At 33.7% G+C, this 70815-nt stretch overlaps 6 protein-coding genes, 1 long non-coding RNA gene and 4 pseudogenes across 10 annotated transcripts; all 11 read left to right on the forward strand.

The window, feature by feature from the left end:
- The first annotated feature begins 4514 nt into the window (after positions 1–4514).
- LOC148583882 (MATH domain and coiled-coil domain-containing protein At3g58260-like) lies at positions 4515–12302 on the forward strand. The gene is made up of 6 exons (XM_088510806.1): positions 4515–4533; positions 4819–4954; positions 11184–11353; positions 11500–11788; positions 11888–12054; positions 12139–12302. The coding sequence occupies exons 1-6, from the start codon at positions 4518–4520 to the stop codon at positions 12300–12302; spliced, it is 942 nt and encodes a 313-aa protein (XP_088366932.1). The 5' UTR covers positions 4515–4517.
- A 3555-nt stretch (positions 12303–15857) lies between these two features.
- Positions 15858–17537, forward strand: LOC132190997 (uncharacterized). Its single transcript, XM_088510698.1, has 6 exons — positions 15858–15906; positions 16102–16231; positions 16342–16514; positions 16645–16930; positions 17025–17191; positions 17374–17537. The coding sequence occupies exons 1-6, from the start codon at positions 15858–15860 to the stop codon at positions 17535–17537; spliced, it is 969 nt and encodes a 322-aa protein (XP_088366824.1).
- A 2150-nt stretch (positions 17538–19687) lies between these two features.
- Positions 19688–25057, forward strand: LOC132190998 (uncharacterized). The gene is made up of 7 exons (XM_088510650.1): positions 19688–19822; positions 21663–21771; positions 23157–23286; positions 23379–23548; positions 24210–24495; positions 24588–24754; positions 24894–25057. The coding sequence occupies exons 2-7, from the start codon at positions 21729–21731 to the stop codon at positions 25055–25057; spliced, it is 960 nt and encodes a 319-aa protein (XP_088366776.1). The 5' UTR covers positions 19688–19822; positions 21663–21728.
- A 3759-nt stretch (positions 25058–28816) lies between these two features.
- On the forward strand, positions 28817–33265 carry LOC132190389 (uncharacterized). The gene is made up of 2 exons (XR_009441129.2): positions 28817–30444; positions 32798–33265. It is a non-coding gene; the product is annotated as an uncharacterized LOC132190389 (long non-coding RNA).
- A 5-nt stretch (positions 33266–33270) lies between these two features.
- On the forward strand, positions 33271–34309 carry LOC148583883 (MATH domain and coiled-coil domain-containing protein At3g58370-like; annotated as a pseudogene). The gene is made up of 4 exons (XR_015909165.1): positions 33271–33298; positions 33351–33639; positions 33736–33886; positions 34028–34309. The product of XR_015909165.1 is annotated as an MATH domain and coiled-coil domain-containing protein At3g58370-like (transcript).
- Positions 34310–35381: 1072 nt separating this feature from the next.
- On the forward strand, positions 35382–37212 carry LOC132190663 (MATH domain and coiled-coil domain-containing protein At3g58210-like; annotated as a pseudogene). The gene is made up of 6 exons (XR_015909144.1): positions 35382–35514; positions 35734–35863; positions 35963–36135; positions 36312–36597; positions 36686–36852; positions 37009–37212. The product of XR_015909144.1 is annotated as an MATH domain and coiled-coil domain-containing protein At3g58210-like (transcript).
- Positions 37213–40726: 3514 nt separating this feature from the next.
- LOC148583884 (uncharacterized) lies at positions 40727–42614 on the forward strand (annotated as a pseudogene). The gene is made up of 6 exons (XR_015909139.1): positions 40727–40831; positions 41043–41172; positions 41271–41443; positions 41586–41870; positions 41954–42120; positions 42255–42614. The product of XR_015909139.1 is annotated as an uncharacterized LOC148583884 (transcript).
- A 1001-nt stretch (positions 42615–43615) lies between these two features.
- On the forward strand, positions 43616–48957 carry LOC132173929 (uncharacterized). The gene is made up of 2 exons (XM_059585610.2): positions 43616–44432; positions 47076–48957. The coding sequence occupies exons 1-2, from the start codon at positions 43721–43723 to the stop codon at positions 48806–48808; spliced, it is 2445 nt and encodes an 814-aa protein (XP_059441593.2). The 5' UTR covers positions 43616–43720; the 3' UTR covers positions 48809–48957.
- A 5986-nt stretch (positions 48958–54943) lies between these two features.
- LOC148583885 (uncharacterized) lies at positions 54944–57362 on the forward strand. The gene is made up of 7 exons (XM_088510635.1): positions 54944–55163; positions 55378–55452; positions 55649–55784; positions 55906–56075; positions 56449–56737; positions 56818–56985; positions 57130–57362. The coding sequence occupies exons 2-7, from the start codon at positions 55404–55406 to the stop codon at positions 57296–57298; spliced, it is 981 nt and encodes a 326-aa protein (XP_088366761.1). The 5' UTR covers positions 54944–55163; positions 55378–55403; the 3' UTR covers positions 57299–57362.
- A 4047-nt stretch (positions 57363–61409) lies between these two features.
- Positions 61410–63341, forward strand: LOC132190991 (MATH domain and coiled-coil domain-containing protein At3g58260-like; annotated as a pseudogene).
- Positions 63342–66760: 3419 nt separating this feature from the next.
- Positions 66761–68334, forward strand: LOC148583886 (uncharacterized). The gene is given in 6 exon segments (XM_088510669.1): positions 66761–66809; positions 67015–67144; positions 67270–67442; positions 67575–67860; positions 67955–68015; positions 68056–68334. Coding segments are annotated over 6 exon segments (978 nt in total).
- The last annotated feature ends 2481 nt before the right edge of the window (positions 68335–70815 follow it).

Here is a 70815-nt window from a genome sequence, read left to right on the forward strand (position 1 = left end):
AAAAAATCTTCAAAAAATCAAAAAATAAACCTTATGCTTGTTCGATCTTCTTCTCTTCAAATCAAAAATCAAAAATCTCTCAAATCAAATCAAAATAAACCAAATCAGAGCTTCTTAAAATCAAAAATCTCTCTTCGATCTTCTTCTTCCTTTTTTTTTTTTTTTTTGCTTCTCTTCTTCTTTTGTTTTTCTTCTTCTTGATCTACTTTTCTTCTAGCTCTGCTGCCGTGCAGAGAGATTGAGAGTGAAGAGGGAGATTCAAAGAGATTGAGACAGAAAAGGAGCTTTTGTAGTGATGCGTGTAGAGAGAAGAGGGAGATTGAGAGAGGGAAAGAAGACCTGGCATTAAATAAGAACAGTAGATATGGGGGAAAGAATAAATAATAAAAGAAGGAAAGACGAGCGAAAATTAAAGTTGAATATTGTCCCCCTATTTTTTTTTTCTTCTAATGTACTAGTTTTAGCATATTAGAAATTAAATTAGCATGTCTGAAATATATAATATATATATTTATATTATATATAAATAAACCTGATAAAAAAAAAAAAAAAAACTGACGTGCTAGTTTCAGCACGTCAGAAATGGACCATATATATATATATATATATATATATATATAAACTTGATATAAAAAATAAAAATAAAAAATAAAAAAAATTAAGAAATACTGACGTGCTGGTTTTAGCACGTCAGAAATATATAATATAAATATTTAAATATTAATTTATTTTAATAAAATTTTTAAAAATTAAATTGAATTTAAATTTCTTGACGTGTCAATATTTGACACGTCAGGAAATCCTGACGTGTTGAATGTGACACGTCAATAAATATTGATGTGGCAAAATTTGGTTACTGTTTACCACGTTAGTAACTATCCTGTTTTTTGTAGTGATTCAACATGTTTGAGTTTCTAAAAAATTAATGTTTAGGTTCCTAAGTTAATAGAATGACAATAAATGATTTTATATATATATATATATATATATATATGTGAGAGATGACATTTGTCACCTATTGAAGTAGGTTGAAGAAAATTTTTTTCCAAATTGATTTGGAGGAAATGTCAGTCCTTTATTTAATTTCTTGGTTATCACAATTAATAACATGGAGCTGTTGCAACACCTAGTGGATCAATTCTGTTCGTTATTTGTTTTTTCCTAAAAAAAAAAAATTGTTTAACATATTTTGTTACTTAACAAGAGTAAAGAGTGGATAAAGATTTTGCTTGCTTATCGTCCGGTTCAAATACCCAAAATTCTCGAGCACTTATTACTATCCACTATATATCCAGCGTCATGCAATGCAAACCGCAGGAAGTTAATTAGTTGATTATTGAAAAGTATATGAACTAGTTTTTTGTTAAAGAATGCCTTCCATAAGCTTTGGAGGGTTTTCTTAGAGTGATATATACAGATTAGTTATAATTTCGGTTTTGATTTAGGATATTCACGAACCAAAGAAACTGATAAATATGTGTTGAGTTAGTACCGAAAAAACAAAAAAAAAAAAGAATTGATCGAGTTGGTTTTCTGGTACTAATTCAACACATATTTAATATAAAATAATCATTTTTTTTTTTCTTTCAATCAAATTGGGAAATGGTGTACAAGTGTTCAAAAAACTGAAAATGGGTGGGCTCCCTTACAACAGACCCAAACTCAAAAAATAATAGTGCAAGTAAACGTAACAAAGTAAGAAATGGGTCAAATAAATAACCCTTTTTTTTTTTTTTCTCATATCGTACACAATTTTTTGAAATGTTCACCTGATTCCCGCATGAAAAGATTTTTTTTTTTTTTTTTTTTTTTTTTTTTTTTTCATATAGTACGCAATTTTTACCGAGAAATTTCCTGTTGGTGAGCTACCCCAAATTAATTTGTCAGTATGTACATTTGAGCTGAGAGGCAAACTACATATATATTTTATTCTTCCTCAATAAAAATCTTTGTCACTAGGGGTACATTCCACCATCCAGTGCCTTCATTGATAGGATCCTTGGCTCGTGCCTCCCTCCCCAACCTTCGAACTGGGGATTGCATATTTTAGGGGTGCAAAGGCGGTTACGGTTAGCGGTTAGTGGCAATAACCGCTAACCGTAACCGCCCTAGCGGTTAGTAAATTTCACTAACCGCAACCGCTAACCGCCTAGCGGTTAACGGTTAGCGGTTAGTGGCCGGTTAGCGGTTAGTAAAATAGATAACCGCCCGCTAACCGCTTTTTTAAAATTGGGCTTTTTTTTTTTTGGCTTTTTTTTACCCTCATTTTTTTTTTCTTGTATTTTTAATATCTTCTTGGGCCCAATTGCTATAAATATTTGAATTGTCATTGGATCATATGATTAAGTGTTGATCTTATAAACTTACAAACAAACAAAAATATTTCAATTGTAGTTATAAGTAACACATTGTTTAGTCCAATGTCAATTACTTAATTTGATATTATATGAATCACATTGTCATTGTCATTGTACATGAATAATTGATTAAGTATTGGAATTGTAATTGGATCATATAGTTAAATATTTATCTTATACATTTATATTATTCAATATGCATATAATATAACTATAAGCAATTATATATATATATATATATATATATATATATATATATATATATATAATTCAAAATTGTTCAAAATTGTTAATTTTCTTTTTTTTTTTCTTTCAAAAAATGGTTAAATTTCTTTTTCTAAAAAATGTTCAAAAAATACATTAATACTTCAATTGTGATTATAAGTAACACATTGTTGAATCTAATGTCAATTACTTAATTTGATATTATATAATCATATAGTCTCATTAAATTATATCATATGATTCATATGATTAATTATTTAAATTCTTATCATATTTACTTATAATATTTTTTCTTTGAATTGAATTTAATATCTAATGGTAAATGGTAATGTTCAAACTCCTAAATCCTAAATTCCTAAAGTATCTAATAATGCTTTAATTAAATTGTAGACTTGTAGTTATAAGTAACATATTGTTTAATTCAATTGAATCAATTGTGATTATCATTGTACATGAATCATATGATTAACTTGTAGACTTATGACTTATGAGTTATGTCATATTATATATGTATTATTTATTATTATATAATCATATGATTTAATGATCAAGTCATCATGTGATATAATCATATCAATTATAGTGATAATATATAAATTACTAAAATTATAATGATAATACATTAATACTTAAATTATGTTTATAAGTAACACATTGGTCATTGTTTAATCCAATGTCAATTACTTAATTTGATATTATACGAATCATATCATCATTGTACATTAATAATATGATTCACTTGAAGTCTTGAATAAAGTATTTGAATTGTCATTGAATCATATGATTAACTATTGATATTATACATTTATATTATTCATATACATATGTAGACTTATATAGACTTATAGGTTTATAACATACATTGGAAATAAGTCTCTAGATATTTAATTGCTGTATTAGTATGAATTAGTATACTTATGAGTTATGTCATATTATATATGTATAATTTGTTATTATATAATCAAATGATTTAATAATCAATCTCATGTGATATAATCATATAAATTATAGTGATAATATATTAATACTCAAATTGTGATTTAATTATTTTTTTAAAAAAATTGTGATTTAATGATCAAGTGATTATATGATATAATCATATAAATTATAGTGATAATATATTAATACTCAAATTGTGATTTAATTATTTTTTAAAAAAATTGTGATTTAATGATCAAGTGATTATGTTATATGTATAATTATAAAAATATATTATATAAAAAGGCGGTTAGCGGTTAGCGGTTACGGTTAGTAGACCCAATAACCGCTAACCGCTAACCGCTAGGCGGTTATGGCGGTTAGGCGGTTAGCGGTTAATGCGGTTAAACGGTTAGGCGGTTAGGCGGTTATAGCGGTTAGCGGTTAGCGGGCGGTTAAAAACCGCCCGCCTTTGCACCCCTAGCATATTTTTATGTTGGATATATCTCCCCCCTGCCAAATACTTCTCCAGGCATGGAAAAACCTGTTTCCCAAACCTAATTCTAAGAATCGCAGCATCGAAGAGTTAATTTCCCAACACAATTTTAGGCAACAAGAAATAACTCATACTATAAGTTAGGATAACTTGGATTATGGCCTTGATGAGAATTTCGATCTTTCCCACTTCGATAGGAATTTCTCCTTCCATTCATTGATACGTTTCCATATTCGCTATTTTATCCCTTTGAATGTACGAGCTTTTGATTCCCCACCATGGAAGGTAAGCCAAAAAATATTTTCAAAACTAGTAGATGCTTGCTCGCCAGCGGGAGCAAGAATATTCTCTAGCTTCCCTTTTTTCCATCCTATGGAGAGAAATAAATATGACCATCAGCCTCCGAGTTTAACGATATATTAATATTGGAACTCCTTGCAGGCTTCCATATATAGTCAGTCATTTGAGCTTCTTCAAAATATCAGAAAGCGTTCATCTTTACACCGGGATCGGAGAAAGACATGGAGGATGAAGCTGGTATACTCTCTCTCTCTCTCTCTCTCTCTCTTTCTCTCTCTCTCTAATTGTTTGTTACTTGTCGACTAAATTAATTACCCAAAGCCCTCCTTCCTTCCCCTGTTATAATCTGATCGAGAAAAGAAAATATATAAATTACACAAATGTTTCAAATAAAAGATTTTGATCTTTAACAAATACTCTATACCCTCTGACCTCTGATTGAATATACAACTATTAACAGACAGTTTCACAATAATATTTAGCTCTATATCTTTTGAATGTAATGGTTTTTTTTTTCCTCAGGAATAGTACGATCAACCACAGATTTCCCGCCAACTCATGATCTTTATACAGTTCAAATCAAGAATTTCTCTTTACTATTAGGGATGGAGGCGGAAAAATGTCACTCTGGCCAGTTTGTAGTTGGTGGCCATAAATGGTGCATCTTCGGGACTCCTTATAGAAACTAATAATTGTTAGTTCTTGTGTTGGCTTAATTCAGTTCCAAAATGCAGATGTTACTGTTCACGGCTCAAACACTGATATAGAATGCTCAGAATCCAATCTCCACCGTTCATAATGTAGATTCATGTGTTATGAACGTCCCTGCAAAATTTCAGCTCAATCGGACCACAAACGCCCATCGATCGGAGTTGTTGATGAAGACTGGACAGTCCGGGTCCGGACCTCCAGAAGCCGGGTCCGGACCCCATTTCCAGAAACTTGATTTTTCAAGCAGGGTCCGGACCTCAATTCCCAGGGTCCGGACCCCAGTTCCCGAAAGTGCATTTTATGAGGCATGTCCGGACCTCAGATCTGCAGGGTCCGGACCTGGTTGACTTATTAGGCTTATTTTCTATTTAAACACGATTTTGCTACATTTAGATGTACGTATTTTTGGAGAGCAAAATCAGAGAGCTTAGAGAGAGATATTGTTCTAGATTATTTGAGAAGGGATTAAATACGTGAAGCCAATCGGAGTTCCGGTGAAAGGAAATCTTATAGAAGAATTGTGCCAGATGTTCTGGAAAGGGCTACTGCGGTAGAAGTCAAGTGGGTCGCTTGTCGTGTACAAGGAAGAGTAAATTGCAAAGGTTTTGTAATTCTTCTTGTATTCCTTATTCTTCTTATAGTGGATTGATTTCCTGGGTTTGGCTGCCCCGGAGAGGTTTTACATTTAGAGAGTTCTCTAAATGGTTTCCTCTTCGTAACCAAATATCTGTGTTCTTGATTTTCATTACATATCTGTATTTGGTTGATTATTGATTGTTAGGTCAGATCTTATTCCGCTTAATATTTGTGAATCACCTAGACATTTGAATAGGTGTCGTTTGGAGTCGTTTTAGAATTTTCAATAATAATCTAAAAAATTTGAGAAAACCTATAAAAACTAATGATAATCTACAGAGATTGAGGAAATATATGAAAGAGACAGAATTGGGCCTATCGCTTACATCAACACTGAAAAACCTATATACGACACCAAACGACACCTATTTTGAATGTATAGGTGTTTCACACAATTTATGCGGAAATAGATCTGACTTAACAATTAATAAACAATCAAAAATATATGTAACAATAAACAATAAACAACACAGATATTTTGGTTACGAAGAGGAAACCAATTAGAGAACTCTCTAATTGTAAATCCTTTCCGGGACAGCCAAACCCAGGAAATCAACTAACTCAGTAAAAGAATAAAGGATTACAAGACGTTTACACTTACAAAACCTTTGCAATTGACACGATCTTGTATAAGACAAGCGACCCACTTGCCTTTTACCGCAATAGCCCTTTCCAGAGACAGCTGGCACAATCCTTCTACGTGATCTCCCTTCACCGGAACTCCGGTCGACTTCGCTTCAACAATCAACAAGTAAACACAAACGATCACTCTAAGAGAGAGAACAGACTCTACCCTCTTAGCACACAAAAGCGAATTCTAGATGCAGAAATTCGTCACTCTCTCTTCCTATAGAGATGTATTTATAATAGCCTCATCATCCCTAGACCTAGGAAAGAGTTTATATTCATTTAAAACTGTTACAGGTACGCGGCGTCCGGACGGGAACATGTGCCGTCCGGACGGGACAACAAAACACAGCCAGAAAGTGTTTTTAACACATGGCCGTTTGCAATCTCGTCCAGACGAGATTGCAGACGAGCCATTCCGCCCAGCTTCGTAGTCTTCTCTTTATGGCCCGTTTTGACCTAGTAAACATTGGAATTAGCTAAACCTCGTGAAACATGACTTTGTAGATCATTGAGTTATCTTTCCAACGCCGCAAAGATTGCTCCAATCAAAGGCTTGAAACTCAAGATATGACATTTTTAGTAAAAGTTGTCCGGACAGGATTCAGACGAGACTGCAAACGAGGCTCTCGGGAATTCTTGTTTTTCGAACTCGTCCGGACGGGGTTCAGACGAGACTGCAGAAGAGGCTCTTGGGAATTCCTATTTATCGAGCTCGTCCAGACGGGATTGCAAACGAGATTGCAGACGAGGCTCTCAAGGAAAATAGAATTCTTCGAGCATCCGAACGGCACTTCTTCTCGTCCGAACGGTAATTGAATGGATGATGAATCTTGGGACTTTTGGACACCATTTTGCTTACCGAATTAAGCCAACAAGAACTTACAAACTCCCCTTTTGGCAATTTGGTGACAAAATCAATCGGCCGAGTCACCATCATCTCCCCATTTTTTATACTCCCCCTTTTTGTCACAAAATGACAAAAGGTATCATGTTTCCTGTAACACTCAACACGAAAACATCAAGGCATATGTGGAACAGGAAAAACAATAATCAAACACTCATGATCACATATAGGAAAACGCATGAAGAAGACAACAAGATCATGAATAACATAAACTCCCCCTCAATATAAGACTTAATAATCAACAAGAAACTTTTAAAAAAAGTTTCTCCCCCTCAAAAGTCAAATGAACACACATGATGCACACATCAACAACTTATGTATTTTAGCAATGAATATCCCAAACATACTCTAAATATGCAAAATATACATGAGACTAGAAATGGCAAGAAACTCATATTGTTTAACCCAAGCCAAGAAAAAATGATCCATTCAACCCATGCTTGTGTGTTGTGTGTGTAAGCCATTTAATGAGAGAAAAAATACCAATTTACAAAAAAGGATAAAGTTTCACCAACACGAGGTTTTGACAAGTAAATTCAATCAAAAGTCAAACTTTATCATACTAGGGCCTAGTCACTCTCATCCAATACAATCCTCTTTTGAAAAAATAGCACAAGTTTGACACAGTGAAATTAAATTCCATAAGGAACATGTTTTTTTTTTTTTTTTTTTTTTTCACTATTTTGATTATTTTTCTCTCTGAGAGACTATCTTTAAACAATTGGTGCTTTATACAAAAGAAAGAATGCAGGAATTTTTAAGTCCTAGGTTCAACTAACATATGGTCAATTTGAAAAAAAAAAATATGACTAGTCCAAAACACCTCATGTAGTTACCTATCATACCTCACTTTTAAAAAATTTCCTCAAATTAAGCTTAAGTGTGTGTAAGAATTAAGCATAGGTAAAACGTACCACATACGCTCAAGCTTTAGGTAACCACAAAAACAAGTCCATTGAAACAACTGTTTATCTCATGCATATTTAGAATATTCTAAGATGCAAGGAATTAAATTCATGAAAGCAACATGAGAAATTCATGGACTATCTGGGTACATAAGACAAAAAAAAAAAAAAAGAGAAAAGAAAAACAGCCAAATTAAAATATTTTTGTCTTTTTGAATTTTTGAATTTTTTTTTTTAAATGAACTCAAAACAGAACATGTTAAAAGAATCAAAACACAAACAACAAAAACAAACAACAACAAAAATTTAAACAAAACAAAACAAATACCCAACAAACTATGACACTAGGACACAAATATATATATATATATATATATATATATATATATATATATATATATATATATAAGCAAAGTCTGTCCTAGGCATGCAATGTGCCCACCTAAACTAGGTGAGTCCAATATCACTCCCCCTCAACGGGTGAACGGTATCAACCTTCTTAACCCAAACTTTCTTCATTTTGGGAACAGAAGTGCGACTCTTGTCCAAGTCATTTAACTGAATGATAACACCCCTTAGCATGTTGAATAATTCCTCATGACTATCCCTAGAATGCAAATAGTCTCTTTTTGACTCATGATTATTCAACTGAAAACAATTAGGGCGAATATGTCCAATCTTACCACAGTGATGACATGTAGGAATGAACCTTTGAGAAGGTTGGTTCCTTGGCATATGAGCACGTCCCGATGTAGAACGAGACACATAGGAATCAGTTAGAATTCCCTTACCTTTCTCACCTCTTGAAACTGGAGGATACATTTCCTTCTTCTTAGTCAAGCTTTCTTCTTTACAAACTGGTTTCACAAAAATTAACTTTGAAGGAGAAGAAACATTAGTAGAAGAAACAGCAGATTTATTAAAGCCCAATCCAGTTCTATCAAACGAATGTTTCTGATTATGCAACATGTGATTTAGCTTTTCACTAGAGAATGTTTTCAAATGATTTCTTGATTCATTAAGCTCATTCTCTAAGGATTTTACTTTGGCAATTAACATGTGATTTAGCTTTTCACTAGAGAATGTTTTCAAATGATTTCTTGATTCATTAAGCTCATTCTCTAAGGATTTTACTTTGGCAATTAACATGTGATTTTCAGACATCAAAGTATTATGAATAGCATGTAAATCAGTTAAAGCAACAGAAAGTCGATCATTTTCAAGATTAACATCTTTGAGTTTCTGCAAGTGTTGCTTATTTAACTTCTTCAATTTAATGCATTCCACATACAGATCATTATAAGCATTTTGCAGATCACCCTCCTCTTCTAATTCATTATCACATATGTCATGTTCACTATCTATAGAGTTAGACTCACTAGCCTCATGTTTACTATCAAAAGAAATCCCAAAGGCTACATAATTAGCACAATTTTCAGCTTTTTCCTCATTGTCTGACTCATCACTTTGAGTCACATTAAAGGCCTTGCCTTTTGAATTTATCAAATTTCCACAATTAGCACGAATATGACCAATACCACCACATTCATGACACTTACGACCACGAGATAATTTATCTTTATGATTTTCATCATTTTTGCCTTCATAATTATCTCTAACCTCATTACTAGGATTCACAAAATTTTTTGATTCCCTAATTCTAAAATTTCCATTGTTTTTGAAAAATTTTCTAAACTTCCTAGCAATAATTGCTATTTCTTCATCGTCTCCAGAATCCTCATCAGAATGAACTACAGATTTACCTTTAGCAGCCTTGATCTTAAGAGCAAGATTTTTTGAGCTTTTGGGCTTAGGTAACATGAGTTCAAATGTCTGAAGAGAACCAACAAGTTCCTCTACTCTCATTGACTCTAGATCTTTGCTCTGTTGTATAGCAGTAATCTGAGGTATAAACCTCGCAGGTAGAGATCTTAAGATTTTCTTTATTATCTTAGCATCACTCATTTTCTTTCCAAGATTAATAGTAGAATTTCTAATAGTGCTAAGCTTAGAATAAAAATCATCAAATGTCTCTTCCTCTTCCATCCTAATCTCTTCAAATTGAGAAACTAACATCTGAATTTTTGAAGCTCTCACAATTTTAGTTCCTTCATGAGTAATTTTCAATGTTTCCCATGCTTCTTTAGCTATTACACATCGAGAAATTCTTGAGAATTCTTCGATGGAGATAGATGTGAAGATGGCATTTAACGCTTTGTCATTCGCAGACGAAGCACTCTTTTCATCCTTTGAAAATTCGGCAATTGCCTTATTAGGATTAGTCCATCCAGATTCAACAATATGCCAAACGTCAACAGATTTGAGATATGCTTTCATACGAATTTTCCAAAACGTATAATTGGATCCGTCAAAGACGGGAAGTGAGTTAGGTGCAACTGTGTGAGACATATTATGAGGAGTCTAGGATCTTACTTAGGAAATTAATCCAAACAGAGTGAACCTGCTTTGATACCAATTGAATTATCTTTCCAACGCCGCAAAGATTCTTCCAATCAGAGGCTTGAAACTCAAGATATGACCTTTTTAGTAAAAGTCGTCCAGACAAGATTCAGACGAGACTGCAGATGAGGCTCTCGAGAATTCTTGTTTATCGAACTCGTCCGGACGGGGTTCAGACGAGGCTCTTGGGAATTCCTATTTATCGAGCTCGTCCAGACGGGATTGCAAACGAGATTGTAGACGAGGCTTTCGAGGAAAATAGAATTCTTTGAGCATCCGAACGGCACTTCTTCTCGTCCGAACGGTAATTGAATGGATGATGAATCTTGGCACTTTTGGTCACCATTTTGCTTACCGAATTAAGCCAACAAGAACTTACAAACACGTTAAAGCTTTACAAGCTATTTATTTTCTTAATATTTGATTTAAGTACAAAACTCTATTAATTTATAGAATTGTGATTTCAATAGTTTCAACTACAAACATATTACTTAAATTACGGTTAACCATTCATTTAGAGAATACAAATCAACACTTATCATTAATGTTTATATCCTTAACACCTCTTCACGTTTTAATTGTTTTTTTTTTTTTTTTTTTTTGAAATATAAAAATATGAGCATTTTCATTTCCATCTCTAGGAGATTGGAACTCTACCCAAATGGGAAAAAGAATAGCAATGGGTACCATCACATCTCTCTATACTTGGCAATAGCAGTTACTGATGATCTTCTACTTGGCTGGGAGGTTAACGCGAACATAATATTCTTTGTGTTTGATCAAATTGGAGACCAATACCATAGTATTCAAGGTACCTTTGCCCAAAGCTTAGTCTAAACCTTAAGTTTAAAACTTTCCTTGCAATATTTGTCCATATAGATATACCTCTTTAATATATTTATGTTTGGATTTGATATTTGACTTTACTCATGTTGCTTGTGAACATCAACAACATAGATGCAAATGCTAGAGTAGTAAGACGCTTTCATAAATTGAAGACTGAATGGGGAATCGATCAATTGCTTTCTCATGAGACTCTCAATGATTCATTAAATGGATATCTTGTTGATGACACTTGTGTCTTTGGAGTCGAAATTTTTGTTATTAAAGGTCCTTTTAAAGGAGAGTGTTTGTCGATGATAAATGAACCTCAAAGTGATTATTTCACTTGGAAGATTGACAAGTTTATGGCCTCGAAAGTTAAAGTAGCTTTGTCTGAGAAATTCACTGTTGGAGGGAGAGAATGGTATGATTGGGATTTTGCTAAGTCTTGTATATCAGTCTCAAGTACAGGTTCACTTATCATGTTAATTTACAACCTTTTCTCTTCATATTTTGGATACAGGAAGCTGTTTTTATATTCGAAGGAAGGAGGAAAAGAATTAGACACACGGTTGGGTCTTGATTTGATGTTATGTAATCCAGAAAGTCTTTCACTCAACAGAAAAGTGTACGTCCAATGCAAGCTGCGAATAAAGGACCAAATCAATAGCAATCATCTTGAAAATACAGGTTTATTCTCTTCACTTCTTTTCTACCTGAACAGAAGTAAAATCTCTTGAAAATTTACACCCAAAACCAACTCTTACCTTACAGTTGAGAACTGGTTCTCTAATACCGCCACGTTCGCTGGTTGCCCCAATTTTTTGTCAATAAGAGAGCTACAGCACACATCAAAGGGCGACTTGGTGGGTGATGCTTTGTTCTTTGAATGCAAAATTGATGTCATATCCGTTGTTAAGGATTTCTCCTCAAAATAATTGTACGTATTTGTTGGAGGAGCACAAGGTTCAATTTGTTAATTACAGTTCGTATATATAGGTTGTTTTATGTTATTTGTTTGAAATTAAGTGTTATGATGCCACATAAAAATAAAGTAATTATAAGTGTTTTGTGTTGTTAATATTTTTGCTTTTAAAACAAGAAATAAAAGGGATAACGAAAAAGCCTTAACTAACAAAGCCTGAATTTTATAATTAAATAAGATTAGGAAATTTTGTCGTCCCCTTTTTTCTTTTCTTTAAAATGATATGTAAAGTTTTTATAGGATATAAATCCTATATGCAAGTGCTCAAGTTGTATTCGTTCAATCTATTGCACTGGTTAAGGGGTTTATATAGCCAGTACTTTTTTTGCTATGCTGCGTATATAGAAATGTGACGACATTCTTATTTTATTGGTAAATAGTTTGTTTTTGTTTTCTTATAAATTATTTTTAGGCAAAATTTCACTTAACCCCTGAATTGCCATCACTTTTGCAATGTCCCCCTTAAAATTTCATTTATTTTCATTTAGTGAATCAAACTTTGAAAATTTTTTTCAATGTCCACCATTAATTAAAATTTTCTGTTAAATCCCTACAAAATTTTCAAAATACCCCGTTCATTTTAGACAATAAATTAGAGGGACTAAAAATGCTTTCATCCCTTTTTTTAATTTCTTGGTTATGACAATAACATGGAGCTGTTGCAAAACCTACTAGTAGAGCAATTCTGTTAAATATATTTTGTTACTTAACAAGAGTAGAGTGACTAAAGATTTTGCTTGCTTATTGTCCAATTTAAATACCCAAAATTCTCAAGCACTTAATACTATTCAGCGTCAGGCAAAGTAAACCGCAGGGGAACTTAATTAGTTGATTATCCGAAGTATATGAACAAGTTTTTTGTTAAATAATACATTTCATAAGCTTTGCAGGGTTTTCTTAAACCGATATATACAGATTGAGTAATTTTAGGAGGAGGATTAGAGTTTTCTTTTAGTAATCCCAAATGTGAAATAGCTTTTAAAAGTACAAATATATTAAAATTTAATAATAATTACTCCAAATTTAATAATAATTTTAAAAGTCATAGCACATTTAAGGTCCACCTAACATTATTCAGATAGGTTAGTTTGATTATCAAAATTTGATGATTGGAAAATTTGAGGCCTAAATAATAATAATTTTTTTTGTTCAAAATGGTTTTAAATTCTCGGTAATAATAAATGGCACCAAAAAAAGGTCACAACATAAAAGCGGGTGAAAAGCTAGGGTTGTTTGGGTTTAGAATTTTCGAATGAATCAAATCTTAAAAATTAGGGGTATTCAAACAGAGCGGTTATACCGCTAACCGCTTTGGTAAGCAGTTATTAAAATTTGCTAACCGCCTAGGGCGGTTGCGATTAACGGTTTTAGGGGCAGGAAAAAGTAGTTAATAACCGCTAACTGCCTATCTATATATATATATATATATATATATATATAAAAGTTTGAAGATGATATTGCCTCCATACGTGTGCCTATCAATTTCTCTCACAAGTTCATAAGCTATGGTTATGTTACCAGATATTAAACGATTTTTAACAAATGCACCTTGCTCTTTAGAGATTATGAGAGGAAGAAGTCGACTCAGCCTGTTGGATAGGATCTTCGTGATCACCTTGTAACTAAAGTTACATAGACTGATTGGCCTGAAATCTAAAAAAGGTGGCTGGAGATTCCATTTTTGGAATAAGGGCAATTGCTGTTGCATTGATCGATCTAGGGATATATGATACCACCATGAAAGAAATACAGAACAGCCGCAATAAAATCATTTTTGATGATGCCCCATGCAATTCAGTAGAAGGTGCTAGAAAATCCATCAGGTCCTGGAGAGCAACGGTAATTTTAAAAGCCACACCACAGTTGAGAGAACACTAGGAGAACACTAGAAGAATACCATACATTTCCTTATATATATATATATATATATATATATAGTCTTCTCTTAACTGTGATGTGGCTTTTAAAATTACGGTTGAATTTGAGATTATCATTATTGATTTTTAATCTATTGCCAAGTAGAGCCACCGAGAAGCTCGTCCGCTATCTTGTCCGAACTAGATTGAGAACGAGGATCAAACTGTCATGTTTTTTCTTCTTCTCATGTTCGTCTGGACAACTAATTGAGTCGTTTGAACGAAGATTGACATATTAAATGCAAGAATCCAAAAGGAAAGACTTAATTGCTCTATTAGGAACTTTAATGAAGATTTTATTCCAGTAAAACAGATATTCCAGCAATCAAATATATTCTATTTTGAAATAAGAAAAACTTTAAGATACATGTATTACTAGTAAGATTTAACGAGATTAGATCGAGGTAACGATCGAAGTACCGGAGATTATAAAATTTTGAAATAAAACTAGCTACTTCACATGATCCTGCCATCACCCCCATTGTTTTCAGTGTTAATGCACTTTTAATTAAATTAATTTGGTGAAATTCATAGTCCAGATGTTTCCTTCCTAGTGCTCTTTATGGTCAAAGCTTACGCACCCAGCAATTGCCCGTTTGGGATTGTATTAGGAAATTTTAAAAATTGTGTTAGACAAAAAATTGATATGTTCAGTAAAAAATTTTAAATATATATATATTTTTTTTTCACTCTAAACATAATCAAAACACTATTTTTGACTTTAAAAGTTCAATTTTCCAATGCAACTTTAAACATGTTCTGAAACTGCTTCTAGCAATATATGAGATTTAATCAGCTTCTCAATTTGAAATTATGGTGCAAAAGTCTAACCCACAAGAATTTAATAGCTCATCAAATTTACAAACATAAACAAAAGTAAAAGAAATTCGCATCACACGGCCAATTACCATCAAGCCCACTCATTTACAAACACAACAAAGCAAAAAAAAAAAAAAAAAAAAGAAAGGGTTTACCTTAGCCGTTAAGCTTATTTTTCTTTTGGACAAAGCCGAACGCACTTCAAAATCAAAAAAAAAAAAAAAAAGAAAAAAAAAAAAGTATCAATCACACTCTACTTTACGCCCTTTGGGCTCCAGTAAAGAGAAATATATATGCTGCATGGGAGAGGCTTTACAGTAAAAAAAAAAAAGAATGAAAGTTGAGGAAGGTGAAGATTGACGAGGCTTTACAGAAAAATAATGCGTATAAATAAATAAAACCAATTGTGTTACGAACCTAAATTTGTAACGGGATAAATTAAGTTTTAAGGGAACTAGACCTTAAATTTAAGGGAACCTAAACCTTTCAAACACAAAGTTTGAGATTAATTATTTTCATTTCTTTATTCATGGCATAACTCCATCGAAATAAAGGATTCAATACATTCCATAAGTGTGTTAGGGCTGAGTCAGCATAGATTCTAAAATAATATTATAACTCTGGCTAGGGTTAACCGACTTATACTAACATAGTATAAGCCTAATACATAAAACTAATACGGCTACACAAATATGAAAATGCCGTAACAAATTGTCAAAAACCCCTTACGTTACTTAGAACCGTCGGGAGAAAGACGAATTCAAAAGAAAGACATGGGAAATAAAACTTCGCATCCCCGGCCTGCTGACAATGATGCAATTGGTCTTCTCTCTCTCTTGCTCGCTCTCTGATTTTTGGTGACTTGCTTTATTTTATTTAGTATTAATTATTAAAAAAGTATCGCAAGTAGTTTGTTAATTGTTATTAATTATGCTGAATAAATTACCCAAATGTTTCACATCATAGATTTGGAACTTTATACTTTTCAATCATTTTTTTTTTTAAAAAAAATCTCAGGAATGATACGATCAACTAGAGATCTCCCCGCACCTCATTATACATTTCAAATCAAGAATTTTTCATTACTATTAGGGATGAAGGAGGAAAAATGTCACTCGGGTCAGTTTGAAGTTGAGGGGTATCAATGGTACTGTATCATCTGGACACTTCTTCTTTCAGCTGTTACTTTCTTTTTTCTTTTTTTTCTTTTTTTGTTTCGAATAGTAAAATGTAAGAATTTTGGTATCCAATATCTAGGAGATTGGTACTCTACCCAAATGGGAGAAAGAATAGCAATGGGAAAGGTCACATCTCTCTATACTTGGAAATAACAGATACCAAAGATTTTCCACATGGCTGGGAGGTTAACGTGAACATAATAAAATTCTTTGTTTTTGATCAAATCCGAGACAAGTACCTAATTATCCAAGGTACTTGAGATTAAGTTTAAAGCTTTGCTTTGCAATTTGTCCATCTGGATATATATACCTTGCTATAATATTTAATTATGTTTGGGATTTGATAAGTGACTATAATTGCTTGTGAACCTCAACAACTTAGATACAAATGAGAGAGTAAAACGCTTCCATAACTTGAAGACTGAATGGGGATTCGCCCAGTTGCTTTCCCATGATATTCTCAATGATTCATCAAATGGTTATCTTCTTGATGACACTTGTGTTTTTGGGGTGGAAGTTCTTTTTATTAAAGGTATTTGTAAAGGAGAGAGTTTGTACATGATATGTCAACCTCAACGTAATTATTTCACCTGGAAGATTGACAACTATACGGCCTTGAAAGATAAAGTTTATTTCTCTGAGCAATTCACTGTTGGAGGTCGAAAATGGTATGATTGAAGTTTTGCTAGCTCTTGTATATCAATGATCTCAATTTACAATATTTTAGTTTACAATCTTTGTCTTTGTATTTTGGATATATAGGAAGTTGAGGCTCGAGCCAGAGGGAAGTGGAATCGGACTCAACACAAACTTATCTCTCTATCTGAGATTAGATGATTCAAAAAGTCTTTCTCCCAACAGAAAATTGTACGCAAAATTCAAGTTGCTAATAAGGAGCCAAATCAATAGCAATCATTTTGAACATACAGGTCTATTCTCTTTATCTATTAGAAAAAAAAAACAAAAGGTCTATTCGATCTCTTTATTTTCACAAAAAATGCCACAAACTTTCATTTCTTTTTGACATGAACAGAAGAAAATTGTTACTAAAAATTTACATGAAAAATCAATTTAAGTAAATCTAATAATATGACCGACTCTTACCTTACAGCTGATTACTGGTTCTCTAAATCCGGCGCCGGCTATGGTTTCCGCAAGTTTTTGGCGGTGAGAGATCTCAAGGACACATCAAAAGGCTATTTGTTGGATGATGCTTTGCTCATTGAATGCAAAATTGATGTTATATCCGCAGTTAAGGATTTCTCCTCAAATTAATGTTATTATTATCCAGAGAGACATATTTTATTTTGTTAATGGTTTTTAGATTATATATATATTTTGAAAAAAATTCTGATTTGGATGTAGTATTAACTTTTAAATATTTTAGTCCACAAGAGGTAGTTCAATCAGCTAGGACCACGCCTAATGAAGCGATGGTCATTAATTCGAATCCTCCTCCCCCTCTTGTGTGGACATGTCAAAACTTTTAAATATTTTATGTTTTGAGCTATTTATTAATGTTTTTCAGTGGAAGACGTCTGACAATAGGCGGCAGACCAAAATTGATCAGCTTTCTTATTGTTTGGGGCTGTTATAGCGGCAGGCCTGTTGCTAGACATTAAAAGTACTCCTTTACATCCCAACTGTCCGTAAAAAATTGGAAATAGACCTATGTAAGGGTTATATATATATATATATATATATATATATATATATATATATAATGAATAAATTGGAGAAATATAATATTGTCTCTTTTTACCTTATCAAATAACATAGTTGCTTTATACCTAACTACTAGTTCATTTCCTTTTTATCATTTTATTTATGTTTATCCAAGATATTAAGTTTTCTATTGTTTAAGATTACATGTTGAAAAACGCTATGCCGACTCCAAAAACTTGTTTATCACAATTTATGCGGAATTAATACTATGAATCAATAAACAATTCAATCACCAAAAATATATAAAGCAATAAAGAGGCAGACACAAATATTTTTGTTACAAAGAGGAAACCTTTTAGAAACCGATCTAAAAGTAAAACCTCTCCGAGGCAGCCAAACCCAAGAAATCACTATCAAAAGATTATCTAGAGATTACAGACACTAGGAACACTTACAACTCTTTGCAAAACCTTGGCTCTGTAAGATCGACAAGCCTACAACTCGTCTCCTTGCTCACAATCTTCTTCAACGTGATTCTCATTTACCGGACCCTTCCGATAGACTTCTCAACCGTAGATTTATCAAAGGAATAACTAAAACTCTAAGAAATTTAATTTAACGCTCACCACATATGATCTCTCTTAGTACAGCCTCCGACGAATTCTCTTGGAGTGAAAATTCGTGCCTCTCTCTTCTAAAATGATGTATATATACTCCCGACAAAACCCTAGACTTAATCCACTTAAAATCACGTTTTTTGGCCTAAAACTTACGGGGTGTCCGGACAGGTTAATGGGCTGTCCAGACAGGGCCTTGCGGAGTAAAAATAAGGTTTCTGGAAATGCGGTCCGAACCCGGGGAAGGCCTGTCCGGACAAGGCATGCAATGGGTGAAACAGCATTTTGGAAATGCTGTCCAGTCTTGATCAACAGCTCCAATTGATAGGCGTTTGTGGTCCGATTGAGCTGAAATTTTGCAGGGACGTTCATAACACATGAATCTACATTATGAACGGTGAAGATTAGATTTTGAGCATTCTATATCAATGTTTGAGCCCATAAACAATAGTATCTGCATTTTGGAACTGAAGTAAGTCAACACAAGAACCAACACATGTTATACATCATTCTCTCCATTATCTTTCAACTATCTCTTTTTACAAATTTAATAAATACATAATTTAATTTGTGAATTTACGTAAGTTCCACACAAATTTGTTATAGATTTTTACTGCATTTAAGCCAAATCCCATCAAATTTTATAAAAGTGATAGAAGTAAATTTAATTCACACGGGCAATTACCTTGAAGCGAATTATAAGCCAAAAAAAAAAGGTGGCAAGAGCTAGTCTGCATACCTCTCAAACTATTTCTTATTGTTAATGTCCCTTTAAACTTTTTTCGCAGATTAAAGTTTAGAATTTTAAGACGAAAATAGCCTTATAAATTCTGTTAAAAAGGGTATAAAAGAAAAACCAAAAATATGATCCTGCCTTTAAAAAAAAAAAAAAAAATTAGAATTTTAAATTATTTTTATTTTTATTATTCTTTGACAAATTTTAATAATTTGGGAAGGTATTGATGCAAATTGAAGTGTGAGGAGATAATGAGAATCCCTATTCCCTTCTAGTTTGAGAGACGTTTGATTTTTTTTGAAGAAAATAAAAAGATTCGCCTTAGCCGTTAAGAAAGCCAAACACATGCACTTCAAAAGCAAAAACCTTTGGGCTCCTCTAAACAGAGTTACGCTGTGAATCTTTAGTTGAGGAAGGTGAAGATTGAGGCTTTCAGGATCGGAGATCTAACCGGAGCTGGGACTCTGTTATCTGAAGAGAACTCCCTGACTTCGCCTCCGTACTGATTACCTTCATCCAATTTCATCGCCGTTAAAGCTGAGGTAAATAAAATATATATATATTATTGTTTCATTCTTTTTTCTTTTTTTTTGGGTGCCTTTTTCGTGTTGTGTTTATGTACCATTCAGAAAAATCATAGGCGTCACAGGTCTTGAAAAAGTGATATATATATAACTTCTTGTATTTCTTTGACAAGTTAAAATAGAAAGCAAAAATGGCATATCCTCCAAAATGTTTCTCCATTAATTCTCCACCGACCTCCCTCTGAAATTTCTTTTATTGTCGGTTTAATTTCTCCTCTCCAAATCGTGTTAAAGTGTTGTGGCTGGGGAAGAGCGTATTTGAGGAAGGAGACCGGGAGTTCATGTCCGGTTCAGCGTGAGAGGCGGTGTCGATATTTGGTAAAAGGCCTCTAAAAGTTTTAGTCGAAGCGAGGACCGAAAGCGACTGGTGCTACTTGTGAAATGAATTATGATGCGGGAAGGCAAGAGAGTTAATTTAGTCATTATGATTTGTTCGGTTTGTGGAATAAGTATTTTGTTAGGAAACTAAATATGTATTACTAGAAATAGAAAATATTAGAATTGAATACTTGTTCTAATTTATAGTTTGGTAGCAACACATATTTTATAATTAGAATTGAACCACAATTACTAAAAAAATCATATGATTTCTAACTTTTCCAAAACTCAAATTAAAGAAAAAAAAAAAAATTGTTGAAGGTGCGAGGGTGGCTGTGCCACCCAGGCCCTACTGTGGGTGGATTTTTTTTTTGAAAAACCTTGTCTATTCCTTTAGACAATTCCATTCCAATGGTCTATTCAACAAACCAAGCGGGCCCTTAGTTTTATACTTTTATTAAGTAATTACGCTATGAACATAGTTTTTTTTCAAATTAGGTTGGAAGAAATTTCTCAAACATATTTTATAAAAATGGCATGTGTCACTTTTCATATGAGAAGCACATTTTTTAAAATTGCAAGGACAAAGTTGAAAGAAATTTTATTCAAAAAGCATATACTTCTCCCATGCTATTTAAAAAACATGTTTTTTTCACAGGAAAAGTTATATATGTCATTTTTATAAAATAGGTTGGAGGAATTTTCTCCAACCCAGTTTGGAAGAAAACTCTGTCCTTACGTTACTAGTGTTAAATATATTAGAAAGCGAAAGGAGGGAGAAAATAGAGAGAGAGAGAGAGTGGAAGCATATAAGGACTACATTGTATTGACTAGTTTATATTCTCTTCTATATTATGATATGTTTACATAACTCTTTATTTATAAAGAGAGAAGAAGTAGTGGGCAAGAAACCCTAAACTAAACCCTAAAATCTATAAGGAAACATAATAAAGTATAATAATATCAAATACTCTAACAATTAGTATTTAATTTTTAAGAGTGTTGATATTTTGTAATTCGGGTTTGGCCAAAAGTCAATTATATTATATTTAGGGTTTTGTTTAAAGTTTATTTTAAGTGTTTTGTATTGCTATGGAAATATTAAAATGGATGAATTAAACGGATTTTTTTCTTTGATGTGACTCCTTGAGACTTTACCAAACTTTCCTATGTATCTTCAAATTGTGTGTTGGATCGATTCTTTGATTATTTCATCTGAAAATTAGTTGGCTTCTAGTAAGAGAATGCAAAGTTTTTTATAACATTTGAAATCGCATCTCATATGTTATAATAGCCTCTATGTGAGCAAAGCAGCACCTATGTACATCAATAGTGTAATTCAATCATTTTCTTCTTTCCCTTCCTCTTGAGTTGTGCTGCTGAATCCCTTGAGAGCTTTTCACTAAGTAACAAAGTTGTGTGGCTGAAACGACCATGGAGTAGCCCAGATATATTGAAACTCCTTCCTTAATGCATGCAGGGCCGTAGTTCATTGAGCTTCCTCAGAATATCAGAAGCAGGAGAAAGAAGAGTTCAAAAGAAAAACATGGAAGTGGTATACCCTCTTTCTGCTGAAAATGATGCAACTGGTATAATACCCCCTCTCTCTCTCTCTCTCTCTGATTTTTGGTGACTTGCTTCATGTTCTTTAGTGTATTAATAATTGTCAAGAAGTATCGAAAGTAGTGGATTCTGATGCTGCGACTTGGACACATTTGGAGTTGGCAATTTAAATTTCGCAACAATGTACAACTTGCAAGTTCAATTCTAATATTGCAACCAACAGTTTTTCCTGAATATCTTTTACAATAAGCAGATGTGTATGAACACCGACTTACCAATAGAACTGTATGAAAAAGATGCATGGCCAGAATTCTTGCTTGCATTTCAAACATGTATTTTTGAGTTAAAATTTATTAATGTTTTAAAATAAACATAAAGGTTAAATATTAAATTAGTCCATGGGGTTTCATTACTTTATTTTTTCCTTCCTAAGGTTTCATTTTTATCACAAGAAGTTCCTGTGGTTTTGATAATAGACCAAGTTAGTCCTCCGTCAGTTGACCGTTAGTTGACTTAACGGAATTCCACATGGACTAATCAAATGTTGACACGTGGCACCTACTTATTACTATTATTTTTAAAAAATTAAAAAAAAAAAACAAAAAAAAATTGGGGGTGGCTCTTGGCCATTTGGGGGTGGCCGTGCCACCCCCAATTTTTTTTTTAAAATACATTTCTTTTTTAATTTTAAAAAAAAAATTAAGTAAGTGTCACGTGTCATCATTTGATTTGTCAACGTAGAATTCCATTAAGTCAACTAACGGTCAACTGACGGAGGACTAACTTAATCTATTATCAAAACCACAAGGACCTCCTGTGATAAAAATGAAACCTTAGGGGTAGAAAAAATGAAGTAATGAAACCACATGGACTAATTTAGTATTTAACCCTAAACTTAAAAACCAGCATGATGGAATACTCATTTTGGGATTACGTTGGAAAGTAAAGTTTTTATAATCAAAAATAGCTTTATAGCAAAAGCTTTAATTTTTTTTAAAAAAATTTAAAAATTGCGTTTTGATAATTTTTATAGTAAAAAAATCAAATAAATACTTTTAAATTTGAGAAAGCCTAGGCTTCATTTTCCTGATCATATCTCAATCATCTCCATATATATATATATATATATATATATATATATATATATAAAAGAGAATGAGGCTTAACATTTGTTTTTAATTTATTTTATTTTTATCAAAAATGTTAACATTTCTCTCTCTATCTCTCTCTGATTTAGTATGAATTGTCGAAAAGTATCGAAAGTAGTTTATTAATTAGGATTAGATTTGGAAATTTTAGAATTACGCTACTGCGCATGCAAAACGCTCTAGACCTATGATTGAATAAATAACTATTAACAAAAAAGTATCACAATATAATGTTTTCTTCTTTATCTTTATTTTTATTTTAGAAATCGTACGATCAACTAGAGATCTCCCACCAGCTCATTATATATTTCGAATCCAGAATTTCTCATTACTCTTAGAGATGAAACAGGAAAAATGTGACTTTGGCCAGTTTGAAGTTGGCAGCTACCAATGGTGTGTCTTGACGACCCCATCTCCTTTCAGCTGTTTTGTTTTTTTCCCCTTCCTTTTTCTCATAAAAATATCTGCATTTTTTCCATGTCTAGGAGATTGGTACTCTACCCAAATGGGAAAACGAATAGTAATGGCAATGGTCACATTTCTCTATATTTGGGAATAGCAGGTACCAATGATCTTTCACTTGGGTGGGAGGTTAATGTGAACATAAGATTCTTTGTGTATGATCAAATCCGAGACAAGTACCTGAGTGTTCAAGGTACCTGTGCCCAAAACTTAGTTTTTATAGTATACTCTTTCTTCTTCTTTTTTTTTTCTTTTTTTTTTTTTTTTCCTAATCTATAGTATACTTTTTTACTCCATGATTAATATTAGATTTAGAGCATATTTGGAATTACGTTTGAGAAATAGAACTTTTAAGTCAAAATGCGCTTTTTAGCAAAGATGAGTGCTACACATCCCAAATTTTCTTTCCAAAAGTTAGTTCCAAAATAATGTGTCATCATTTCATGAAATTTATTATTTTGGGAAGTGTATCACCAAATCATGAGATGATAACACATCATTTGGGAACCAACTTTTGGGAAGAAAATTCAGGATGAGTAGTATTTCTCTTTAGCAAAAGCTTTATTTTTAAGCTTTTGCGAAAAGTTCGTTTTGGCTATTTTTAGGCTTTTTAGACCCTTAAAAGTACTTTTAATTTTTTTTACCAAACGATTACTTTTTTCTTCAAACGAGCTTTTTGAGTATTAAACGCATTTTTAGGCTCCTCAAACGCAATCCCAAACAGATCCTTAGAGTTGAGTTTAAGTTTAAAGCTCTACTTGCAATTTGTCCATTAGGATATTACATTGCTAATATATTTATGTTGAAATTATTATATGTGAGTTTACAATTGCTTGTGAACCTCGACAACTCAGATGCAAATGGGAGAGTAAGACGCTTTCATAATTTGAAGACCGAATGGGGATTTGCCCAGTTGCTTTCCCATGAGACTCTCAATGATCTATCAAATGGCTATCTTGTTGATGACACGTGTGTCTTTGGGGTGGAAGTTTTTGTTATTAAAGCTACTGGTAAAGGGGAGAGTTTGTCTATGATAAATAAGCCTCAAAAAAATTATTTCACTTGGAAGATTGACAAGTTTGCTGACTTGAAAGATGAAGTTTCTTACTCAGAGCAATTCACTGTTGAAGGTCGAAAATGGTATGATTGGAGTTTTGCTCTTTTTTATCAATATCAAGTAGGTTAACTTATTATGTTAGTTCACAACCTTTATGTTTATATCTTGGATATAGGAAGTTGCAACTCTATCCGAAAGGAATTGGAAGAGAATCAATCCCATTCTTGTCTCTCTTTCTCGTTCCGGATGGTTCAAAAAGTCTTTCATCTAACAGAAAAGTGTACGCAAAATACAAGTTACGTATAAGGGACCAAATCAATAGTAATCACCTTGAAAAGACAGGTCCGTTCTCTTGACTTCACAACAATATGCTCGTAACTTTCATTTCTTTTTTACCGAAACATAAGACAATTCTTTTGAAAATTTACATGAAAAACCAATCGAAGAAAATCTAATAATATGACAAACTCTTACCTTACAGTGGAGTACTGGTTCTCTGATGACAACACTGGTTATGGTTTCCCCAACTTTTTGGCACTAAGAGATCTCACCGACACATCAAAGGGCTACTTGATTGCTGATACTTTGTTCATTGAATGCAAAATTGATGTCATATCCGCCGTTAAGAATTTCTCCTCAAATTAATATTATGTTTAAATTGGATAAGTATAATAATCAAATAACCTAGTTGCTTTATATCCATTTTTAGTCCATTTCCTTTTATCATTTCATTTATGTTTATTCAAGATATTAAATTTTTTATTGTTTAAGTTTATCAATAGATGTATGTTAGTCATCATTTTCTCAATTATCTTTCAATTATTATTATTATTATTATTTTTACAAATCTAATAAATTTATTATTTAATTTATAAATTTATGTGAGTTTCATACAAATTTAATGATGAATTCACTCATTTATTATACGAAAGTAAATAAAAAAATAGAATGAAAAATAATTTTTCTAATTAATAAGTGGTACGATTGAGGCCTATATATCTATCATTGTAATCAAACAATTCAGACTATGCAAGTATGGATCCGGCTTACATGCTGTTATTAAAATAACAGCATGTATGCTGTAGTTGAATCAACGGTCAAGATTGAATTTTAAAGTTGACTTATTTTTATAAGCATTTAATAAGAGAGAAAAAATGAAAAAGAAATTTTGAAAAATTCAATCTTGACCATTGATTCAACTACATCATACATCCATTGAGATGCGTGTTGAGTGTTTGATTTTAGTGACCGACTAAAAGACTCTTCACATTACTACTATTCACGCAGCGGTTCATTTGCCCTGTTTTCTACGAGTTGACGTGGTGCTACATCAAAAAGGCTAAACCACAAGAATTTACTACTTTATTAAATTGGATTTACTTGGGTGCTGTAAAATAAAAAACACATTGTCAAATTTTAATTTGATTCTTAAAAAAAAAAAAAAATTAATTAATTTGAAAATTTGAAAATTTTTATGAAAAAAAATTTATTGTATTCAGTTTAAAAAACTATAATACATTTGTTATACATTTTTTACTGCACTTAAGCCCACTCATTTACAAATAAGCAACAAAATTGTTTTTTCTTTTCTTTTCTTTTCTTTTCTTTTAAGCGAATCTTTCATATTTATTTATTGAAAAAAGATCAAAAGAATAAAACCCTTCCATCAGAAAGCATAAAGCTCTAATAAACTATAGTCAAAGCTATAAGGTTACAATGTCATAGAGACAAATATAAAATATTACAATCAAGTTTTATCGATGACTTTAACATTTGCTAACTCATTTCCAAACTTCAGTTATAGAAAATATATGTTCTAGGCATACTCAATTTAATACATAGGTAACCCATATTCCTAACTTTTATTTTCCTGGCCACAAGAGCAAAACCCGCACACCGAAACTAATCCTCCTTGACCAAAAGGCCCGGACAAAAACTTTCACCCTCAAAGATCGCTCATGAAAACAGATTTAAGTAAACGTCAAACCCTTATTACAAACAAAAACACAATAAAAACCAGCAAACAGTTACAACAGTCGAGCCCAACCGATTCCGGAGAGGCGAAGAGCGGTGCAGCACGGTAGAAAGCGGATGGAGGCAACACAGCATAAGCAAAAAAGAGAGAGGGGAGAGTAGAAGGGAGGGGAAAGAAGGAGGGAGAAGAGCTCCCTCCTCCCCACACGTCTGGTTTTTTCTCTCTAGGTCCAGAGAGAAAACCAGCAACAAAATTGTTAATGTCTTTCAATATTAGGAAAAATACAAATTTGACTATAAATTTTTTTAATAAAGCAAAAATATTCTTATAAATTAAAAAAATGAGAAAAAAATAAATAAAAACTTAAAAAGAATTTAAAACCTAAAAACATGTCCTGCCATTTCTATTTTTTTAGAATTTTTTTTTTTATTAAGAGTATTTTTGTATAAGTGTTTAATTTTTTTTTTATTAAGAATATTTTTCATAGCTTTTATTAAATTTTTAGGGCTAACTACTTTATTAGTACCTTGGTTTACATTTTTTTATTTTTTCTTTCTATGTTTGCAAAAGAGCAAAATGTGATACTTGATTTATGGGAAAATGCAAAATCGATACCTCGGTAGTTTTCGTCAATCTATATTGACGGAATTCCATGTCATCGCCACATGTTACTATCAAAATATGTCACGTATCATAAAAAATTAAAAATTAAAATAATAAAATAAACTAAACCTAAAATAAAATTAAAAAATTAAAAAGTTACAGGCGAGACAATCACTCCCGTTGCTAAGAAATCCACAGCAGCTAGTAATTGCCTTGGCCAACTCATCTCTCTCTATCTCTCTCCTCTTGCTGTCTTCCAGATCGAATGAAGGTTGAAGGTGATCTATCACCTACAGCTTGGTTGAGGATGGGTTAGCCGTTGACTTTAATACCCATCTCTCTCTGTACGTGTAAGAGATGGGTTTTTGAGATTTGAGTCTGCAGGTTAATTTACTACAAAAAAGACATGCATATCTCTTTTGAGATTTGAGTCTCAATAGGAATTTCCCCTACCAGATGGTTAAAAGTTAAAACCAAGTATGATATCCTTGAGGTTAGAGCACTCCGATACATTTGAAGGAATTCTATACCACCCAATGAATTATCGGACAAATCTAACATCTCTAATCTGGTGGGATTTCATGGCTAAGCTCTGTTTGAGGAAAAAAAAAAAAAATTCGGCTTGTTAAGAATATTATGTTAGGGTTATATATTTTCTTATGTGTTCTAGGTCTACTAGGTTTACCTTTCCTTAGTCTATTAGGTTACTTGCTTATTACTCATAACATCTCTATAAATAGAGGTCTCTGTAATTATTAATTATCAATTAATATCAATACAATGTAGTTCATTGTGTGCTTCCGCTCTCCCTATTATTCTTCTGCTCTTCTGTATCTCTCTATTATTCTCATATGGTATCAGAGCATTCTAACATGGTATCAGAGCTACTTTTCTGTGGCCTTCAATAAACGTCTTTTCTGGCGTTTTCCTTTTGACGAATTTCAGTCTTGTCGTCCTACATCAAGCGCTGCCAAATTTTCTGCTGCCCGTAGTCTCAAAATCGTGCCAGCCTATAAATCCGTAGCCGCCACACACAAGTACACAACCTCATCGTAACCTAAAGGTGCTATCGATTTGTTCACGCGCCGCCATGCTCGGTGAATCAGCCAGGTTGCGGCGCCATTTCATAGATCTTTCGCCGGTAGTCTCAATTCCGTCTAGAAGGCCAAAGGTTATGGGACGCGCCTCCACGAGCCGCCTCAAGTTCCAATTATTCCACCACTGCCATTCTGCCACAGACCTCCATGGTGGTTCGATCACTACTTTCCGCCCACCAATCGATAGATCTCCTTCAGGTGACTCCAGAACCGCCGATAGAATCCCATTCCGACAGTCCACACTCCCTCACGTGCCATCCGAAGTCACTGCGCGTGGGATTCACGCGCCACAGCGCTATCGCAATGTCTAGTGCGTGCACCACATGCGCCAGCGTCTACTTCCCTTCTAGCAGCCATGTGGCAACCTCTCAGGCAGCCACGTCAGCCCTACCACCACATCATCACAGCAATACGTTAGCAGTGCCACGTCATCACCTATGCCACATCAGGCATAGTCCACGTCAACCCTAGGCATGTCAATAGAATGGACACGTCAACGACTCTGCCATGTCAGCACCTTGCCATAGTTGACTTTCTTAGGTTGAATTTTGACTTTGAGTTTCTACAGTGTTGACCGTTGATCGTTGACTTTGACTAGACTCAAAGGTTACCAGCCAGGTGTTTCGCACTCAATTTTTTTGTCCTGATTTTAAATTTGTAGTCTATTTTTTACTTTTGGCATCTCTATATGGCAGAAAACAAGATTTTTCTCCAAATTTAGGCGTTTGTTTTGTGCGGTTCAAGTCAGTTCATACATTATTCAATTCGGTTCCACAACCTTTTTCTTTGGCGCAGTTCAATCCAGTTTATTCTTCTTGCGGTAGGCACTCTCGGGTTAGATCAATCTTTCCTCAGGCTCAAAGGTTTTCAGGCCAAAGAAGCCCCTTTCAACCGGCCCACTTATGCCTTCTCAAATGCCGCCATCACCGGTCACTACAGTCTCTCTTAGGCCTTTGATCCATTACTAGTGAGAATTTTTTGGATTAGACTTTTCAACGGTCCAAAGGTTTCAGGCATGATTAGTCTCTTCAACTGGCCCTTTTTCTCCCTACTTAACTGAGCCGACTGGGCGAGACAATCTACTAGTTAGAATTTTTGGGTCAGACTTTAGCTCAGCCGACCAGGCGAGACGGTCCAAGGATTTTCGGCATGATTAGCCTCTTCAACCAGCTCTGCTTATCTTAGCCGACCAAGCGAGACGATCTACTAGTTAGAATTTTTGGGTCAGACTTTAACTCAGCTAACCAGGCGAGACAGTCCAAGGGTTACGGGCCAAAGAAGCCCCTTTTTAACTGGCCTTGCTTTTCTCATCTAACCCGGCGAGCTTCTTAATTACTAGTATATGGTTTTCAAGTCAAATTATAACCAAGTGAACCTTAAATGCATTGTTCAATTGACGCAGAATCTGCTGGTCTCTAGCAATTTTTATGGCGTTATTTCGGCAACTCTTTTTCGGCGAATTCAACTCTTTCTTTCCCTTTATTTTATCCAAACTTAAGCTTACACCTTGAGTTTGAGGGGGAATGTTAAGAATATTATGTTAGGGTTATTTATTTCCTTATGTGTTCTAGGTCTACTAGGTTTACCTCTTATGTGTTCTAGGTCTACTAGGTTTACCTTTCTTTAGTCTATTAGGTTACTTACTTATTACTCATAACCTCTTTATAAATAGAAGTCTTTGTAGTCATTCATTATCAATTAATATCAATACAATGTAGTCCATTGTGTGCTTCTGCTTTCCCTATTATTCTTCCACTATTCTATATCTCTCAATTATTCTAACATGATATCAGAGCATTCTAACACGACTAATCTACAGTGTGTATGAGAAAACATGGGGAGGACCTAGATATTAATTTCCGGTGTGTATTAGAATGACGACCAATACCAGCTCGTGAAGTGGACAAGAATATTAATTTTTTTTTTTAAAAGGTTAGTTTATTTTATTATAGTAATTCCATTAGACTGAGGAAAACAACCGAGGTATCGATTTTGCAATTTTCTTGTATGTCAAGTGTCACATTTTGCTGTTTTACAGACATTAAAAAAAAAAAAAATGGAGAGGTATGAACCGAGTTACTATAAAGAGTTGACCCAAATTTTTAAGAAAAAAGTACCTTTAAAGAGCACAATCTTTGAGCCAAACGCACTTCAAGAGCAAAAAACTTTGGGCTCCAGTGAACAGAGTTACGCTGTGAGTCTTTACAGGAAAGGAATGAAAGTTGAGGAAGGGGAAGGCTGAGGCTTTCAGGATCGGAGATCTAACCGGAGGTGGGACTCTGTTATCTGAAGAGAACTCCCAGGCTTCGCGTCCGTACTGATTAACTTCATCCAATTTCGTCGCCATTAATGCTGAGGTAAAGAAAAATTCTTTCATTTTTTTTTTCTTGTGCCTCTTTCTTGTTGTGCTTATATTCCATTCTGAAAACAAAGGCGCCACAGGTCTTGAAAAAGTGATATAACTTGTTGTATTTCTTGGAAAAGTTAAAATAGAAAGAAAAAGTCCGTAAATAAAAAATAATAATTTGAACGAAATTCGGCATATCATCCAAAATGTTTCTCTAATTCTCTACCCACCTCCCTCTGAAATTCCTTCGATCTCGGTTTAAATTCTCCTCTCCATTAATGCAAATCGTGTTAAAGTGTTGTGGCTGGGCAAGAGTGTTTATGTGTATTTGAGGAGGCTGTTCATGTCCGGTTCAGCGTGAGAGGCGGTGTCTGTGTTTGGTAAAAGGCCTCTAAAAGTTTTAGTCCAAGCGAGGACCGAAAGCGACAGATTCTAGTTTGTGAAATGAATTATGATGCGGGAAGACAAGAGAATTAATTAAGTCCTTAGTTTTATTACTTATATAAAAAATAAAAATAAAAATAAAAAAGTCATTATTTTTATTAAGTAATTACGTTATTAGTATTTAATTTAATTTTTTATTTAAATTTTAAGAGTTTGTGATATTTTGTAATTCAATCACATTATAATTTTTGTTCGGAGAATAATGAGTGTTTTTTGTACTGCTATGGAAATATTAGAATGGATGAATTAAACTGATTTTGTTCTTTGAGGTGACTCCTTGAGACTTTACCAAATTTCTTTTATATCTCTTTGGATTGTGTGGGTTGGATTTGGCCTTTGATCATTCAATTTGAAAAGTAATTAAGGTCTAGTGAGAGAAGTCAAAGTCACTTATGGCATTTAAAATTGCACTCTGCAAAGCATGTTCTAAGAGCTGTCTATGTGAGGAGAGCGGCACTGTTGCGCCTCAATAGTGTGACTCAATCATCTATCAAAGTACTTAATTTTAAGAGAAAAATATAAAAAAAAACCCTACAAATTAACACTTGTTTGCAATAGAGCTCCACAATGTTCAATATGTACTAAAGTAGTTAATCAAACTACCAAAATGTATCAAAAAGACCACTTATTTTTTTAAATTCCTATAATACTCCAATTCTTTTAACAAATAAAATAATAAAATAATTGTAAAAAAAAAAAAAAAAAACCAATAGGCGAATAAAAACAAATTTTTAACGGAATTTGACTCCAGGGGCAAAATTGTTTTTTTTTTTTTTTTAATATCTCAAGAACCTTTGATTTTACTTTCATACGATATGAAGCAATTTGTAATTTATGCTAACTACAATGACTAATTATTTATTTATTCCAAAAAACACTTTTTTTTTTTTTTTTTTTTGTATTTATTCGCCTTTTTTTTTGTTTTGTATTTTTTAAAAATTGGTTTTTTTTTTTTTTTTTACAATTATTTTATTATTTTATTTGTTAAAAGAATAGGGGTGTAATGGGAATATAAAAAAATAAGTGGCATTTTTTATACATTTTGATAGTTTGATGGGTTACTTTAGTACCTTCTGAACATTGTAGGACTCTATCATAAACGGCTATTAGTTTAAAGGGTTTTTATTTTTATTTTTATATATATATATATATTTCTAATTTTAAAGGATACGATAAACATATAAAATTTTTATCACGAAATATGATAAATAGTGAAATTCGAAAATGATAATTCTTAGTTGCATAATGTCAAATTATGACCACAGTTCTTATTACACTTATTACAATAGCTGATACAAAAATATTATAAAATTAATAATTGTTCTCACCCCTATTCCAGCCTCTTATCCCAGTGTGTTTTTTACATGAAAACAAGAAATAAAACTGAATGAGCCGAAAGGAGACTCAGTAAGAAGAATTCATAAACATAAATAGTTTTATTCTTTATTCCTAGCTTTCTTTTTCTTTTTTTTTTTTTTTTTTTTTTTTAAAAAAAAAAGGAACAACATAAAATATATGTTCCTAGTTTTGAAATCGGAAAGCACATAAATTATATATATATATATTTGTAATTGTTGCCATCCTCACCCTCATGACGATGATGAAACTGGTATAGTACTCTCTCTCTCTCTCTCTCTCTCTCTCTAATTGTTGGCTACTTGTTGACTACATAAATTGCCCAAAGTCCTCCCCCCCTTCCCCTGCTATAATCTCAGAATATATATATATATATATATATATATATTACACAAAGGTTTCACAGGAAAGATTTGGAACTTTAAGAATTACTCTACTGCCCAACCCTCTGAAGTCTGACCTCTTATTGAATACACAACTATTAACAAAAAGTATTACAATAATAATTATCTTTATATCTTTTGAATATATTTTTTCCTCATTTTCTATTTTTTTTTTCTCAGGAATAGTACAATCAACTACAGATCTCCCACTAGCTCATGATCATTATACATTTCAAATCAATAATTTCTCATTACTGTTAGGGTTGAAGGAGGAAAAATGTCACTCTCGCTAGTTTGAAGTTGGCAGCTATCAATAGTGCATCTTCATGACTCTCTTTCTTCTTTTGGCTATTGGTTTTCTTTTTCTTTTTCTTTTAATATAAAAATATGAGCATTTTCGTTTTCATGTCTAGGAGATTGGTACTCTACCCAAATTAATGGGAACACGAATAGTAATGGTAACGGCCACATCTCTCTATTCTTGGCAATAGTAGCTGCCAATGATCTCCCACTTGGCTGGGAGGTCAACGTGCACATAAGATTTTTTGTGTTTGATCAAATTCAAGAAAAGTACCTTAGTATTCAAGGTACCTTTGCCAAGAACTTTGTCTAAATCTTAAGTTTAAAACTTTGATTGCATTTTGTCCATATATATGGATATAACTCTTGAATATATTTTATGTTGGGATTTGATATGTGACTTTACAATTGCTTGTGATCTTCAACTAGTTAGACGCAAACGGGAGAGTAGTAAGACACTTTTATAAATTGAAGACTGAATGGGGATTCGCCCAGTTACTTTCTCATGAGACTCTTAATGATTCATCAAATGGTTATCTTGTGGATGACACTTGTGTTTTTGGGGTGGAAGTTTTTGTTATTAAAAACACTGGTAAAGGAGTGAGTTTGTCCATGATAAGTGAACCTCAACGTAATTATTTTTCTTGGAAGATTGACAACTATACGGCCTTAAAAGATGAGGTTTATTTCTCTGAACAATTCACTGTTGAAGGTCGAAAATGGTAATCACGATTGGAGTTTTGCTCTTCTATATCAATCTCAATCAAAACTTTACAATCTGTTAGTTTACAATCCTTATCTTTATATTTTGGATATAGGAAGTTGAGGCTCGAACTGGAGCCGGCACATCTATATCTCTCTATCTGAAATTAGATGATTCAGAAAGCCTTCATTCCAAAAGAAAATTGTACGCAAAATACAAGCTGCAAATAAGGAACCAAATCTTTGGCAATCACTTTGAAGGGACAGGTCTGTTCTCTTAATTTTCACAAAAATATGCTCTGAACTATCATTTCTTTTTGACATGAACGAATGAAAATGTTCCTAAAAATTTACATGAAAAACCAATCCAAGAAAATCTAATAAATATGATCAACTCTTACCTCACAGTTGAGCTCTGGTTTTAGGAGCCCAACCGCTATTGGGGTTTCTGCAAGTTTTTCTCAAGAGAGATCTACATGACACATCAAATGGCTACTTGGTCGGTGATGCTTTGTTCGTTGAATGCAAAATTGATGTTGGAGGAGCATAGGGCTCAATTTGTTAATAGTTTTTAGAGGTTGATTTATGTTATTTGTTTGAAAAAGTGTTATGATGCATTGACATTAAAATAAAGTAATTTTGAGTGTTTTGTGTAATGTGTTAATATTATTGTTTTAAACATAAAAAACAAAAGGGAGAATGAAAAAGTGTTCAGTAACAAAGCCTGAATTTTACGAATTAAGATTAGGAGATTAGGAAATTTTGTCGTCTCTTTTTTCTTTGATGTAAAGGAAATTTCGTTCAAATCCATAGCAATTGTTAAAACTCCTATATTGTAAGAGTTTGAGAAATCTCTGAATGTTTTGGTTTCATAAAACCACAAAGGATTGAGAGCTTCGTACAGGAGAACACAAAAACAATTCACAAACTAAAGAAATACATTGGCGGAATAGAAAGTTAAGAAATAGGCCGCATAAGTGGTAGCTGAAGCAAATGGGACATGAAAATGTCTGTCAACCCTTCCCAAAAGGACATGAACGTCAAAAGGTCACTCCACTCTTCTTGAACCCTTGCTGTAAAGCTGTAACAGCCACCACACAAGTCTTCTGATGTAGGTCGGTGCGCATGGGAAGAGGGGGCAGATACAAGTAATAAAAAAATGGTGTCAGCCCGGGACGTCCGAATGAGGATACAAGCTCGTTTGAACAAGCAGTTACGTGATAGAAGAGCCACCGAGAAGCTCATCCGCTATCTCGTCCAAATGAGATTGGGAACGAGGATCAAACTGCTGTGTTTTGTTTTTTTCTCATGTTCATCTGGACAAGAAATTGAGTCGTCCAAACGAAGATTGCAAAAGCTGACGTATTAAATGCAAGAGTCCAAAAAGGAAAGACTTAATTGCTCTATTAAGGACTTTAATGAAGAAGTTCGCATCACACGGGCAATTACGATCAAGCCCACTCATTCACAAACACAACAAAGCAAAAAAAAAAAAAAAAAGAGTTTACCTTAGCCGTTAAGCTTATTTTTCTTTAGGACAAAGCCGAACGCACTTCAAAAGCAAAAAAGTATCAATCACAATCTACTTTAGGCCCTTTGGGCTCCAGTAAAGAGAAATTTGCTGCATATGAGTGGCTTTACAGGAAAAAAAAAAAAAAAGAATACAGTTGATGAGGCTTTACAGAAAAAGAATGAAAGTTGGGTTTTGTATAAATAAATCAAACCAATTGTTCCCAGGCAGGCGAAGCAAACGGCCATTGGAAGTACTCCTTCCTTAATTGTCAAAAACCCCTTACTACGTTACTTAGAACCGTCAGGAGAAAGAAGAATTCAAAAGAAAGACATGGAAAATAAAACTTGGCATCCTCTCCCTGCTGATCACAATGGTGCAACTGGTCTTCTCTCTCTCTCTCTTGCTCGCTCTCTGATTTTTGGTGACTTGCTTTATTTTATTTAGTATTAATTGTCAAAAAAGTATCGCAAGTAGTTTGTTAATTGTTATTAATTATATGTGCTGAATAAAATTACCCAAAATATTTCACATGAGAGATTTGGAACTATATACTTTAATCTTTTTATTTTTTATTTATTTATTTTTTTTAATTTTATCTCAGGAATGATACGATCAACTAGAGATCTCCTAGCACCTCATTATACATTTCAAATCAAGAATTTTTCATTACTGTTAGGGATGAAAGAGGAAAAATGTCACTCTGGCCAATTTGAAGTTGATAGGTATCAATGGTACTACATCTTCTGGACACTCCTTCTTTCAGCTATTGCTTTCTTTTTTTCTTTTTGTTTCAAATAGTAAAATATAAGAATTTTTGAATCCATATCTAGGAGATTGGTACTCTACCCAAATGGGAGAAAGAATAGCAATGGGAATGACCACATCTCTCTATATTTGGAAATAGCAGATACCAAAAATCTTCCACATGGCTGGGAGGTTAACGTGAACATAATAAAATTCTTTGTTTTTGATCAAATCCAAGACAAGTACCTGATTATCCAAGGCACCTAAGATTAAGTTTAAAGCTTTGCTTTGCAATTTGTCCATCTGGATATATATATATATATATATATATATATATATATATATATATATATATATATACCTTGCTATTATATTTAATTATGTTTGGGATTTGATACGTGACTTTACAATTGCTTGTGAACCTCAACAACTTAGATGCGGATGAGAGAGTAAAACGCTTCCATAACTTGAAGACTGAATGAGAATTTCCCCAGTTGCTTTCTCATGACATTCTCAATGATTCATCAAATGGTTATCTTCTTGATGACACTTGTGTTTTTGGGGTGGAAGTTCTTTTTATAAAAGGTATTTGTAAAGGGGAGAGTTTGTCGATGATAACTGAACCTCAACGTAATTATTTCACTTGGAAGATTGACAACTAGACGGCCTTGAAAGATGCGGATTATTACTCTGAGCAATTCACTGTTGAAGGGCGAAGATGGTATGATTGGCGTTTTGCTCTTTTATATCACAAGTAGTTTTACATATTCTATTAGCACACAACCTTTAGCTTTATATTTTGGATATAGGAAATTGAACCTCGAGTCGAAGGGAGGAGGAACTGGAGCCGACACATTCTTGTCTCTCTACCTTATGTTAGATGATTTAGAAAGTCTTGTTCCTAAAAGAAAAGTGTACGCAAAATACAAGCTGCGTATAAGGGACCAAATCAATAGCAAACATCTTGAAAAGATAGGTCTATTCTCTTTATTTTCACAAAAAAAAAAAAAAAAAAAAAAAATGCTATAAACTTTCATTTCTTTTTGCATGAACAAAAGAAAATGCTCCTAAATGTTTACATATGAAACCAATTTAACTAAATCTTATAATATGACCCACTCTTGCCTTGCAGTTGAGTATTGGTTCTGTGATCCCGACGGCTGCGGTTATGGTTTTGCCAAATTTTTGGCACTGAAAGATCTCATGAACACATCAAAAGGCTACTTGGTGGATGGTGGTTTGTTCATTGAATGCAAAATTGAGGTCATATCCGTAGTTAAGGATTTCTCAAATTAATGTTAGGATTTATCCGGAGAGACATATATTTGTTTGTTAATGTTTTTAGATAATACTTTTGTTTTGTTTTGTTTTTTTTTTTGTTTTGAAAAAGTGTTATGATGTAAAGATGTAACTTTTAAGTATTTTTTTTGTTTTGAGACATAAACTTTACCAGCTTTCTAAATGTTTTGGACTGTTATAGCATGGTAATAACGTTCAAATTAACGGCAGGCGTGTTGCTTGACATTAAATTTACTCCTTAATTTACCTCTGAAGTGGCCGTGGAAACAGTCGTATGTAAGCGTTGTGTATAAATTATAATGTATATAAAGAATTATTTCAGGGATTAAATTTTGCTGACTGCACAATAAAGTGCCTTGAGGCATGTTAAACAATTATCTTTAAATTATTTAAAAATAAAATAAAATAGAACCGGCAGCCTGCCCTCAATTTTTTTTTAAAAAAAATTAATTTGATTTTTTTTAGTTTTATTTTTTTGGTATATATAAATATTTTTGTTGAATAAATTCTTATTTTTAGTTTTATTTAAGGGATAGTGACATTTGAATAATAGAATGTCACATTTTAAAAGGTGACGCCTGAATAATGTGAATGTCACGTTTTGGAAGGTGACATGCACTATTCAAACGTCACATTTGAGAAGGTGACATTTTGACGCCGGAAAAAATTAGGATTGTTCTGATAGCGTATAAAAACAGCAGAAACTAAGATTTGAAGATAGAAAAGGGAATTCAGGAAGAGAGAAAATAACAAATAGGGAAGAGAAAATCTCTAAGTGCCCCAAATAAGCAAATAGAGAAATAACTTTGAAAGACTTAAATTTAATTGATAGTATAAACTGAATTCTTGAACTAGCAAAGACTAGATGCCTTTATATAGGCTAGGCATCTCCTAAATTAACAAGGAAAAGGAAAAGCACACCTAATTGGAAAAGGAAAACAAATCTTAATAGGAAAATAATCCTAATAGGAAAGGAAAAACCCAATCCTTATTGAAAAATGAAAACTAAAGCATAAATAATAAGTCTTCTTTATTATTATTATTCTCCTGCGTCACGTTTGGCCCGAAAAGACACCGTTTAGTGTCGTTTGTACAGTAAACGACACTATCTTTAAATACAGACCCTATGTTTAGAGTTTTTACCAAACGTCTCTAATGAATAATGACGTTTTTTGGACAACTCTAACAATATGACCAACTCCTACCTTACAGTTAAGTATTAGTTTTGTGGTTACAACAGCGGCTATGGTCGCTCCAAATTTTTGACACCATGGAAATCTTTGGGATGCATGAAAGGGCTACTTGGTGGTTGATGTTGTAGTTATTGAATGCATAATTGATGTCATATCCGTAGTCAAGGATTTCTCCAAAAATTAATTTTATGTTTAAATTGGCGAAATATGTAATAGAGAAGTGCTAGCTAGTGAGGAATAAATTGGGTATTGCGATATTCTTCCATCTCCATTTTTTTTTTTTTTTTTTTTTAAGGATATGCAATATTTTCATGGAAAATGTTAGGTGTTCTTCTAATGTTCTCCTGGTATTCTCCCAACTGTGATATGACTTTTAAAATCACTAATAAATTAAAAGTCAATAATGATAATATCAAATTTAACGGTGATTTTAAAAGTCATATCACAGTTAAAAAGATACCAGAAGAACACTTAGCATTTTCTTTTTTTATAGGATATAAATCCTATTTGCATGTTCTCAAAGTTTAATTTGTTCAATCCATTGCACTTAAGAGCACTAATCCACGAGAATTTACTAGCTAGTGAATTAAATTGGATTTGGTGTAAAAAAATAATTTTGAGTGTTTTGTACGGTGTATTAATATTTTTGTTTTAAACATAAAAAACAAAAGGGAGAATGAAAGTGTTTAACTAACAAAACCTGAATTTTACTAATAAGATTAGGAGATTAGGAAATTTTGTCATCTCTTTTTTCTTTTCTGTAAAGGGATATGTAAATTTTTTTATATAATATAAATCCTATTTGCATGTTCTTAAGTTGAATTCGTTCAATCTCCTAGACATGTTCTCAAGGGGCATTTATTTTAAGAGTTTGAGAAATCTCTGTTTTTGGTTTCATAAAACCATAAAGGATTGAGAGCTTCGTACGTACAGGAGAATACAAAAACAATTCACAAACTAAAGAAATACATTGGCGGAATAGAAATTAGAAATGAGAATACAGCCGTAGCTGTCAAGAGACAAGACACCATGGAGTGAAACAAGGGGTCCCATGAGCTGCTGCTGGGCGGCTTTTGAAGCCTGAAGTCATCTTGATTCATTGGATTTTATCCTTAACCATTAAGTACCTCCCAATTGTTTAGCCACGTTTCTGCTAAGAACATAACTTTAACATCTCACCATTCTCTCGACTTTGTTACTTTTTTTTCTTTTTTCTTTTTTTTTTTTTTTTCTTTTTTTAATCAATAAGGAAAGGTTACATGGGATCTAAATTGGAAAGGGGGTGGATTCTTAACAAAAGACTCAAAACATAATACAGTGAAAAAAAAAAAAAAAAACATTAATTAAAAAAAAAAAAATTATTATTATAATTATTATTATTATTATTTTTTAATCTTAGAGAAAAGTCAAGAAATAAGCCGCAGAAGCGGTAGCCGAAGCAATTGGGACATGAACCTCTAAATGTCCGTCAACACTTACCAAAAGGACATGAACCTCAAAAGGTCACTCCACTCTTCTTGAACCCTTGCTGTAAAGTTGTAACAACCACCACAAAGGTCTTCTGATGTAGGTTGGTGTGCATGGAAATGAGGGGCAGATACAAGCAATAAAAAAATGGTCTTAGCCCGGGACGTCCGAACGAGAATACAAGCTCGTTTGCAATTTAAATTAAATTAATTAATCAAGTGAAATTCATGGTCCAGATGTTTCCTTCCAAGTACTCTTTACTGTCAAAGCGAGTGCCTATTTAGGTTTGTATATATTAGGAAACTTAAAAAATTAATATGTTCGGTAAAAAATTTTAAAAGTGCTTCAATTCTTTCAATTTTTCATTCTAAAAATAGTCAAAACTTTAAAAATTATATTTTCCGATGCAAACCCAAATATGCTATGAGACTGCTTCGAATTCTTGCAATATATGGGATTTAATCAGCTTCTCAATACGAAATTATGGTGCAAAAGTCTAATCCACAAGAATTTAATAGCTCACCAAATTTACAAACATAACAAAAGTAAAAGAAATTCGCATGACACGGACAATTGCCATCAAGCCCACTCATTCACAAACACAACAAAGCCAAAAAAAGAAAAAAAAGAAAAGGGTTTACCTTAGCCGTTAAGCTTATTTTTCTTTAGGACAAAGCCGAACGCACTTCAAAAGCAAAAAAGTATCAATCACACTCTACTTTAGGCCCTTGGGATCCAGTAAATTAGAGAAATATGCTGCATGTGAGGGGCTTTACAGAAGGAAAAAAAAAAAGAAAGAATGAAAGTTGGGTTTAGTGGGCTAGTATAAATAAATAAAACCAATTGTTCCCAGGCAGGCGAAGCAAACGGCCATTGGAACTCCTTCCTTAATTGTCAAAAACCCCTTACGTTACTTAGAACCTCCAGGACGAGAAAGAAGAATTCAAAAGAAAGACATGGAAAATAAAACTTCGCATCTTCTCCCTTCTGACAATGGTGCAACTAGTCTTCTCTCTCTCTCTCTTGCTCGATCTCTGATTTTGGTGACTTGCTTTATTTTATTTAGTATTAATTGTCCAAAAAGTATCGCAAGTAGTTTGTTAATTGTTATTAAGTATGCTGAATATATAAATTACCCAAATGTTTCACATGATAGATTTGGAACTTTATACTTTCTAATCTTTCTTTTATTATTATTTTATCTCAGGAATGATTAGATCAACTAGAGATCTCTCAGCTCCTCATTATACATTTCAAATCAAGAATTTTTCATTACTATTAGGGATGGAGGGGGAAAAATGTCACTCGGGCCAGTTTGAAGTTGACGGGTATCAATGGTACTGCATCTTCTAGACACTCCTTTCAGCTGTAGCTTTCTTTTTTCTTCTTTTTGTTTCGAATAGTAAAATCTAAGAATTTTGGTATCCAAATCTAGGAGATTGGTACTCTACCCAAATGGGAGAAAGAATAGCAATGGAGAGGGCCACATCTCTATGTACTTGGAAATAGTAGATACCAAAGATCTTCCAAATGGCTGCGAGGTTAACGTGAACATAATAAGATTCTTTGTGTTTGATCAAATCCAAGACAAGTACCTAATTATCCAAGGTACCTGAGATTAAGTTTAAAGCTTTGTTTTGCTATTTGCCCATCTGGATACATATACATTCCTCGCTATCATTTTTAATTATGTTGGGATGTGATATGTGACTTTACTATTGCTTGTGAACATCAACATCTTACATCTCAGATGTGAATGGGAGAGTAAGACACTTCCATAACTTGAAGACTGAATGGGGATTCGCCCAATTGTTTTCTCATGATACTCTCAATGATTTATCAAATGGTTATCTTCTTGATGACATTTGTGTTTTTGGGTGGAAGTTTTTGTTATTAAAGGTATTTGTAAAGGGGAGAGTTTGACCATGATAAGTGAACCTCAACGTAATTATTTCACTTGGAAGATTGACAACTATACAGCCTCGAAAGATAAAGTTTATTTCTCTGAGCAATTCACTGTAGAAGGTCGAAAATGGTATGATTGGAGTTTTGCCCTTCTATATGAATCTCAATTTACAATCTGTTAGTACAATCTTTATCTTTGTATTTTGGATATAGGAAGTTGAGGCTCGAGCCGGAGGGAAGAAGTACCGGAGCCGACACATACTTATCTCTCTATCTGAGATTAGATGATTCAGAAAGTCTTCCTCCCAACAGAAAATTGTACGCAAAATACAAGTTGCGAATAAGGAACCAAATCAATAGCGATCATCTTGAAGATACAGGTTTTTCACCAAAAAAAAAAAATCCCATAAACTTTCATTTCTTTTTGACATGAACATAAGAAAATGCTCCTACAAAATTACATGAAAAACCAATTTAAGTATTTCTAATAATATGACCGACTCTTACCTTACAGCTGATTACTGGTTCCATGAATCCGGCCTTGGTTATGGTTTCTCCAAGTTTTTGGCAGTGAGAGATCTCAAGGACACATCAAAGGGCTACTTGGTGGATGATGCTTTGTTCATTGAATGCAAAATTGATGTTATATCCGTAGTTAAGGATTTCTTCTGAAATTAATGTTACTTTTATCCGGAGGGACATATTTTATTTTGTTAACGTTTTTTAGATTTTATATATATATTGAAAAGAGTTTTGATTCAAATGTAATTTTAACTTTTAAATATTTTATGTTTTAAGCTATTTGTTAATGTTTTTCTGGTGTAACACATGTCTGACAATAGGTAGCAGACCTAAATTGATCAGCTTTTTTATTGTTTTGGGAGTTCTAGCATGGTAATTACGTTCAAATTAATGGCATGCCTGTTGCTTGACCTTAAATTTACTCCTTTACCTTCCATGTGGCGTGAAAAATTGGAAATAGACCTATGTAAGGGTTATGTATATAATGAGTTATTTGAGGGATTTAATTTTGCTAGCTGCACAATTTTTTTTCACCACATATTTGACCATTGACTTTAGTATGATGCAAGGCCAAAAAGAAAAAAAGAAAAAAAAATTAATTAATTAATATTTTAAAGCTCAAAACCAAAAACACCAAAAGCACCAAACAAGCCAATAGCTAGCTAGTACAGCCTCATAACGGCTAAAAACCAACCTAAAATCAAAACATAAACTGCAGATCGAACAACAAACTGCAGAAGAAAGGAACCACCAAAACCAACAAACAAAACTCCCAAAGGCCTAAAACCAAAACCTCAGAGGCTTAGCCCATAAACTAACAGGAAACAAAATGCAGAACAAAAGCAGCAGGCCACAACCAACCGAAACCAACCAGCAACAGCCTAATCAGCAAAGCACTTCTGCAAGCAGATTCCACAAAGAACAAAGAACAAGGTTCCCCTTGTTTTTTTGGAAACTTTCCTTTCCCAACTACTCTGGTTCGAATTTCTCACAAAATTTTCTTCAACAACTGTTCCCCTGTTTTTGGATGACCTGCATGTTTAATCTTATTTTGAGTGCACCAAATATTATAAGCAACAGAACCCAAAGCTAGTCTGCAGAGCATAGCTTTGAGAGACTTGCAGCCCCAATCATTCAATACCAATTGCAAAATATCGTCCCATATTATAGGAGCATTAGCCACTCTGCACCTAAACATGCAGAACTACCAAAGTCTATAGCTGAAACTGCATTAAAAAAAAAAAGCTGACCACGACTGGAAGCGATTTTTGGGCTCTGCTGACGTGGCAGAGCTCCTAGCAAAATTTCAGAGGAAACGGCTTTCTGCTCCTGGTTCGTTTGGTCTGGTTCGTCTGCGCCTTGCTCCAGCGCGTGAGGGCGCGTCACATCGCCGACGACTCAGATTCCGGTGCCGGTGCTCCGGCGTCTCTTGGTCGTTGAAGTCTGCGGTTGTAATTTATGGCTAAACGTGCAAATAGGGGTCGTGGGGGGAAGAAGGTGTCAAAGGCGTCGTTGAAGGATGCTTCGGCTAATCTGGAGGTGGCTTCGCGATCTATGGATTGTGAGGTGGATCTGAGTGATGAGGAAGAGATTTGTGATCATTTGACAGAGGTTTGTGAGGATGGGGAGGCTTCGAAGCTTGATGCTCAGAATCTGCTTGATGCCCAGAAGCTTGATGTCCCTGTTTTGCGTGAGGCGGCTCCTTCTGTTTTGCGTGAGGCTGTAGCGTTTACTTCTGGGTTACCTGAAGTTAAATCAGTGACTGATGTTGGTGTTGAGTCTTCTGGTGTGGTTGCTCAGAAAAGTGCAGTTCAAGATTGGAGGAAGTTGTTTCATAAGGAGAAATCTATAGGTACATTGCAGTATTTTGCTCCTTCTCTTGAAGATGGTAGAGTTGTAGTAACGCCACCTAAGAAAGCTATTGAGGAAGGCATTTCAAAATGGTCTTCTTCCCTCGTTGGCCAGTTTCTTGATAAGCCCCTCCCCTATTATATTGTTAAACGCACTGTTGAAAATATTTGGGCTCAATATGGGAAGGTTGAAGTATATTTGCTGGAGAATGGCTTATATTTGTTTAAATTTGCTGATGAGAAGGCACGAGATGAGGTGATGGAGGCAAAAGTTTGGCATATGGCTAATAAACCTTTGATCTTGCGTAAATGGATTCCTGGTATGCAACTTCTTAAGATTTCTTTATCTTCTGTTCCTGTTTGGATTAAATTACATAATTTGCCTATTGAGTTTTAGAATACTACATGTTTGAGTTATGTGGCTAGTGGTGTTGGTAAACCTATTTGTGCTGATTCTGTCACTGAGGAGCAGTTGAGGCTTGGTTTTGCTAGGGTTTTGGTTGAAGTGGATATGGATTCTAGTTTTCCTAAAGAAATTGAACTTGTTGGTGTTGATGGGGGAAGGGTTGTAGTTGGCATTGAATATCCTTGGCTTCCTGTTAAATGCAAGAGGTGCAAGTCATTTGGTCATCTCTCTCATAGTTGTTCTAAGGTTGAGAAACAGGTGTGGCTTCCAAAAAAAGCTGAGCCTGTTCAGAATTTGCATGATGATTCTGTGAGGGGAAAGGTTGTTGAGGTGAAGAATGTTGTTCCTAAAGAAGTGGTTGAGACTAAATGGAATGTGGTTAAAGCTAAAAGAACCCCTGTTTCAAAGGCTACTATAAAGGATAGCAATAGTCATTGGACTAATTCTTTCCATCCTTTGGCTAGAGCTGATGGCAATTTTAAATCAGGTGAAGTGAGGGGGTGTAGATGCTTTTTCTTCTCTTCAAAATGTTATTGAATCTGCTCTGGTGGAGGAGAGTGCAAGAGTTAAAGGGAAAGGTAAAATGGGTGAAGAGGAGGAGGTCTTGATGAGAGGTTTTTCTCCTACTTTATGAATTTTCTAATTTGGAATGTTAGGGGTTTGAATCACCCCTCTAAGCAGAAGGAGGTTGTAAATATGATTAAAAAACATAAGATTAGTCTTATTTGTTTGATTGAGACTAGAGTGAAGGAAAATAAGGCTGAAAAAATTAGGGCTAGTATTGTGCCGTATTGGGATTATGTTTTTAACTATGATAAACATTTTTTGGGAAGAATCTGGATTTGTTGGAAAAATTCTGATTATGACATATCTGTTTTGGATAAAAGTGAGCAAAGTATTAATTGTTCCATTAAATCCCTTACTAGTAATTTCTGTTGGTTTCATTCTTTTGTATATGGAGCTAACCAGGGGGTGGATAGAAAGCATCTTTGGACTAATTTGTGTTCTATGAAGGCAAAAGTAGGTACTAATCCTTGGATGATTTGTGGGGATTTTAATGTGGTTCTTTCCTTGGCTGAAAAGTGGGGATCTGATAAGCTCTCTTCTTATGAAGTTGAATTTGGTCAGTGTTTGAATGATATTGAAGTTTTGGATCTAAATTTTAGTGGGTGTTTTTACACTTGGACTAATAAAAGTGAGGAGCCTCGGTTTGTAGCAAAAAAACTTGATAGAGTTTTGGCTAATGTGAATTGGATGAGTCTTTTTGGGAATACGGCTGTGGAATTCCTTTCAGGGGGCATTTCTGATCATTCTCCTATCATTATTTCAGTAGGTACTTTAAAAAGTTTTGGCCCTAAACCTTTTAAGTTCTATAACTATTGGTTAGAGCATAAAGGGTTTTTGGATTGGGTTAAGGAGGGTTGGAGTATTCAGGTTGAAGGAGTCCCAATGTTTCAGTTGTATGTTAAGCTTAGATCTGTGAAAACTGTGTTAAAAGAGAAAAATCTGGTTTGTTTTGGGAATTTGAAGCAAAAAGTTATTCAAGCTCGAGAGAATCTGGACTTAGCTCAAAATAATGTTCTTGCTTCTTTTGGCAGTGCTGATAGTCTACTTAAGGAAAGGGAATATCTTCATGCTTATGTTTCTATTTCTAGAGCTGAGGAATCTTTCTTGAAGCAGAAGGCAAGGAATCAATGGTTGAATTTGGGAGATCAGAATAATAAGTTTTTTTATAAATCTCTTAAGGTTCAAAATGCAAAGAAAACTATCAACTATCTGTGGGATGAGTATGACACAAAAGTGGATGATGTTCATCAGATCAAAAGGGTGGCTGAGGACTTTTATAAGAATCTGTTAGGTACAGATCACCTACACTTCACAGATGCCAAAGCAGCTAGAGTTAGGCAGCTTATTTCTGTTGCTATTTCCTCTGAACATGCAGCTACCATGGAGAAGGAGGTTTCTGAAGTTGAAATAAGAGATACTTTGTTTCATATAAAAGCCAATAAGGCCCCTGGTCCTGATGGGTTTTCTGCAGATTTTTTTAAGTCTACTTGGTCTATTGTGGATAAGGAGGTAGTGGCTGCTATTAAAGGTTTTTTTACTTCTGGTTTATTGCTTAAGGAAGTAAATGCTACTATTCTTTCCTTGGTTCCTAAAAAGGTTAATCCTTCGGCCATGGGAGATTTTAGACCTATTGCTTGTTGTAATGTTATATATAAATGCATTACTAAAATTTTGTCTAACAGGATGTTGCCTTTTTTGGGTGATTTGGTGAGCATGAACCAATCTGCTTTCATTCCTTCTAGGAATATTTCTGAGAATGTTCTATTGGCTCAGGAACTTGTGAGGGGTTATCATAAGGAAAAAGGAAAACCTAGGTGTACTTTGAAAATAGACTTTATGAAGGCCTATGATTCGGTGAATTGGAAATTTATGCTTCATTGTCTTCATTGTTTTGGTTTTCCTAATAGATTTTTGAGCTGGATCAGGGCGTGTATTACTTCTCCTAAATTTTCTGTTTGTATCAATGGTACTTTGGTTGGCTATTTTGAAGGTAAAAAGGGACTGAGGCAGGGTGACCCTATTTCTCCTTACTTGTTTGTTCTTGCTATGGAGGTTTTCTCTCGGATTATGGCTGCACATACTGGTGGTAATGTTGGTTTTAAATTCCATCCTAAATGTGAGAGAATGAAGCTTACTCATTTGTGTTTTGCAGATGATCTTTTGATTTTTTCAGAAGCTAGTTTGAGTTCTATTAAAGTTATCAAGGCTGCTCTTATTGAGTTTGAGAATTTGTCTGGGTTGAAAGCTAATCCTTCTAAGAGTTCTCTTTATTGTTCTGGAGTATCAGATAGAATGAGGCATATTCTATTGGATGATTTGATGATGAAGGAAGGTCATTTCCCTGTGAGATATCTTGGGGTTCCTCTTATTTCATCCAGACTTTCTGCAGCTGATTGTGGGGCTTTACTTAGCAGAATTTCTGGTCGTATAGATTCTTGGCTCTCTAAGAATCTTTCATATGCAGGTAGGCTCCAGTTGTTATCTTCTGTTCTTTACAGTTTACAAGTATATTGGATGGGAATTTTCATTCTTCCTAAAAAGATCATTAAAGCTATTGAACAAAAGTTCAATAGGTTTTTATGGAATGGGAAAGAAGAAGGTGTAGCTAAAGCTAAGGTTTCTTGGTCTGATCTTTGTTTTCCTAAAAAGGAGGGAGGTTTGGGCTTAAAGAAGCTTGAAACTTGGAATCAAACTTCTATGCTTAGGCATATCTGGAGTATATTTGCCAGGTCTGGTTCTATTTGGGTTGCCTGGGTTAGAGAAAATCTATTAAAAAGAAAGAGTTTTTGGAGTGTAGGTATTCCTCAAAATTGTTCATGGAGTTGGAGGAAAATTTTGAAGCTGAGATCTATTGCTAAAAGGTTCTTGAAGTTTGAAGTTGGGCATGGGGATAGCATTCATATGTGGCTGGATTTGTGGCATCCTGCAAGAGTTTTGATTGAGCAATATGGCTTTAGGGTTGTTTATGATGCTCAAAGTAATATTGAAGCTAAGCTGTCTTCTGTCATTTGCAATGGAGATTGGTTTTGGAGACCTGCAAGATCAGAAGCTCTAGTTGATATTCAAGCTAGGCTTTCTGAAGTTTGTTTAGGCCAATGTGATAAGCCAGTTTGGACTGCTTCTAAAAAGGGTGTCTTTGTTAGTGCAGAGACTTGGGAAGCCCTTAGAAAGAAGAATGTAGAGGTTACTTGGTGGAAGTTAGTTTGGTTTCCTCTTGCTATTCCTAAGCAGGCTTTTATTTTGTGGCTTGCTATGAAGGATAGGCTACTTACAGGTGAGAGGTTACTCAAATGGGGTTATAAGGGTGAGGTTCAGTGTTGTTTCTGCCATTCTCAACTAGAAACTCGTGATCATATTTTCTTTGAATGCAGCTTTAGTTCGAGAGTTTGGAAATATTGCATGTTTCGTTGTAAAATTGATATGCCTCCTGTGATTTGGGATGATCTTGTGCAGCTTGGTTGCAATAAGTGGGGAAAGAACTCTCTTAAGTGCTTGATTTGTCAATTGGTTCTTGGTTCTGTTGTTTATAATCTCTGGCGTACTAGAAATGAACTTAGACATGATGGTGTTCCAAAAACTGAAGAGCAGCTACTGAAGCAGATTTTCTGGGAAATCAGGGCTAGAATTGCTGTAAAAAGAGGTTTTCCTAGAACTAGGGAGAACCTTTTGTTGTGTTCATTGTGGAATTTGCCTTCTGCCATCCTCTGTAATGTTGGCTTGTAGTTTTGTTTTTTGTTTTTAATATGTAAGGGTTGTAAGGGGCTGTTTTGGTGTTGAGTAGTTGCTGGTTTTGTAGGTTTTTTGTTTTCCCCTGTCTTTGTAAGGGGTTGTATTTGTGTTTCAGTGTTGCTCTATTTTGAGCTTTGATTTTAATGAAATGCTTATTCATCAAAAAAAAAAAAAAAAAAAAAAGCTGATCACGACTTTCCAAATGGTTCCTGCAAAAAACGCAATTGACATCTCCTTTGTAACCCCAAGTCAACAACCTATCACTTGTAACAAGCCTCCCTTTCATAGCACTTCCACCAAGTAATTTGCTCATTTTTCTCCCTAAGAGCCTCCCAAGTATCTGAATTAATAAAAATACATTTCCTTGAAGCAGTCCAGATAGGATTATCAACAGGCCCCAAACTGATTTTCGAGAGTCTAGCTTGGATGTCCACTAAAACATTAAATCTAGCATGCCTCTAAAACCAGTCTCCATTGTGTATAACAGAAGAAAGTTTGGCCTCCACCCTACTTTGAGCATCATAAACAGCTCTATAGCCATATTTCTCAATTAAGATTCCAGCAGGATGCTAAAGATCCAACCAAAGGTAAATATTCTCCCCATTGCCAATCTCAAACCTCAAACACTTTTTAGCAATATCCCTTAAATTGAGTATCTTTCTCCAGCACCGGGAACAATTCTGGGGGATGCCAACACTCCAAAAACTCTTTTGCTTTAGAAAATTATTTTTAATTAATCCATGCCACCCATAGAAAGCCGGATCTAGTAAAAGTACTCCATATGTGCCTAAGCATAGTCTGATTCCATACTTCAAGCCTCTTCAAACCCAAACCATCCTCATTTTTTAAAAATACTCCATATGTGCCTAAGCATAGTCTGATTCCATACTTCAAGCCTCTTCAAACCCAAACCACCCTCCTTTTTAGGGAAACAAACTTCAGGCCAAGCCACTTTAGCCTTTGCAGCCACAACATCTTTCCCATTCCACAAAAATCTATTAAAGTAGACAATGTTATGCGAAAGAATGTAGCATTCTTATTTTACTGGTGGATATCTATTTTTATTTATATATAATTTTTTTTTGAAACCATATATAATTTATTGGGAAAGTCCACATATCTCCCTCAAACTACTACCAAATTGACAATGTCTCCCCCCATACTTTCAATTATGATAATGTCCCCCACAATTTACAAAAAATTGTCAATGTTCCCCCAATGATGAAACTACCCTTAGTAAAATAAAAACAAAAATAAAAAAACTTCTAGAAAAAACCAAAAACTAAAAAAAAAAATTCCAAAGGGTGGCAAATTTAAAATTTGGGAAAAATATAAAATGACCTCCCAAACTACTAGCCATTTGTAATTTAGCCCCAAAAGTTCAAAATGTAATAAAGTAGCCCCAACCTACTAACCAGTTGAAAATTTGGTCACTCTGTTAGTCAGCACCGTCAAAATGGATGGAAAAGTTAAAACGACGTCGTTTTGTTGAGGTAAAGTTACTAAAATGCCCTTTTAGGAAAAAAATTTTTTTTAAAAAAAGTCCACTAAACGTTGTCGTTTTGCTTTCAAAAATAACCCTTACGAGACTTCCGTCCAGCATTGAAGCACTCATCTTCTTCATCAGGAACACTCCAGTTCATCACTTACCAAAACGACAGTCCAGTTCTGCCCAACCTTTAGACCCATAATTGAAACCTAAAACCCAGTACAGCCGTACAGGTACTGTGTCCATGCGTGGAGAATTCTTAAATTAACTCTTTAACAAACTGAAATCACAGAAGTAGACCCCCCAAAAAAAAAAAAAAAAAAAAACAGAATTGATATCATAAGTTTGAAGTGCATCTATGTTAAACTCTTTTGTCAGTTTTTGGCAACTAGAAGTCGCCCATCATCCTCATTTGTGTACCCTTGTTCTGATCATGTGCATGATTGATGGTGGATGTTGCCTATAGATCTAAACGGTGTGCTCGAAAAAATTTTGCCCCATTTTGTAGCATGCACAATCTTCTGTTTGAAATAATGGAGTTGTCTGTGTATTTAGTAAGTAAAGTTTTATTTAGGAGGGAAATCAGTGCAAAAAAATCAAATAGGATTTATCAGCATGCTTTGATGTGTGTGAAATAATCTCCCTCTATTTTGACCAAAAGTCGAGAATTGTAACTTTGATAAAATATGTGTACTTCCTTGTTGCAGAAAAGTTTCGATTACATTGGTTTACTCAAATCTGTAATGAGACTATCAGTGACTGCTTTGAAAGCAGCAGATGCGAAAGATGTTGCATCTTCTGTCAACGCAATTGCGAATGAAAAGCTGAAAGCAGAGAAGGCGGGGAACTGGATGGAAAATCTTTTGCATCTTCTGTCAACGCAATTAACATCCAAACAAGTTAATTGACCCTTGCACGAGTTTAACATAGATGCACTTCAAACTTACGATATCAATTTTGTTTTTTCTTTTTGGGGGTCCACTTCTGTGGTTTCAGTTTCTTAAAGAGTTAATTTAAGAAATACTCTAGGCCTGGACACAGTACTTATACTGGGTTTTAGGTTTCAATTATGGGTCTAAAGGTTGGACGGAACTGGCCGACTATCGTTTTGGGAAGTGACGAATTGGAGCGTTCCTGATGAAGAAGACGAGTGCTTCAATGCTGGACGGAAGTCTCGTGCAAGGGTTTTTTTCGAAAGCAAAACAACAACGTTTAGTGGGCTTTTTTAAAAAAAATAAAAATTAAAAAAAAAAATTCCTAAAAGGGCATTTTAGTAACTTTACCTCAACAAAACGACGTCGTTTTAACTTTTCCATCCTTTTTGATGATGCTGACTAACTGAGTGGCCAAATTGCAACTGGTTGGGAGTTTGGAGGGCTACTTTATTATATTTTGAACATTGAAGGACTAAATTACAAATGTTTGGTAGTTTGGAGGGCCATTTTATATTTTTCCCTTAAAATTTTTTTAAAAAATCCATTCTATAAGAAAAAAAATTAAAAATTTCGATTTTTTTTTTTAAAAAAATTAATGTCTCTTTTAAAAAAAATTAATGTCTCTTTTAAATAAAAATTAATGTCTCGTTTTTTAAGATTTTTTTTTTTAAATGTCTCTTTTAAATAAAAATTTTCGTTTTCTAAAACAATTTTTTTTTAAATAAATGTTTCTTTTAAATAAAAATTTCCGTTTTAAAAAAAAAATCGTTTTTAAAAAAATATATTCGTTTAAAAAAATAAATAAAAATTTTCGTTTAAAAAATATTTTTTTTAAAAAAAAAATATTTCTTTTTAAATTAAAATTTTGGTCTTTTTTAAATTAAATAATTAATTTTTTTGAATTTATAGGGGTATTTTTTGTCATATTAGAAATACATAGAGACATTTTTATCTTTTTGCTAGCCTTATGGGGGACATTGACAATTTTTTGATAGTTTGAGAGAACATTGTCACAATTGAAAATTTATAACAAATATTGTCAATTGGGTGGTAATTTGAGGAGAGTATATGGATTTTACCCTAAATTATTTTTGTTGTATATAATTGGGTTTAGTAAATATATTAGTCGAGCCAGAGCATTCCCAATAGGTAAAATAACTGTACGTAGTTAGCTATTTTTACTTAGGCTTTTGTTTGGTTTGGCTTTATGGATAGCTAGGTTTAATCGGGTAAATAGAGGAGAGAAATATTTAAAACAAGTGAATTTGAAATATTTTAACTTGGACAAAGTTCTCCTCCAAACTGGATTGGAAGAATTTTCTCCAACCTAATTTATAAAAGTGACATGTGTCTATTTTTTTAATAACATGTGAGATGCACATGAGTTTTTAATAAAAAAATTTCCAACTTTATCCTTGCTATTAAAAAAACATGTGCATCTTACATGTTCAAGGGACATATGTTACTTTTATAGATTAGGTTGAAGGAAAGTGAATTTGAAATATTTTAACTTGGACAGAAATTTCCTTCAAACCTGTTTGGAGGAAATATCCTTCAACCCATATAAAAATGGTGCCAAGTGTGTTAAGTATTTAACATGCACATTAAATATTAAAGGTTATTAATAGCAGTTTATTAACTAAGGTTAACCCCACGCCCCTTTTTTTTTTTTTTTTTTTTTTTATCTTTTGGTTAAACGTTAGACTAACATTTTGTTTTTTTCACCAAGGTTAGAACTAATGTTAAAAAGTGAAGAACTAACGTCAGATTAGATAAAAAACCAAAAATAAAAAAATAAAAAAAAGTTTAGAACTAACGTTTAAAAGAAGAAGAGCTAACGTTGGCTTAGAAGAAAAAAAAAAATCACATCTAAACATCCATTAAAAATAAAAATGATGAAAAAACAAGAAAAATCAAAGTGTAAAAAAATAAATAAATACAACAACGTTCGATAACTCTCTATTAAAGTGATAAATGCATAGTTAAAAAAAAAATACAAAAACGTTAGATAACTCACTGTTAATGGGATAAATGAATAGTTTAAATAAAAAATACAACGACATTAAATAACTCACTGTTAATGAGATAAATGAATAGTTTAAATAAAAAATTCAAAATGTTAGATTACTCTCTGTTAATGGGATAACTGAATAAAGATTAAAATTAATCAAATTATTATCCAAAACACGAAGACACAATTGTTAAATATCAAGAAGAGTACCTTAATATGATAATAGTTTCCACGTTGCCAAAAAATTCCGATCACATATGTCTTTTTCTCCTAAAGCAATAGTCTTTCAGCCGCATATGCAGAGAACCTGAGAAATATGGAGAAAAATGTATGCTTCTGATATGACTCATCAACTTCACCTTATTTAGGTTTACTAAAATTTTATAACCTTGTTTAGATGCGATTTTTTTTTTTTCTTCTAAGCCAATGTTAACTCTTCTTCTTTTTAACGTTAGTTCTAACCTTGGTGAAAAAACAAAACATTAGTCTAACGTTTAACCGAAAGAAGAAGAAAAAAAAAAAAAAAAAAGTTAACCTTAGTTAGTAAACTGCTATTAATGACCTTCAATATTTAATGTGCATGCTAAATGCTTAGACACTTGGCACTATTTTATATGAGCTGAATGATATTCCTCCAAACTGATTTGGAGGAAATTTATGTCCTTTTAATTTAGCCGCATTTATTGAATATTTTTATATTTATTTGGCCGCCTATTTATGGATACTTAGGTTATTGTAATCCAATAAAAAATATATATTTTTTCTTCAAATAGGAGAGCTCTTGGCCGAACTCCCCTAGCTAGCTTCAAATTAAGAGATAAGATACTTTCTACACAAATGCATGATGATAGAGTTATTTTTTTTAGGGAAATGTTAGGTGTTTTTCTAGTGTTCTTTTGGTGTTCTCCTAACCGTGATGTGGCTTTTAAAATCACCAATAGATTAAAAGTCAATAATGATACTCTCAAATTCAATGGTAATTTTAAAAGTCACATCACAATTGTAAGGACACGAGGAGAACACTAGAAGAACACATAACTAACATTGTCCATTAGTTTATATGAGTTAATTAGGATTAATAAAATAAAAAAATAAAAAATAAAAAATAAAAATCTCAACACGAATTATGGCAGAGAACGAGAGATCTTGTTTGGGCACCCTTAGCTCTCATATATTTGTGTTTGAGATTTTATTATTATTTTTTTCTACTCTATATGAAAAAAAAAAAAAAAAAAAAAAAGGGTTGGGGGGAACAAGCTAGGGGATAGCGTTTAGTTGTGGGTAGTGGCGGTTAGTAAACGCTTGCTAATCGCTATTACATGTACAGCCTTAAGTGTTAGCGTGTAAGAAGTAGTGCCAGTGTTGTGAAATGAACACAAATTTTGTTTGAAATTTGTAGTGGGTGAATTTTCTGCAGGCTTTATAAAGCAAATGGGCTAACCAATTTTCTAACAGCCCATTCCGCTTAGCCCAATTATAATCAACTAACAAACTAACCAAAACTTACCATTTTCTAACTTTCTATTTACAAAATTTACGCAGCTTCTCTTATAATGGATGCCAGATGCATTCCACTACTTTTCCAAGCCATTCTTTGTCTCACACGTGGCCTTGAACTGCGTGCTTGGTTTTCAACTCACACTTAACGCTTCACCTCTCAAATCGTCTATTCATCTTCCCCCTTTCTTCTAAAATCTACCCAGTCAACTCAGGAAAAAAGAAAGGAAAGAAAAGTGAGTATTAGAGACTGAGAGACAGGTTTTGAGAAAGAGGGGAAGGAAATGGTGAGAGAAAAGTGAGAAAAAGAGGGGGGAAAAAAAAAGGAAGAGTAGAGAACGAAAGAGATAAGCTGAGATTACTCACGTTTTTCTCTTTTCCTTGGTGACTGTCCGACTGTTGGCTTAGGAACTTAGGGTAAGTTTTTTTATTTTTTATTTATTTTTTTGTTTAGCGTATTGCCGTGCTGGATCGTTGAGAGTAGAAATTGAATTTTTTTTTTTTTTTTTTACACCGGGGGTGCCCTTAAAATTTTAACTTAAAAATACTTAAAAAGAATTTTTTTAAATTTTTTTTTACCAGGGCCGGGCGCCCCTGTATATCCGCCGCTGATATATAGTACCATCTTCAGGAGGATCAAGAGTTCAAAAGAAAGACATGGAAGATAAAACTTGCCATCCTCACTCTGATGACATTGATGAAACTGGTAATTCTCTCTCTGATTTAGTATCAATTGTCAAAAAGTATCAAAAGTAATTTAGTAATTAGTATTAGATTTGGAAATTTTAGAATTACGCTACTGCAAAACCCTCTGGACCCTCTGATTGATTATATAACTATCACAATAATAGTTAGCCTTATATCTTTTGAACATAATGTTTTTTTCCTTATTTTTATCTCAGAAATCATACGATCAACTAGTGATCTCCCACCAGCTCATGATCATTATACATTTCAAATCAAGAATTTCTCTTTACTGTTAGCGATGAAGGATGAAAAATGTCACTCTGGCCAGTTTGAAGTTGGCGGTTATCAATGGTGCATCTTCAGAACTCCCCTTCTCCTTTTAGCTGTTGCTTTCTTCTTCTTTTTTTGTTTTGTTTTTGTTTTTGTTTTTTTTTTCAACGAAAAATATGATCATTTTCGTTTTCATGTCTAGGAGATTGGTACTCTACCCAAATGGGAAAACCAATAGTAATGGGAACGGGCACATCTCTCTATACTTGGGAATAGCAGCTACCAATGATCTTCCACTTGGGTGGGAGGTTAACGCAAACATAAGATTCTTTGTGTTTGATCAAATCCGAGACAAGTACCTCAGCATACAAGGTAGCTTTGCCCAAAACTTGGTTTCTATAGTGTACTCTGTTACTGCGAGAATGTTAGACTTGTGCTTAAGTTTAAAGCTTTGTGTGCAATTTGTCCTTCTTGAAATACCTGACTAATATATTTAGAGACATGTTATTTGTCAATCTCTTGTTCAACGTTTTTTTTTTTTGGTAAATTTATCATTTGATCTGTAAGACCACATGCGAGTCCCACAAATTTAATACTAAATTTGAAATATATATATATATATATATATATATATATATATATATATAGAATTAAACAAGAGATGGGAAAAAATAGCATTTCTCATATATTTATATCGGGATTTGATATGTGACTTTACAATTTCTTGTGAACCTCAACAACTCAGAAGCAAATGGGAGAGTAGTAAGACGCTTTCATAAATTGAAGACTGAATGGGGTTTCGCCCAGTTGCTTTCCCATGAGACTCTCAATGATCCATCAAATGGTTATCTTGTTGAAGACACTTGTGCCTTTGGGGTAGAAGTTTCTGTTATTAAAGGTACTTGTAAAGGGGAGTGTTTGTCGATGATAAACCAACCTCAACGTGATTACTTCACTTGGAAGATTGACAACTTTGCTAACTTCAAAGATAAAATTTATCACTCTGAGGAGTTCACCATTGAAGGGCGGAGATGGTATGCATGGTTGGCGTTTCGTTAGCTCTTCTTATTTGTATTAGTTGACAACCGTTAACTTTATATTATTTTGGATATAGGAAGTTGAGGCTTGAGCCGGAGGGACAAGGAACAGGAGCCGACACATTCTTGTCTCTCTACCTCATGTTAGATGATTCAGAAAGTCTTCCTCCTAACAGAAAATTGTTCGCTAAATACAAGCTGCGAATAAGGGACCAAATCAATAGCAATCATCTTGAAACGACAGTTTTGTTCTCTTTGACTTTCACAAAAATATGTTCTAAAACCTTCATTTCTTTTCGACTTGGACAGAAGACAATTCTCTCCTAAAAATTTACATGAAAAACTAATCTACGAAAATCTAATAATGTGACCAACTCTTACCTTACAGGTGAGCGTTGGTTCTTTGATCCCTTTCCCTACAATGGTGGTGGGTACCCCAAATTTTTGTCAAAGAGAGATCTCCAGGATGCATCAAAAGGCTACTTGGTGGGTGATGTTTTGTTCATTGAATGCAAAATTGATGTTATATCCGTAGTTAAGGATTTCTCCTCAAATTAATATTATGTTTTATGTTGGAGGAGCATAAGGATCAATTTGTTAATGGTTTTTAGAGGTTGTTTTATGTTATTTGTTTGAAAAAGTGTTTTAATGTGACATGAAAATTAAAGTAATTTTAAGTGTTATGGGTGTTTTGTGTAGTCGGTTAATATTTTTGTTTTAAAATAAAATTAAAAAAGGTACAAGGAGACTATATTTGTTGTGAGTGCACTTACGAATGTTGAATCTCACATTGAAAAAGTATAAATATAAATAAAAAGAGTACTTAATGTACTTAAGTGGACTCAAGCCCATTAGTTTAGGCCTTTGGCCTAGAGTGATATTCAAATATGTATATTAATGTAACATTGGTAAAAATTTCCTAACTGTTTATCTCCCAAACAAAAGTAGTATCAGAGCTATGCTTTACTTTCTAGGATAGATGTTTGGAAGCATATGGTTTAGAGTTGCCGCTTCCACAACTCTTGATGCGGTCACGTTAATGATTTCATCAATTTTTTTGAAGGTGGGATTTTTAAAACTCAAGGATTTTTTTGTAAAACTCTAAATGATGTAGGACTAATATTTACATATATTTTCGGTAAAAACGAAAATAAGAAAAATATCAAAAATAATATTGGAGTAACGCCGCTTGATCAAAATTTTACCCGTTCTCAGACAATGGAAGTACAAAAGGAAGATTGTCATGATTACTGCTGATTGTCAATTTTATATTAGGATTTTATTTTATTTTATTAGGATTTTATTTCATTTCTTTAATAGGGTTAGATTTGCTTTAATTATTTTCTTTTACTTATTAAGATTAGGTTTATTATTACTACTAGGATTATGTTTACTTTCTCTACAAGTATTTCTCTTCTATAAATAGGCTAGCTTGTTATGTAAAACTCAATCAATTGAATTATTATCAAATCAGAGAATTTTCTCTCAAATACTCTTTTCTTTTAGCTTGCGGGCTTGTTTTATCTTTTTGGTAGAAGACGAACACGCTTCTCTTTACAGAATCAAAGACGCTGTTCTTTGGTTAGTTATCTTAAGTCTTCTGCTACGTCACTAAATTACATGTACTAAAATGCATTTATCCATGGACACAAATTTTGGTTTGGAGGAAATTTCTTCAAACCTATTTCAATAAGTGACAATTGTCATTCAACATATTTTGGTTTCTCAAAAATTAATGTTCAAGTTCCTAGGTTAGTAGAATGATGACAATAAATGACTTTTAAAAATATTAAAAAAAAAAATGTGAGAGATGACATTTGTTACCTATTGAAGTAGCTAGGTTGAAGAAATTTTTTTCCAAACTGATTTTGAGGAAATTTATGTCCTTTATCCATTTGTTTAATTTCTTGGTTATCACAATTAATAACATGGAGCTGTTGCAACACCTAGTGGAGCAATTCTGTTCGTTATTTTTTTTTCTAAAAAAAAAAAAAAAATTGTTTAACATGTTTTGTTACTTAACAAGAGTAGAGTGGATAAAGATTTTGCTTGCTTATCGTCCGGTTTAAATACCCAAAATTCTCAAGCACTTATTACTATCCACAATGTATCCAGCGTCATGCAAAGTAAACCGCAGGAAGTTAATTAGTTGATTATTGAAAAGTATATGAACAAGTTTTTTGTTAAAGAATGCCTTGCATAAGCTTTGGAGGGTTTTCTTAGAGTGATATATATAGATTAGTTTGATTATATATATTGGAAAATAAAAAGACATGGTTCGGTTTTGATTTAGGATATTCACGAACCAAAGAAACTGATAAATATGTGTTGAGTTGGTACCAAAAAAAACAAAAAAAAAAGAATTGATCGAGTTGGTTTTTTGGTACTAATTCAACACATATTTAATATAAAATAATCATTTTTATTTTTCATCATTCGACTTTTTTTTTTTTTTTTTTAATCAAATTGTGAAAATGGGTACAAGTGTTCAAAAAACCAAAAAGGGGTGGGCTACCTTACAATAGACCCAAACTCGAAAAATAACAGTGCAAGTAAACATAACAAAGTAGGAAATTGGCCAAATAAATAGCCCAGCCCTCTCAAAGGGGCCACATAAAGCGATTTTAAAGGCAAAAAGAGCACAGAAAGGATCACAAACCTCAAGAGGTTCATAAACCCTAATTACAAGTGTAACCTCAAAAGGTCCATACCAATCTGTACCCCTAGCAAGGAACAATTTCAACCTCTCGAAGGAAGTCGAAACAGGAACGACACTGGTAAGATCCGGATCTGAAACCGAAGAAAATGGAGTACTATCTCCAAAAGAACTAGTCTCCACAGCAAAAATCAGCCCTAAGTACAAAGGGTGACTAAAACCCATAAAACTCAAGCAAAACAGCAAAAAATACAAGGAAACAAATGGAACAACAGAAAAATAAACACAAGCGGAAAAACAGTAGAAACCCCAACAGACAGTAGAGACGGCGGTTATGAAGGCGGAGCAGCAGCCAGTTGACTTTTCATCGACTGATGCTTTGATTTAGATGCTTAAAACTTAAATCACTTATCAAAATTTTATTATTGAAATTTTGAGTCCTAAATAATTAATTAAGTTTTTCTTAGTTCAAAATGGTTCTAAATTGTCTGTAATAATAAATGGCACCAAAAAAAAAAAAAAAGGTCACAACATAAAAGCAAAAGCTAGGGTTTTTTTGGATTAGAATTTTCAACTGAATCAAATCTTAAAAATGGTTGATTAAATTTCTTTTTTGTTTTTCTTCTTATTTCTCTACCGTTCTTCGAATTCGAATGTTTCACCTTGGTGGCAATCTGGCAGCAAGATATTAATGCGACCAAGCCCATAATACGAGGAGGATTGGTGAAAATTTAGATTAAAGTATCTATGAAATGACAATCAAATAAATATATATTTTTTTGACATGTCTACACAAGAGGGGGAGGGAGATTCGAACTAGTGACTTTCGCTTCATAAGGCGTGGTCCCCAGCCGATTGAGTTATCCATTGAGAACAAATTTTGCTATAGTGGCCATTAATTCGAACTCTCCCTTCTCAAACTAGTCTGTTAGCCCACCTACAATTTGGAAAAAATCATCTACACCGTTGGAACTTTTTGAATTTTTCTAATGCACTATCCCTAGACATCACAAGCTCATGGGCATCGCCACAAAATATGACATATTTTCTACCCTCGCCTCACAAATTAGACACGATGGATCCTTAACCACCCATTTTTTAAATAAGTTTTCTTTGGTTGGCAACAATGCCTTCAACAAAAAACTTTCACAACTCCAGGGACATTTAGAGACCAATTAAATACTCTTCCACACAACGCTACGTTCAGAGACTCTAGATCACTCACCTGATTCCTGCATGAAAAGATTTTTTTTTTTTTTTTTTCTCATATAGTACGCAATTTTTAACGAGAAATTTCCTGTTGGTGAGCTACCCCAAATTAATTCGTCAGTATGTACATTTGAGCTGAGAGGCAAATTACATATATATTTTATTCTTCCTCAATAAAAATCTTTGTCACTAGGGGTACATTCCACCATCCAGTGACTTCATTGATAGGATCCTTGGCTCGTGCCTCCCTCTCCAACCTTCGAACTGGGGATTGCATATTTTTATGTTGGATATATCTCCCCCCTGCCAAATACTTTTCCAGGCATAGAAAAACCTGTTCCCCAAACCTAATTCTAAGAATCGCAGCATCGAAGAGTTAATTTCCCAACACAATTTTAGGCAACAAGAAATAACTCATACTATAAGTAATAACTTGGATTATGGCCTTGATGAGAATTTCGATCTTTTCCAATTCGATAGGAATTTCTCCTTCCATCCATTAATACGTTTCCATATTCGCTATTTTATCCCTTTGAATGTACGAACTTTTGATTCCCCACCATGGAAGGTAAGCCAAAAAATATTTTCAAAACTAGTAGATGCTTGCTCGCCAGCGGGAGCAAGAATATTCTCTAGCTTCCCTTTTTTCCATCCTATTGAGAGAAATAAATATGACCATCGGCCACCGAGTTTAACGATATATTAATATTGGAACTCCTTGCAGGCTTCCATATATAGTCAGTCATTTGAGCTTCTTCAAAATATCAGAAAGCGTTCATCTTTACACCGGGATCGGAGAAAGACATGGAGGATGAAGCTGGTATACTCTCTCTCTCTCTCTCTCTCTCTCTCTCTAATTGTTTGTTACTTGTTGACTAAATTAATTACCCAAAGCCCTCCTTCCTTCCCCTGTTATAATCTGATCGAGAAAAGAAAATATATAAATTACCCAAATGTTTCAAATAAAAGATTTTGATCTTTAACAAATACTCTATACCCTCTGACCTCTGATTGAATATACAACTATTAACAGACAGTTTCACAATAATATTTAGCTATATATCTTTTGAATGTAATGGTTTTTTTTTTCCTCAGGAATAGTACGATCAGCCACAGATTTCCCACCAACTCATGATCATTATACATTTCAAATCAAGAATTTCTCTTTACTATTAGGGATGGAGGCGGAAAAATGTCAATCTGGCCAGTTTGAAGTTGGTGGCCATAAATGGTGCATCTTCGGGACTCCTTATAGAAACTAATAATAATCTAAAAAATTTGAGAAAACCTATAAAAACTAATGATAATCTACGGAGATTGAGGAAATATATGAGAATTGGGCTTATCGCTTACATCAACACGTTAAAGCCTTACAAGCTATTTATTTTCGTAATATTTGATTTAAGTATAAAACTCTATTTATAGAATTGTGATTTCAATAGTTTCAACTACAAACATATTACTTAAATTACGGTTAACCATTTATTTAGAGAATACAAATCAACAATTATCATTAATGTTTATATCCTTAACACCTCTTCACGTTTTAATTGTTTTTTTTTTTTTTTTTTTTGAAATATAAAAATATGAGCATTTTCATTTCCATCTCTAGGAGATTGGAACTCTACCCAAATGGGAAAAAGAATAGCAATGGGTACGGTCACATCTCTCTATACTTGGCAATAGCAGTTACTGATGATCTTCCACTTGGCTGGGAGGTTAACGCGAACATAATATTCTTTGTGTTTGATCAAATTCGAGACCAATACCTTAGTATTCAAGGTACCTTTCCCCAAAGCTTAGTCTAAACCTTAAGTTTAAAACTTTCCTTGCAATATTTGTCCATATAGATATACCTCTTTAATATATTTATGTTTGGATTTGATATTTGACTTTACTCATGTTGCTTGTGAACATCAACAACAAAGATGCAAAAGCTAGAGTAGTAAGGCGCTTTCATAAATTGAAGACTGAATGGGGAATCGATCAATTGCTTTCTCATGAGACTCTCAATGATTCATTAAATGGATATCTTGTTGATGACACTTGTGTCTTTGGAGTCGAAGTTTTTGTTATTAAAGGTCCTTTTAAAGGAGAGTGTTTGTCGATGATAAATGAACCTCAAAGTGATTTTTTCACTTGGAAGATTGGCAAGTTTATGGCCTCGAAAGTTAAATGTGATTTCTCTGAGAAATTCACTGTTGGAGGGAGAGAATGGTATGATTGGCATTTTGCTAAGTCTTGTATATCAGTCTCAAGTACAGGTTTACTTATCATGTTAATTTACAACCTTTTCTCTTCATATTTTGGATATAGGAGGCTATTTTTATATTCGAAGGAAGGAGGAAAAGAATTAGACACACGGTTGGGTCTTGATTTGATGTTATGTAATCCAGAAAGTCTTTCACTCAACAGAAAAGTGTGCGTCAAATGCAAGCTGCGAATAAGGGACCAAATCAATAGCAATCATCTTGAAAATACAGGTTAATTTGTTCTCTTCACTTCTTTTCTACTTGAACAGAAGTAAATTCTCTTGAAAATTTACACCCAAAACCAACTCTTACCTAACAGTTGAGAAATGGTTCTCTAATTCCGCGAAGTTCGCTGGTTGCTCCAATTTTTTTATCAATGAGAGAGCTACAGGACACATCAAAGGGCTACTTGGTGGGTGATGCTTTGTTCTTTGAATGCAAAATTGATGTCATATCCGTTGTTAAGGATTTCTCCTCAAAATAATTGTGCGTTTTTATTGGAGGAGCACAAGGTTCAATTGTTAATTACGGTTCGTATAGGTTGTTTTATGTTATTTGTTTGAAAGTGTTATGATGCCACATAAAAATAAAGTAATTATAAGTGTTTTGTGTTGTTAATATTTTTGCTTTTAAAACAAGAAGTAAAAGGGATAACGAAAAAGCCTCAACTAAAGCCTGAATTTTATAATTAAATAAGATTAGGAAATTTTGTCATCCCCTTTTTCTTTTCTTTAAAATGATATGTAAAGTTTTAATAGGATATAAAGCCTATTTGCAAGTGCTCAAGTTGAATTCGTTCAATCTATTGCACTGGTTAAGGGGTTTATATAGCCAGTACTTTTTTTGCTATGCTGCGTATATAGAGTGTGACGACATTCTTATTTTATTGGTAAATAGTCTGTTTTTTGTTTTTTTATAAATTATTTTTAGGGAAAATTTCACTTAACCCCTGAATTGCCATCACTTTTGCAATGGCCCCCTTAAAGTTTAATTTATCTCAATTTAATGTATCAAATTTTGAAATTTTTTTTCAATGTCCTCCATTAATTAAAATTTTCCGTTAAACCCCCTACAAAATTTTCAAAATACCCCGTTTGTTTTGGACAATAAATTTGAGGGACTAAAAATGCTTTCATCCCTTTGTTTAATTTCTTGGTTATGACAATAACATGGAGCTGTTGCAAAACCTACTAGTAGAGCAATTCTGTTAAATATATTTTGTTACTTAACAAGAGTAGAGTGACTAAAGATTTTGCTTGCTTATTGTCCAATTTAAATACCCAAAATTCTCAAGCACTGAATACTATCCAGCGTCAGGCAAAGTAAACCGCAGGGGAACTTAATTAGTTGATTATCCAAAGTATATGAACAATTTTTTTTTTAAATAATACATTTCATAAGCTTTGCAGGGTTTTCTTAGACCGATATATACAGATTGAGTAATTTTAGGAGGAGGATTAGAGTTTTCTTTCAATCATCCCAAATGTGAAATAGCTTTTAAAAGTACAAATATATTAAAATTTAATAATAACCACCCCAAATTTAATAATAATTTTAAAAGCCATATCACATTTAAGGTCCGCCTAACATTATTCAGATAGGTTAGTTTGATTATCAAAATCTAATGATTGGAAATTTTGAGGCCTACATAATAATAATTTTTTTGTTCAAAATGGTTTTAAATTCTCTGTAATAATAAATGGCACCAAAAAAAGGTCACAACATAAAAGCGGGTGAAAAGCTAGGGTTGTTTGGGTTTAGAATTTTCGACTGAATCAAATCTTAAAAATTAGGGGTGTTCAAACAGGGCGGTTATACTACTAACCGCTTTGGTAAGCGGTTATTAAAATCTGTTAACCGCCTAGGGCGGTTGCAGTTAACGGTTTTAGGGACAAGAAAAAGTGGTTAATAACCGCTAACTGCCTACCTTGAAGATGATATTGCCTCTATACGTGTGCCTATCAATTTCTCTCACAAGTTCATAAGTTATGGTTATGTTATCAGATATTAAACGATTTTTAACAAACGCACCTTGCTCTTTAGAGATTATGAGAGGAAGAAGTCGACTTAGCCTGTTGGATAGGATCTTCGTGATCACCTTGTAACTAAAGTTACAAAGACTGATTGGCCTGAAATCTGAAAAAGGAGGCTGGAGATTCCATTTTTGGAATAAGGGCAATTGTTGTTGCATTGATCGATCTAGGGATGATACCACCATGAAAGAAAGACAGAACAACCGCAATAAAATCATTTTTGATGATGCCCCAGGCAATCCGGTAGAAGGTGCTAGAAAATCCATCAGGTCCTGGAGAGAAATGATAATTTTAAAAGTCACATCATAATTGGGAGAAGACTAAGAGAACACTAGAATAACACCATGCATTTCCTCAGTTAGCTGCATGCGAAAGCATAAAGTAGACATTTTCTACCTTTCTTTTTCATCCCTTTTGCTTCCTTTGAGGTACTCCAAGTTGTTTTTATTCATTTTTTAAAATTTTACAATTAAATTAACTTGCATTTCACGCATGCATTTTCCTTCTAGAATTAAAGCGGACGAAGGTCTTTGTTTCTAATAACTTCATAATAATAAATTTAATAAATAAATGAAAACTTGGATGATCAGCTTTAGTCAATGTTTTAAGTAGACATTTTAAAAAATAAAATAATAAAATAGGAATAAGCATGAATAAAAATTTTATGCATTTCATAATTGATGGTCACAAACGATGCGGTTAGTTGAAGAAACAAGGGAGAAGAGAAATGTTGTTGTAGTGGGGTTGGGCACAATGGGCAATGGGCAGGGTCCACAGTGCCTAGAATTGAATAAAGCAACCATATAAAGGTGGTTGACCCATTGGGCCACCGACCCTGTCTAGTGACTTACATGACAAGTAATTGGGTCAAAACTAATATTTAGGTGGCAAACAAATAGTAGTGCATTTATTTAGTTAAAAGCTAAACAAAGCAAACATTCGGAAAGCAAGGACTAACAAAAAAAAAAAAAAGGACCCAAAGCTGTTAGCTGCAGGTCCATCTAGACCCAAAGGCTCCCAATCATACGGAGTCAGGAGTGGTCCACCGGCTCATGAGCCATGGGCCAGGCCTAAAGAAAAGTAGATTGCTAGCAGTCCCAAATTTGAACCAAGACAAGAACCAAGACAAGAGCCATTTAAGAGAACACAAAAGTAAAAGAAATTCGCATCACACGGCCAATTACCATCAAGCCCACTCATTCACAAACACAACAAAGGAAAAAAAAAAAAAAAAAAAAGGGTTTACCTTAGCCGTTAAGCTTATTTTTCTTTTACAAAGCCGAACGCACTTCAAAATAAAAAAAAAAAGAGTATCAATCACACTCTACTTTAGGCCCTTTGGGCTCCAGTAAAGATCATATATATGCTGCATGTGAGAGGCTTTACAGTAGAAAAAAAAAAAAAAAAAAAAGAATGAAAGTTAAGGAAGGTGAAGATTGACGAGGCTTTACAGAAAAAGAGTGAAAGTTGGATTTTGAATAAATAAATAAAACCAATTGTGTTACAAACCTAAATCTGTAACGGGATGAATTAAGTTCTAAGAGAACTAGACCTTAAATTCTAAGGAAACTTAGACCTTTCAAACACAAGGTTTGAGATTAATTATTTTCATTTCTTTATTCATAGCATAACTCCATCGAAATAAAGGATTCATTACATTCCGTAAGTGTGCTAGGGCTGAGTCAGCATAGATTCTAAAATAATATTATAACCTAATACGGCTAGGGTTAGCCGACTTATACTAACATAATATAAACCTAATACATAAAACTAATACGGCTACCCAAATATGAAAATGCGGTAACAAATTGTCAAAAACCCCTTACATTACTTAGAACCCTCGGGAGAAAGACGAATTCAAAAGAAAGACATGGGAAATAAAACTTCGCATCCTCGGCCTGCTGACAATGATGCAACTGGTCTTCTCTCTCTCTTGCTCGCTCTCTGATTTTTGGTGACTATTTAGTATTAATTATTAAAAAGTATCGCAAGTAGTTTGTTAATTGTCATTAAATATGCTGAATAAATTACCCAAATGTTTCACATGATAGAGTTGGAACTTTATACTTTTCAATCAATTTTTTTTTTTTTTTTTTTTTTTTTTTTTTTTTTTTTAAATCTCAGGAATGATACGATCAACTAGAGATCTCCCAGCACCTCATTATACATTTCAAATCAAGAATTTTTCATTACTATTAGGGATGAAGGAGGAAAAATGTCACTCGGGTCAGTTTGAAGTTGAGGGGTATCAATGGTACTGTATCTTCTGGACACTCCTCCTTCTTTTAGCTGTTACTTTCTTTTTTCTTTTTTTCTTTTTTTCTTTTTTTTTTTTGTTTCGAATAGTAAAATATAAGAATTTTGGTACCCAATATCTAGGAGATTGGTACTCTACCCAAATGGGAGAAAGAATAGCAATGGGAAAGGTCACATCTCTCTATACTTGGAAATATCAGATACCAAAGATTTTCCACATGGCTGGGAGGTTAACGTGAACATAATAAAATTCTTTGTTTTTGATCAAATCCGAGACAAGTACCTGATTATCCAAGGTACTTGAGATTAAGTTTAAAGCTTTGCTTTGCAATTTGTCCATCTGGATATATATACCTTGCTATAATATTTAATTATGTTTGGGATTTGATACGTGACTCTACAATTGCTTGTGAACCTCAAAAACTTAGATGCGAATGAGAGAGTAAAACGCTTCCATAACTTGAAGACTGAATGGGGATTCGCCCAGTTGCTTTCCCATGATATTCTCAAAGATTCATCAAATGGTTATCTTCTTGATGACACTTGTGTTTTTGGGGTGGAAGTTCTTTTTATTAAAGGTATTTGTAAAGTGGAGAGTTTGTCCATGATAAGTCAACCTCAACATAATTATTTCACCTGGAAGATTAACAACTATACGGCCTTGAAAGATAAAGTTTATTTCTCTGAGCAATTCACTGTTGGAGGTCGAAAATGGTATGATTGAAGTTTTGCTAGCTCTTCTATATCAATGATCTCAATTTACAATATGTTAGTTTACAATCTTTGTCTTTGTATTTTGGATATATAGGAAGTTGAGGCTCGAGCCGGAGGGAAGTGGAATCGGACTCAACACAAACTTATCTCTCTATCATTTTGAACATACAGGTCTATTCTCTTTATTTTCACAAAAAATGTTATAAACTTTCATTTCTTTTTGACATGAACAGAAGAAAATGCTACTAAAAATTTACATGAAAAATCATTTTAAGTAAATCTAATAATATGACCGACTCTTACCTTACAGCTGATTACTGGTTCCCTAAATCCGGCGCCGGTTATGGTTTCCGCAAGTTTTTGGCGGTGAGAGATCTCAAGGACGCATCAAAGGGCTATTTGTTGGATGATGTTTTGTTCATTGAATGCAAAATTGATGTTATATCCGCAGTTAAGGATTTCTCCTCAAATTAATTTATTATTATCCAGAGAGACATATTTTATTTTGTTAATGGTTTTTAGATTATATATATGTTTTGAAAAAAATTCTGATTTGGATACAGTTTTAACTTTTAAATATTTTATGTTTTGTTTTTACATGTCCGTACAAGAGGGGGCCGGGGGAGGGAAATTCGAACTAGTGACCTCCGCTTCATTAGGCATGATCACAGCCGATTAATCTACCTCTTGAGAACAAATATTTTATGTTTTGAGCTATTTGTTAATGTTTTTCAGTGTAACACATGTTACACTTACAATAGGTGGCAGACCTAAATTGATCAGCTTTCTTATTGTTTGGGGCTGTTTTTTTTTTTTTTTTTTGAAAATTAAGCTTGATTGTATTTCATATAAGGATCATTGACAAAGCAATTGCTCTGTCAATACAATATCTCTGATACAAAATGGACAGTCCTCACTCCATACAATATCATTGACCTGTTGAAGGGCCATTTTTGCTAGTCCATGCGCCACCCTATTTGCCTCACGATATACATGGTTAACTTTCCACTGATGAAAAACATTTAAGCTCAGCTTTATATCATCAATTAGGTGTCCAACCATACTAGTGTTTAGCCCATTGTTTTGGATAGCATCTGTAATTTGCTTGGCATCCCCTTCAACAATAATTTGCTGCACTCCTCTCTCACTGCCAAAGACAGCCCCATAAAAAAATGCCAAGGCCTCAGCCGCTGAAGACTCCCACAAGCCCTTTTTCCTAATGCATTTTGCAGCTACAAATTTCCCTTCCTGATCACGCAAAATAAGGCCGAAACCCATCATTCCTTCTTTTTTGTTGATAGCTGCATCCACATTGACTTTTATCCACCCTGTTTCCGGCTTGGCCCAGTGAACTTGGCGTTGAACCTGTGTGGTGCTTTGCATGATTTCAGCCTGGTTCGCTTGCTCGTATTCCTTCACTGCCCTTTCAGCATCTCGAGCTACAGCATCTGGGTGGGAAAAAGAACCTTCAAATACCCATGTGTTTCGTCTCAGCCATATACGCCTCGATATTTCAGAAAATAACCGAAGCACTTCACCTCCCCCCTTCGCATATAAGTCCCCCGCAATCTGCAAAAAATCAGACCCCGTGAAACTGCATTTCTGGAAGACTGTTCGGCTCGCTCCCCAAACATCCCTAGACGCCGGGCAATCCCATAGTGCATGGAAGGTAGTTTCAGCCTCCAAGCTACAAATGGGGCACATTGGTTCCTCAATCACCCTTCTCCTCAATAGGTTATCCTTAGTTGGAAGAAGATTTGTACATGCCCGCCACATGAAATTTTTTACCACATTTGGAGCATGCATATTCCAGATTCCCTGTCATAAAACATTTTGCCCCCTTCTCCTAGAACTCTCGGGTTTCTGGCCACTCTCTTGCTCTTTTAACATATGATAAGCACTACTTACCGAGAATTTTCCATTTTGAGTCCCTCTCCACACCAATTTATCGGGCTGATTTGAGCAGCTAATGGGGACTGCTTGAATAGCCAGCTGATCCTCCTCTTGGAAAATCTCCTTTAATAAAGTTAGGTTCCACCACTTTCCTTCTTGGTCAAGTAGGTCCTTCACTTTTGCTTTCGAGTCCAACAGCTTCGGCGGAGATTTCACCATATAGGTGGATGGATTGCAAAGCCATTTATCACCCCAAATCCAAACATTTGATCCATCCCCAACCCTCCAAATCAACCCATCCTTTACTACTCTGCAGGCCCCTTGAATACTTCGCAAAGCGAAAGAAGGTTTAAGCTCCAATTGCGCCTTCAAAATTGTACAATCTGAATGGTATTTTGCTTTTAATATTCGTGCCATCAAACTGTCTGGGTTGGTCCATAGCCGCAACATTGTTTTGCCAAAAGAGCTTGGTTGAAAAAAATCAAATCCCTAAATCCCATACTCCAACGTTATAGTATGGTAATAACGTTCAAATTAACGGCAGGCCTATGCTAGACAGACCTTAAATTTACTCCTTTACCTACCAAGTGTCCGTAAAAAATTGGAAACAGACCTATGTAAGGGTTATACATATAATGTATATAATGAATTATTTCAGGGATTTAATTTTGCTAGCTACACAATTTTTCTTCACCACATCTTTGGCCAAAAAGAAAAAAATAAACTTTTTATGGAGTTCGATTTACGATAAATGCATGTGAGCCTTCTTTTTTTTTTTTTTTTAATTATTATTATTATTATTATTTATTTCTTTATTTATTTATTACTGCTTTGGAGAGTTGTATAACTTGTATAGCTCTTTTCCAGCGATAAATCAATTATGGTGTTCGCAGGACCTGAATTTTGCTGACGGATTTAGTTCACCTCAAAGTGGACAGTGTTATGCGAAAGAATGTGGCATTCTTATTTTATTTATATATAATTTTTTTTGAAACCATATATAAATTATTTTTGTTGGATATATAATTGGGTTTAGTAAATATATTAGTTGAGCCTAATAGG

This window comes from Corylus avellana, chromosome 9 (genome assembly GCF_965113065.1).
Source record: "Corylus avellana chromosome 9, dhCorAvel1.hap1.2, whole genome shotgun sequence".
Lineage (NCBI taxonomy): Eukaryota > Viridiplantae > Streptophyta > Magnoliopsida > Fagales > Betulaceae > Corylus > Corylus avellana.

Coding starts and splice junctions, on each gene's coding strand:
- LOC132173929 (XM_059585610.2), top strand. CDS start 43,721: ATGGCTAAACGTGCAAATAGGGGTCGTGGGGGGAAGAAGGTGTCAAAG. Junction 44,433..47,075: donor CTTGCGTAAATGGATTCCTG/GTATGCAACTTC, acceptor GCTATTTTGAAG/GTAAAAAGGGACTGAGGCAG.
- LOC132190997 (XM_088510698.1), top strand. CDS start 15,858: ATGGGAAATAAAACTTCGCATCCCCGGCCTGCTGACAATGATGCAATT. Junction 15,907..16,101: donor TGCTGACAATGATGCAATTG/GTCTTCTCTCTC, acceptor AAAAAATCTCAG/GAATGATACGATCAACTAGA. Junction 16,232..16,341: donor GAAGTTGAGGGGTATCAATG/GTACTGTATCAT, acceptor TCCAATATCTAG/GAGATTGGTACTCTACCCAA.
- LOC148583882 (XM_088510806.1), top strand. Junction 4,955..11,183: donor GTAGTTGGTGGCCATAAATG/GTGCATCTTCGG, acceptor TTCCATCTCTAG/GAGATTGGAACTCTACCCAA. Junction 11,354..11,499: donor CCAATACCATAGTATTCAAG/GTACCTTTGCCC, acceptor TCAACAACATAG/ATGCAAATGCTAGAGTAGTA.
- LOC132190998 (XM_088510650.1), top strand. CDS start 21,729: ATGGAAGTGGTATACCCTCTTTCTGCTGAAAATGATGCAACTG. Junction 21,772..23,156: donor TGCTGAAAATGATGCAACTG/GTATAATACCCC, acceptor TTTTTATTTTAG/AAATCGTACGATCAACTAGA. Junction 24,496..24,587: donor ACTGTTGAAGGTCGAAAATG/GTATGATTGGAG, acceptor TCTTGGATATAG/GAAGTTGCAACTCTATCCGA.
- LOC148583885 (XM_088510635.1), top strand. CDS start 55,404: ATGGAAGATAAAACTTGCCATCCTCACTCTGATGACATTGATGAAACT. Junction 56,076..56,448: donor CAAGTACCTCAGCATACAAG/GTAGCTTTGCCC, acceptor TCAACAACTCAG/AAGCAAATGGGAGAGTAGTA. Junction 56,738..56,817: donor ACCATTGAAGGGCGGAGATG/GTATGCATGGTT, acceptor TTTTGGATATAG/GAAGTTGAGGCTTGAGCCGG.